Source organism: Gavia stellata, chromosome 1, assembly GCF_030936135.1.
Source record: "Gavia stellata isolate bGavSte3 chromosome 1, bGavSte3.hap2, whole genome shotgun sequence".
Classification (NCBI taxonomy): domain Eukaryota; kingdom Metazoa; phylum Chordata; class Aves; order Gaviiformes; family Gaviidae; genus Gavia; species Gavia stellata.
In genome coordinates, this window is record NC_082594.1 from 34803889 (window position 1) to 34875977 (window position 72089).

Genomic DNA, 72089 nt, shown 5'->3' on the forward strand with positions numbered 1-72089 from the left:
TGTAATTTATTTTTAATTAGGATTAGATCGAGCAGGGAAGGAGACCAGACCTTCCCCACCCCCCCGCAAAGGCACGACTATTCCGCGAGGAGCTCTTATTCTTTATAAAAAATCAATCGATAAACCAGGACCTGCATTCACCTCCCACACACTTTGCAGGAGAAAAGGGTGCAAAGGGCTGTATTTTCAATGTGTGCTCAGGCATCTGCATCAGAAGAGGCTTGGAAACCCTTCCCTTTTCTCGTCCACCCCGTCCCCATCTCACACACTTTCGATCCAAACCCATTCTTAAGAGGGTCCCAGTGGGGTCTTGCTCCGCTTGCCTTTTTTTTTTAGAGGGCAAAATGCACTTTCTCTCTGCCTGGGTTATTCTTTTTCCACAGCTGTGAATCTGAGTTAAAAAAAACCCACGTATCAGTCGCTCCACTGAAGCAAAGCCTTCTCCCCAACAGTCTGGATAGAGTCCATTACAGGAATGTTCTGAAAGGCTAGTGAAGAATCCCATTTTACAGCTCAAAAATAAACATACGGATCAGCTGCATTAAAAGCACTTCTTTGAAATATTGTGGTTAAACAGCCCAGATTGGTTGATTGCTCCACGCGGGGACATATGTTCTTGCAAACTGTGCGTATTGTTACTAATGGGGATTCTCACACCACAGCCTTTCCTTTGAATCTGAGGCACTGGTGGTTTCTCCGGAGCTGTTGCAAGGTTGTTTTAATAATTTACCAGCTCTCTTGCACTTAGAGTTGTTGCGGAGACTCAGAGCCTGCTAAGAAGGAGGCGTTTCGCAGTGTCCGGAGGTATGATCTCTGCTGCCAAGCTCCTTCCCGTACCTCTTAGACACAGAAATCAAAGCCGCTCCTAGAGGTGGGTGTCAGGCAAAGGAAAAAGCAAGACTCCCCCACCCATCCCTGTGAACCCGAATCCCTGTGTAGTGTGTTGCTCCCAAGGAGTGAAAGCACTCCCAGACCACCAGTCTGATGCCAACAGCAACCGAGTCAGCGATGGCCAGCAAATCACTCCAGGTTCCCTTTTTTAGCTTTAAATTTACTTTTTTCACTGATTCTGATCCAGCTCTTAGAAATACAGTTTGTGGGTGCTCTTCCCCTCTCCCCAGATTGCCTCACCTAGGGTGACAAAACCCCAGGATCTCCTCCTCCTCTCCCCTCCATCTGAGCAGAGGCACTTAGGGCTCTGGCCCTTTTCACCGTCACCTACAGCACACTGAGTTTGCGTATGTCCCAAGGTGTCGGTGTCCCCAATGTAGCGGGGTAAGACTTTCTTCCTCTCAGCAGGTGCCCGGGATTCTCTCCAGGGATCTCTGTCGATGGAGATGATAAGCTAGGAAGTGTTACATTTTGGGGCTGTGAGGGAAGGTAAGACTCCCATAGAGATCCAGCCCAGTACCTCGCGACCACATAGACCTTGAGGAAGGATGTGCAGCTTAACACACGCTCAGGGTGGCAGAAGCAAGCTCTTTAAGAAGAGGTGTGATATGTGCTTTCCCTTTCTCAGGAGATCTTAGGGGCGTCAAGCCCTGGCTATTGAAAGTTCCCCTCTCCCCTTGGCCCGGGTTCCCCTCAACATATGCTGCATGGTGACTGCATGCCCTCGGGGCGGTGGGGTGGGATCCCCTTGTAGCACAAGCACAAGTACGGCTTTGCCGGAGCTTTGCTGAGCCTGGCAGGGAGAAGCCAGGCTATCTGGGCATGGTCTCCAGGTGGTCCCGCTCACCCACATGCCCAAAGGGTCCGGCCAACTTCTCTCCAGCCATGAAGTTGGGATGCAACTTGTCCCCCCCACCCCTCATCTCTGAGCCTGCAGAGGGGTGGCACGACCTCTCTCCCTGGAAACCCGTATCCGTGCTCAGTCGCTGCCTCTTTCTTCTTGGGCATCCCGGCGGCCTCGGCTGCCTTGGAGTGATCTACAAAAACAAAGGAATTCCTTCTGCTTCACAGCCTAAACAATCCCCCCTGGTTAATCATTTCTGCCGCAACCAAGGAAGTGTGGGTTAACCTGTCAAGCTCCACAAGCCTGGGCTGACCAAAAACCCTGGAAAACAAAAGAGTGGAACGAAGCGGCAGAGGGTTTTGTTGCTCTATGACTGTTTGTGTTGGAGAGTAGCACGCGGCATTGTGCTTCTGTCTCCGGCCACGCAGGCTATAGAAGACAGAGGCTGTGATCCTTCCCGTGAGCTGCGGGTTGGTACCAGGGTTATAAATCATCCTGATCATTTGTTCGTTATATTTGCTCCAAATGCTTCCTGGCCTGTATCTCCCTTCTGTGAAATGTGGTTTAGAAGAAAGAGTTTGTTTTGCAGAAGAAAGAAATCGCGTGCCCATACCCCCCACCCGGCAAGCAGTTTTGATTCCACAGGGAATTTATTTTTTAATTGGATTAATTTCTAGCCTCTCCCGGAGTAGCAGCTGGGGTCTTTGATTCAAGAGGTTAAAACAAAGGGGCGTGAAACAAAAGACCAGTTCTTCGCATTCCCCACACAGCGTGGGCCTTGTGCGTGCTGTCCGGAGCTATCCCTGGAGCAGCGCATTCCTAAAGGTTCCCCCATGTGGCCCTCAGATGGGGTCTACTTCAGGCTTTTTGGGGTGCTCCTTAGTGTGGCTTGCCTGCAAGGTGGCTAGATGTGAGTTTTTCCTTCCTATCCCACAACCCTGCTTGTGGTTCCCAATAACCTTACCCCTTGGTGTCCCTCCCCTCTTCTGCCCCCCCTTTTCCAGCTTTCTTTACCTTCTACCTTTTCTGTCCCAGAAGAGATAGAGGCTTTTCAGCTGTTAAACCACTACGCAGGTGCCCAGGTTCAGTTCTTGTCTCCGTCATCTGCAGCAAGCTAATGAGGCTCAGCCCCACCAAAGTCTGGGATGTTCAGGTGCCTGACTGCTATTGAATGTGATGGGAGTTGGACATATTTTAGCCTGGATGAGGGCTTGAAGCTCTCTCAGACTCAGCCCCTCATGTCCACAGAGCACTTCAGTACCTCACAGTGGTGTTGTGAAGACAAACACTGCAGGTGTGTCGGACAGATGACAGCCCAAGTCCTTCTGTTTGCCCACCATCAGGACCGTTAGGAGATCAGAGATGCCCTTAGAAGGAACAACCTTTGTTATGCAGGTCATTTCTGGCTATTTTGCCTCGGTGCCTTTGGTTTTAGGGGGTGCGGGTAACAGAGTAGTTATTCACGCCAGGCTCTGGTGTAGACCTGAAGAAATGCCTCCCCTCTCCATAGCTCGGGATCTGGTCAGGTCGGTGGGATGTTAAAGAGGGGAGCTGCAGGGCTTCTCTCCCTGGCTGTTGCAAATTGGTGCTCCCTCTCTGTAGCTGCTGCTGTACACCTGGCTGGCATGTCTTTCATACCACTTTGAAGGTGTCCGTGCTGGTATATTTGGCTTTCCTCCAGCAGCTCCTTGTTTCCTCCTGGGCCTCGTTCACACTCTTCTCCTTGAAGGACTGTTTGGGATTTCAGAGTCTTATGAATGATGAATGGGCAGAAGAAATCCACCTTTCAGCTACCATGAAGATGTACAGTCCTCTGCGAATACTTACATGCGGTGGTTGTGATGGGCTCCACTGATTTCTCCGAGAGGCAGCTCCCTCGCTATTTGGCAGGCAAGGTCCCTTTCTGAATGTCCTTCTGCTGCCCCTGGCCACCCAGTGCCACCCACCCAGTGCCACTCACCCAGTGCTGCACTAAACGAACATGGCCACATCATTCCTTGGGCTCTACCTCCTTCCTACCGTTTCTGAAGTCCTTCCCAGTAAGATCATATCCTTAGATAAGCACAAGGATAGTTACATACATGCCAATACATTGTCACTATGCCAATAAAAATACCCTCCCCATTTCTCTGCTGTCTCTATATTTTCAGTCTTACCCTGCACATGTGATTTCTTGGCCCCCTCGCTGATACATCCACGGGGCAGAAGGGGACACTGGGAAACGATCCTCGTTGAGGTCCTGGAAACAGGGAAGTTGCATTAGTGTGATGCCATGCTCGAGCTAATTAGCCCAGTGTCACAGCAGGGTTAATGAGCTTGGGCACAGTGCCACAGCTTCTGATTCCAGGGCTGGGGGGGCTTTGCAGGTTCATGCCATGGTCTGCTCCTGGTTGTTTCCCAGAGGATTACGGTGAAGGGTGGCAAGGGGGAAAAATGCGATGGAGAGGCAGGGACTCAGCCTTGTGCTATGAGTCTCTTTCTCCATCTCGCCTCTCCTTCTCCCCCCTCTTCCCCCCTTCATCCTCCATCTTAATCACGCCTCAGCTTGCAAAGTCAGAGCCCCCCAGCTGTGAAGGACTAAGTCTCTTCTTCTCCCAACCTCCTGAGCGGCAGCAGTCTGCGAGCAAGAGCGTGCCTCGTGTCACTTCTGTTGAAGAGGCTGTGAGAGCAGGGGAAGAGCCCAGATGCAGGCGGCTGCCGCGCTTGGCCGCCTGCCAGGGCAGGAACGCTACTCACTCCCCGGAGCGGGCGAGCATCCTCCCTCAGCTGGCCGCATCCAGGGGCCGGGACTCTGCCCATCCCCAGGTTTTATTTCGGCATGGCAAGGAGCCCCCCCGGGACTGAAGGCAGCGGGGTGGGAGAGAGGGCTGGGAGCGGTGGTGAGTTCAATGAGGCCTCTCTCCTTCATCCTGAGTTTGGGATCATCTCCCTTTCCTATCTGCAGGTGGGGCTCAGAGTTAAACATCCCTCTCTGTCTCCACCTTTAACGTGCTGGGTTTCTTATAAGGACCGATTTTAGCTTTGGTAACTGCCAGCGTGTTGCTGCCTGACATGCAGCCGTCTCTGGGCAGAGCAAGGCAGGGAAATAGCACACAACAGTAAAGAGGAGGACGGAGAGCAAACACATCCCATTACAAGAAATTCGGAAAGGCTTTAGATATTCATACTGAGTCAACACGAAGTAAACTTTTCAGAAGCTTGGGACTCATGAAAATCTGGTTCCTAAATCATTTAGGTAGTCTTGAGTATTTCACCCAGGATTTTTGCTTTAAGGTTTTCTACTACCGCATTTTGCTGCATTTTGTGAGTTTGGGGTGTTGCTCCGGATTAGATCAGACTGCTTTACGAGGCCACGGGAAGACTTTTCCCTCCTTTTTTTTTTTTTGTCTGCGCCTGCCATTCTTTGATGTTCGCAGGACTTTGACCTCCAGAGCTACAAAACATTCCTGTACTCACCGCCTGCCTTTCACGCATGGCGTTTGCTCATTCTCCACATATGCTTTACTGAAGGGGTCTAGCTGAGGAGGCACAATGCTGGCTCTGGGTGACGTGACCTGGGACCGGAGCTGGTGGCGGAGTGGAGAGGAGCAGAGCTGTTTGCCATGGTTGAGGGACACATCTGCATTATAGTCCAGAGCGACGTGTTTGCCTGTCTTTAGGAGATAGCCAGTCAGTCCCCAAATGTCACCTGTCCCTCCTGCACCTGTAAATGTGCGCCACAGCAGGATGAGGAGGTGATTTGGAAACCACTGCAGTCTACATCTATAACACTGAATAAAATGCTCCACGCTCTGGCTCTGCTTAGTTTACTTCTGCAGACGTAGCCTATGATGATATGGCCCCCTTCCAATTTTGGGGGAATTACCTATTTGCCTTTTAAAGTTTAACCGTCTGGTGCATTCACTCATTTAATTCACTTTTTAAAGTGGTGCACAATTTTATATGCCACCCAGTGTCTGTGGTTTTTGCAACTGGAAATACAGACACCAGCACATACTTCACACGTGATCCCCAGGAAAAATATTCATCTGGCCCCAAAGTCTGCAGAATTCTGTTCTGAAAAGTTAAATAAATTGTTGTCGCTTTTTAAGTGCTATAATAAATGTGTGGAATGATCTCGCAAAAAAGCTTGAGGCTTAGAGAATAGGTGCTAAAGAAATGCATCAAATTAGACCAAAAAAGAGGCATAAAATCTATGTTATCCCAAAAAATAAGGGCTGACAGCTCAAGCGACTTTTCTGTTTACTGCTGTACTAAACATCAAATTCATGTTTCTGCCTAAAAGAATATGCATCTCTGCAGTGAGCAGATCTGAAAGCTTTGTTTTGCAGGAGAGGTATGTGGTGGTGGGTGAGAGGTAGAAACTGATGCAGTCAGGCACAGTTTGTAAGCGAAGGGTCACAGATGGGTGAAGCCTCACAGAAGTTAAAACTGACAAACAAGTGTTTGGAGATGCTCCTGGAGCATCCTGAACACTTAGAACTGGAGAGGTTTGAGTTTGCCGCAGCAGCATTATGTATGTATATGTATGTGTTATATATTATAATGAATATGATAATTATAGGAGATAATTTATAATATATGTGTATTATATATGAGTGCCTCCTCAGTAGGCTAAAACAATGCCATGAGAGTCTAAAGAAATGTGAAATCTAATTACTGTAGCTGTGTAAGTGAAGTAATGAGGAGCCTGAGAGTGTGACTGATAAGCAATTAGATACTAGACTAATGAGCAAGCTGTCTACAGTCCATCAAAAGAGTAAGGAAGGCTTGTGCAAGACACCCCTGGCATTGCAAAGAGGAAGATACACCGTATCCAAATGCAGCTTTCCAAAATACATAACACAACAGGAACACATGATGCTTGCTAATGACTGGAGACTGTATGCTCAGCTCAGGGATAAAGTCATTAACCAGTCAAAAAACGTGTGGCAGACTCACAGGAGATAAGGACGGCAAAAAGTACAAAATATAAGGAACTGGGCAAGTATGCATAGGAGAGCTGCAGCTTGGATTGAAGGTGCTGGATTAGTGACTCCCCAGTATTGGGTTTGCTGTGCTATCTTATTCCAGCCAGGGTGAGAAATTGGGTGTCCACTTGGGTCGTGCGGGTGTCCTGGCAGAGCTGGGCTGGGAAGGGGCAGCGGAGAGGTGGGCAAGGGGAGCAGGGGCAGAGGTAGCGGGCATACTGGGGAAAGGCACTCAGGGCTCTCTGTGTCCTATAGGGAGTCCTGTAATAACAATACTTAAGCTGGATAGAAGACTGTCTCCAGAAGCTTACTCTTCAGAAAGTATTAACTGTTTAAGCTGAAATTTTCCATGCTGGGTGTCTTCTTCAGGCTGCTGGTTCTTTCTAAGAGAAAGTTTCAGCTGAAGCAGTTCAGCTATCTTCAGAAAGGAAATTAGGGTGAATTTATCCTAGGTTTTTTTATGGTTGTTTTGCCTATGGGATAAATATCCAGGCTTTCCTCTTTTTCTTTTCTGGTTTATTTGGTTGGTTGGTTTTTTTTTTTTTTTTTAAAATCATGGAGTTTTTATGGTTTTATTTAAGGACTTGAACTTTTGCAAGAAGATGCCTTGCTAAAGCAGGCAAGTGACTTGTGCCATTTTTATGAGCATTCAACCAAACTGGGCCATACATTTGAAACACTGCAGCCTGTGGGCGTTGAGTAGAGATTAAGCAGGTAAATCCCCCCCAGGTTCTACCTGCAGTGAGTACGCCATGACCTTAGCTGGGACTGGCTTTTAAGTACAGGCTGGGCAGATCCAGAGGCCTGAAAGCAGTTTTCATCTCTCTGTGGTCTCAGGCAGGTGGAGAAGGAAACTGTTGGGTTTGAATGAAGCAGGGGTGAAGGTTGGGGAGAGAAAAGTTAGAGTCTGTTCCAATCATAGCACCTTTTTTCCTGGTCTGCCACAAACTTGGATTGTTATTCCAAATATTTGTGACAGAGCCAACTATTCCTCATTTCCTATTAGGAAACAGCCCTCAAAACCCACTAGCAAAGCATCCCTTACCCTCTTGATTTCAAGAAAGGTTGGCCATGACAGCCCAATGCTGGTCTTGGCTCTGTGGTTCCTCAAACGGGGCACGGTCTGTGCAATAGACCTAAGGCTTGCAACCCTGGGGACGACTGCCAGAGAGCTGGTGGTGAAGTTATGCTTTTCCACTATCTGTACCTTAAAGTCTAGGGAGATATGCATAGAACATCATGGAGTTTGCAATGTCAGGCCCTCCAGAGTGATGGGAAAGCAGGCCTTGAGTGTTTCAGCTTAGGTGTGCAAAATCAGTGGATATTAATCTACTAACCTGCATCTCGTTGTGTCCCAGCTCACCAGCTGTAATGCGGAGTTAATGATACACCCTCTTTCCACCGGTTCGTTATGGAAATAAGATAATTAACATCTGTGAATCACTCTAATTTAAGAGTGGGGAAGGCCAAAGAAAAGTCTATGCGAAAATTATTGCTTCCATCCCGAGCAGGACTTGAGTGATGTGAGGAAACTGCGGAGTGGAGCAAGGACCCAGAACATGCCACCGAAGGGAAGGAGGGCTGTTGGGTCTGTGGAGCAGAGCAGGAGAACGGTGGAGAAATAGCACTTCACTGTGCAAATAAGGATTGTATCACAGCGTGCCTGGGGCTGCAAAGACCACCTTAGGTCCCATATTTCCTAGTTTAAGTGCCTGACTTTGCAGTCTTACTAACGCACTTCCAGTGCAGTTCTCTTGGGTGTCATAGCCATTGAAATATATAGGTCTGTGGAGGGAAAACCCTGTCCTGTATGCCCTGTAATCACACAATTTGCCTGTGGCATGATGGGTGTTTAGATCAGTGATTGCTCATTAAGCAACAAACTTCGGCTGCCCAGGTGGTGACTGCTTTTTTCACTGTCCTCCAGGTACGCAGTGACCTTCTTGACTTCCTTTTACCTGCAGCCATAAACCTTCTCCGCTCTTCCCTCAGTGAGGAAGGAACCTCTGCGTGGGGCTCCCTCATTTTGCTGCCTCAGGAATGTGGTGTTTGAGAACAAATAGCACCAAAGCATTATAGGGGGACTGCAACTTTTTGAGGAGGAACACAGGCTGCTAAGGCCGTCAAAGGCTGAAGACCCAGGTGAAACTTGAGGCAAAGCTGTGAGGAACTCATTTTGGGCAGCCAAAAATGATGCTCAGGCACAGTTTGGTTAAGGTGTGCCTTGTGAGTTTGAAGGTCTAGGTTATACTGCCAAGCTGTGGCCTCTGTGTGTGTTCTTGGGCAAGACATCTCCTTGTCTTAGAGTTGAAATAGTACTCCACAGAGGGCAGTGGGTTCAGTCTGTGGTTAGGTCCCTTAGAAATGCTGCAATGAAAAGAATCAAAGCTACTGATTTTGTTTTTCTAAAACCTTTTCAGACACCTAAAATCTCAGTGAAGTCATTATTGATGGAAACTTCCTCCAGAATGACTCTTTTGGAGAAGATGGGGGCAGGAAGAGGGGGCTGTGGGGTTTTATCTGTTGGGAAGCTGAAGGTCTGCTCCCATTGGGACGTCAGGGCTGTCAGCGGTGTGGCAGCTATGAGTGGCAGGGATGGCGGCAGGTAGGACTCTCTGTGTAGGGAGAACGTAGCGGGGAGATGGTGAGGTGGGAAAACTTGGGGTGAGCAAGCAAAGGTGGGTGAGGGAGGAGCAGGTGGGGGGAGTGGGTGGTGAAGGGAGTTGGTGGGAGGATTTGAAAGGGGAGGAATGTGGGTAGACCCTGGAGGGAGGAAAGGGTGTGAGATGGCATGTCTGGGGTGCAGGGTTGGGGAGTGTTATGGGGTTTGAGGAAGCCTGGGGAGCTGAGGGCTTGGTGAGGAGGTGATGGGAGAGATGTGGTGGGAATGCTGGTGTCCCAGAGGCTTTGGGGCCAGCAGCTGGAGTAAAAGAGACTGGGAGCTGTGGTCTGGGAGTAGCTGGGGAATTTGAGCTCCGAGATGGTTTAAGAGGTCTGTGGCAGCAGAGGTTGGGTACGGGCACTCTGTGGGAAGCTGAGGGATCTGGAGCAGGAAGGGCTGAGGGAAAAGGGCTTTGGTTTTGGGGGACAGCAAGGGCATGTGTAGGGATAAGTTTCTGTAAGAGGAGGGATTTTGGGATGGCCACCAATAAGCATCATAGTGTCCTGGGGTGCAGGCAAGGGCATGAGCTGGGGACCACTCCCAGAAGGCTATTGCATGCCTTCTTGCTATCATAAATATGGTAATCCTAAGCATGCCGGGAGCTTCATCCATGCATGCATCATGCAGCTGGACTCTCACGTTTGCTATATCACCTGCACAAATCAATTACCATCAAGTGGGGAACAGACCCGTCTGGATGTGTCCATGCCTCGAGCGAGTCACTGGGCGATCCTATAAATATAACAAATTCTCACCTTCTCTCTCTGCTCCCCCTTCTGTGTCTTATCCCACTTTCTTTTCACCTCCGAGACAGTGTACTCCCGTCCTTCCAGTTGCTCCATGGTGTGTCTAGCTTGCTCTCAGAGAGTAACCCTGGAAAAAGCAATAGATGATGCTCTTACAAACAAATGTGTACCACAGTACAAAGCATTTAATGGAGAGCTCTCTTATGCTGCACGATGTGTTGTTTAGGGGCATGGTGTTAGGACATGGGGAACGGTTGTAGGACGGCTCTCAAAAGCATTTAGAGCTGCACGTAAGCAAGCTCAAACCGTGCATAGTATGTTGGCTGCCGTCCTGTGTTGAAGCAGAATGTCTGACCTAATGATGTTGGTAATGTAAGCTGTCTTCCTAGACTGTCCATTGCAATTTACAATATTTCACCTGAAATCCCTCTTTAATCATAAGCAGATAGGAAATTACTTATTACAGACTGCCATAGATGTACAGGGTGCTTTACAAACATATGAGAGGACAGATTGCTGCCCTGAAGAACTTACAACAGGATTTAGACAAATACAATAAGAAAGAAAAAAATACAGGCGTTGAAACTTTGAGCAGACAAATGCCTATATACAATTGCATCAGTCGCAGTACATGGAAATATTCTCTTTTTTTGATTCAAGTGTTCAGCTGTGTCACATCTACTGCTGAAGCTGACAGACTGTTAGTTCCTTAGGTAGCAAATCCTTATATTTTAATGCTTGTTATGTCAGGAATTATTAAACCAATTTAACTGTAAAAATCAACTGAAAGGACAAACATGTTTAAGGATGACCTGCAGCATCTAAAATGGAGACACTGACCAAACTAGTAGAAGCAAGGTCAGGTTTTGTTTAGTTCAGATAATTTATGCCCAAGTTGTAATTTATGTTCCATTTAGGGCTTTGTTTCCTATGAAATTTGACTGTGCAACAGTGTGATATAAGTAATATTTTAAGACAGGATTTTATAGATGATGCTTGTAGCTAATATACACACAGCTTTTTATGGTCTTGCTTGTGAAAGGAAGAAAAGGAGGGAGAAGGAAGGAAGGAAGGAAGGAAGGAGGGAAAGGAAAAGCATAGGGCAATAGCCATGTAGGATTGCATCCCTTATATCAGGGATAACATTTTGCTCACTTTATATTTTTTGGTGTGTTTTTCCAGAAAAAAATAAGCAAATATATTTTGGAAATTATAGACTGGCTAATGTAGCCTTAATATCCAGAGCAGTCCTGAGGTAGCCCTCCTGTCCTCTGCTCCCTGCCTTTTTTTCGGGCTTTTTGTTTATCCATCAGCAAAGAAGTCCAGCCCTTGTGCCACAAATCAGCTGGAAAAGATCCTGCTCGTGTGCTGTGAAAAAGTGCTGCAGAAGTATGCCCTGTACGGCAAAGGAAATGGTCCTTAAAGGCAGTACATAGATTTATAAAGTATGACAGCAGAAATAAGACGCGTTGGCTATCTTTTACGGGCAGTCATTAAAAAAAGCCCTTATTTATCAAATCTGAGACAACGGTCATATAATGGGTTTCTCAGATTCAAGGTGAATCAAAGGAAAATTGTGTCCAGGAGGACAGAGATGCTTAGCCAGTACCGCTACGGCGTGGCCACATGACATACCCAGCAGCAGGCACGGGGCTGTGAGTACAGCTGCCCGCAAACTCTGCCAAGGAGCCAGATGATGCTGGAAGAATATCTTTCACAGCTCTGGATCTGGCTATTCTTGGCTTGTTCCCTGGCTGCGGGAGCTGGAGCTCATTGCTGGGCAGATAAACAGAGAGACTAATAAAGATGAGGAGCTGTTGATCGTTTGAGCAAATTGGAGATGAACTGTTAAGCAGAAGAGCGTGGTGATCCCTATGAAAAATCACCTGGTGGTTGACACTTGATCCAGGATGAAAGTGCACGTATAAACTCTTGGAATAAAACTTTCCTCTCCCCCAAGCAGTTGCTCTCCTCAAATGATTAAATCCTGTGCATAATTACAAAAGTGTAAAAACCTCTACCTCTTTCAGACACTGATTTTTTTCTAATTCCCATAATTGGCAAGCGGGTGTACATGGGGGAAAAAAGGGGAGAAAGCTTTGATTTTTTTTTTCCAGGCTGAAAACGTGCAAGCCCTGTGTGGGTTAGGTCCTTTAGATATTTAAAAAGATTGAAACAACTTCAAAGGAGACGTTCTGTTCTATCAGGTTCAGTATATTTTAATATTAGCAAGTCTTTTTTTTTTTTTTAAGAAAAGAGACCTGTTCTCTTGAGGAAATAAAACATTCTGAAAGATTTTATCCAGAATGGTTTTTCATTGTTTTTAAAGAGACAACACAGTATTTCAAGCATGCTGAAGCTGTTAAATGTCCTAATTTCTGCTTATCAGTGTTGGCTGCTCCATGTTATCAGTTTGATAATTGCTGGTTATGTAAATCAAAATTTTCCATCAACAGACTGCTGGTTTTTGGAAAGGAGAAGGGAGAAGCATTTGGCAATAATGTTTTTATTTACCTGTTATGAATGCCAGCAGGTTGTGGATGAACAGGGTGCGGCGTGCCAGCCTTTCAGTTCAGAGACACGAGGGACTTCTCCTAAGGAGGATTTGCTGAATACCCTGCATGTGGCCCAGAACATGATGGATTACCAGAAGACAGAGCTATTCTCTCTCCAATGCAGGTGTCTATTTGAGCTGCCTTTCAATGTGTGCTGGGAAAAAGGGAAGGAGAATATTTAACAGAAGGAGGATGAAAAATCTTTGGAGGAGGGTCACCGCGACAGCTTGAAGGAGTGTCATGGGGAGGAAGAAGTTGTGAGATGTGAATGGGGATGGGAGTGGGCAAGCTGCTGCAGCGGTTCAAGGCAAAGGCAATGCAAGGTATGGGCACCACGGCCCCACAGCTTGTGGTCCTCATGGGACTGCCCCTCCAGGTCCACCGGCAAAAGCTGGTGCAGGTGGTGAAGGTCTTCTCCACACCCTGAGGGACATGGTGCCAACGGGGACAGGGGACTCTGCAGAGCGGTGTCCCGGGTGGCGTTTGCTGTGGGGAATTTGGGCTGTGCTAAAGATCATTCGGTCTGTTTTGGCAGGAAGGGGAAAGGTAGAGGCCATGTCTCCACCTCCTGTCATCAGCCCTGACTTTGGTATCAAAGCCTCTGTGTGGGGTTCGTAGCCAGCTGGTTTAACATCTGGGCAAGGAGTCTGCAGGGAAGCATCTGCCTCTACCCTCTTTCCTCTCTTTTCATTGTAATCCAGATAATGAAAATAACGAGAGGCTGATCTGCCCCTTGTGAGCCCTGAGGAGATCCAGCCGCCAGCTTCTGAATATTCTAGTTATTTTAGATTAACCTCCTGGCCTGTGTGCCTTTTGGGGGCTCCAGTCCAGAAATGGGGCAGCGAGACTGTGTGATGCTTGAACAGGGTTGTTTTTTCCCTTGCAGTGCACTCACCTACTCACCATCTTGACCTGGTTCGGACTCCACATATTCTAGCTGGGATGCTTTTGTCTGGGAGAAAGCTTGGAGAAAGACTCCTTGCTGGGTCCTCCCAGCTTGGGGAGCCAAGGACCAGGAACGTGGGGCAGAGGGCTGTTCCACAGGGTTTCTTCTGTCCCATCCATCACAGATGGAAGGTTGGGGAGGAGGCTCTGTGTTTGGTGAAGGTGCTCCCAAGTACAGCTGTCCAGAGGACATGGGATGGTGGAAGGGGTGACTGCTCTCCCATTGGGTGTCCTCCCTTGGACTGTGGGAGGGTGAGCTGGCTCACAGCGTTCGCCCGCCAGGATCAACACAGCAAGAGGACAGAGCATCCTGTCTTGTTAGATCCTGTCATTACTAATAGTGGTTAAACATGTGTTTTCACGTATAACATAGTACGTCTCTCTTCAGTTATCCAGACTCCTGTAGCTGAAATAAGGTCATGTCCCGGATGTTTATTAATCACTCTGAAAATTCCCTCTGTATTTCATGCCCCCTTGCCCTTCATATCATTGGCAGGGGAATTTTATTTTTTACCACTGGGGTGATTTCAGACTAGAGTGTTCCTGAATGAAGTCTTGATGACGCAAAATAAAGAAGGAAAAATACAGCAGTCTCCTCACTTCTGCAATACTCGTGTACGTCTTATGATCTCTGCATGAAAGGTGTTAATGGTGCACAGCAATGAGCAGAGTACATATGCTCGATAAAACAGATGCTAAAATAAATAGATCTTTTGCTAATTCAGCTCAGTGTTGGCTCTCTGCTTGCTCTGGGTGTCTGGTCTGTAATTCACCTGCTAAAGAACTTGCTGGGGATGCTACAACTTGGCCCAGAACTGTGACCAGGGACTTTAGCTTTCCTTACTAACGGCCAGAAAGAAAGCCCCCCCAAAAGTGCACTATCATCTGTAAGTGACTGCAGATAGCCTCAGCCATAGTTTTCATTTAAAGGGATTTGAACAGCTTCATTTACACACTGGATCAATGCGGCAACTGAAAGTTAACATTTCACACGGCAAAACTGTCTGGTTTTGATGCTTACTTCTTAGCAGAGACATCCAGTTAGTACCAAATTTACCCCATTCTTTGCTGGATACCAGGTTATCCCACAGGAAGGTGCATTGGAAATTCTGGCGATGCAGACACTGAGTTAGCTGCACAAAAATTTATGGCTCATTCTGTTCTGGAAGTGGTCTGATATATAAAATATGTAAAATGATTTAAAAAGTCAGATAAATAACAGAGTGTGTGCTCTCATTATTCATCCTCATGTTTAATTTAACAACATCCTTCATTTTTGTAATGAATGTGATGCTGCTACTGTTTCCAGCCCAGGGCACTGCAGTGCACCAAACCTAGAGGCAAGATCTGGAAGAAGTTCTCAAATCTATGTGCTTTGCTGCCCATCTTTCACTTGCCCAGCCAGAGCGCTCAAACACAGCTATGGGCTTGGCTGCTCAGAGGGATGTCCGTGTCATGGAGGGCTGACCAGACCTATGAGCTAGGAATGGGTGGCAGAGGACTGCGCGGTGTCCGAAATTCTCCCAACCTGCAGTCCCGAGGTGTCCACCTCCTGGCTGTAGTGAGGAGCATCTCTCACCTCACAGTAGGGCCTTTCCAAAAGTAAAGTTAATTTAATTTTTTCTTAAAGGATGGAACAAGGCTCATTCTTTTGCTGCAAGAGACATCTGGCATGTGATGAAGAGTCTGTCTCTTGCATGGTGGCCTCCTGGTTAGGGCAGTTATCCAAGCAGTTAAAGACTCAGGTTTGTTCTCTGCTCTGCTGGAGAGGGTTTGAATCAGCAGGTCACAAAAGACACAACTAGCAGGGGATGGGCTCATGAGGTGGGAAGGGACATTGTGCAGGAAAAAAATGCCTTATACATGACTCCAGGGAGAATGGATGGAAGAGGGAACAGGAATGTAAGAGGCAACATATTTGTGTGAACCTCTATAAAAGCCTCTTCAGGCTGTTATATAGAAGGTTACCCTCAGCATCTTGTTTTCCAGCTCCTTTTTAAAAGAGGCCTTAGGGTGCCTTTTGTGAGGAGTTGAACGGCATCAGTGATAGGTGTGCTCTGAGAATACATCTTGGAGAGGGCTGCACAGGCAATGTAATTTTTCATATATTTTGTTTCTGCATCCTGACAGTCTATAAGGCTGAGCTCCCTACCTGAAGCAGATCTAGGCTTGCCAGGAAGCAGAATTCTAATTTTTAGAATGTTTTCTAATGTTTTCAACTGGAAAGAGAATACCTACTTAATTTAGGTATTTCCAGGGCTAAATAGCTTTTGAATGAGAGAGGGGACGACTTCAGTTTCACTGAAGTCTCATTTTAGATACCCAAAACCCTAAGAAAATTACCACTGCATTGATGGACTTTTCTGATCCTTGTGTAAATACTGCCAGTACAAGCAGAGAGACTCATTAAACACAATTCTATTGCAATGCAACGTGAGCTATAACACCAGGCTTCAAAAGGTTTAAGCTATCTACAACAGATTCTGTCAATCCCCGCTCCTGGTATCTCTCTTTAAAAAGTGCAGCTGAGGGTAGGCAAGCTTGTTGTATAAATAGAAACAATCCAAGAGAATAAAACTGTGGACAGTTGAGGCCAGCACCTTGAAATCCTCCATTGTCTGTTGTCTCACCAAGCTGGTACATACCAAAGTATAAATGGATGAGGACACCAAGAGACTAAACCAGCAAAGGGCTCATAGTGGGAAGTCAGCTGCCCCAGCAACCAACTAACAGTGTGGTGACCAGTCCAGCTATACCAGCTTCTTACCAATATGGAACTGGGTTTTTCAGCTTGAGTAACAGGGCTGGAAATAGTTGTTTTCTGATGTGGCTGTATTCATTTAAGGTTTTCTGTTAACACAGCTATGGACCATATGCCTCTGTAAGCATCACTGGAGCATCACCGTGAGCATCTCCTGCGTTGTTGGGCAGCCTTTGTAGTACCACGTGAGAGACAGTTGGCTCAGAGTAGCCCTGGAGCATTAATTGGTTTATGATTGTTTTGTCTTGCTAAGATGTAAGACTGGTAAGCAAACACCTAAGATGTTATATTGGTATGTCATTCCCAATTCAGATCTTGAGAATTTTAGGGGCGACCCAAATAACTCAAGATTTTCTTTTTCAGTTACAATGAAAGACTTTATGGAGAGTGGTGTTTTGGGGTTGGGGGTTTTTTGGTCTTTTTTTAACCTCTTTTGGGCTGTAAAATGTATTTTTGGGGTTTTTTAGAGAGAAGTGAATCCCTGCTTTCAAATGATGCTAAGAAATTAGTGTGCCTGTTGGCCATTGCCAGTAAAATAGAAAGAAAGTTTTGCAGAGGAAGACAACAAGAACTTAATAGTGGGTAATGGAGCTGGAAGTCCTGATAGTAGACTGTTGAGATGCATTAACCCCATTTATTACAGGGAGATTCATCAGGAGAGAAGCCTAGATGGGCAAACCTGGGAAAATGTATTAAAATAAATTATTGAAAAGATAAATTTTGACTTACTGTGTCCACAGACTTAGTGTTTCATGGAATAGAACAAAAAAGAATGATTTTCCAAAAAAGTGTGCTCACAAAGCGGGGCTATGTGTGTATGTGTTATGATTCCAAATTTGGGTTGTTTTTTTTTTTTAGCCTTTGAATTAATTAGCTACCATGTTGAATTCTAAGTACAATAATTAAGCAAATTAATGCTGCAGTGAAGTTATTAATGAGGCAAAATATGCTAATATGCTTTCGATAAAGAACTTCCTTTTTCTCTCTTACCAAGAAACTGGAAAAGCTCTTTTATTTTAGGCCAGACACCTTATCTGGAGTTCTTAGAGAAATGGTTCACAGTCGTATGCTGGTGAACGAATATTTAAAGCAGGGGTTAATATCTGCACTTTAGACACATTCAAAACCTTGCAGAAATGTTGCGGTGACAATGAAGTTATTAGCCTGGTTTCTAGCAGCACCAGTAATGAGGAAAGGAAGGTGTTTTGTGACCTGTGCTTCCATTATGGGATAGGATAATACCTATTAAATGATTGCTATTTTTATGATGATATTTTAAATATTCAATTCATAAAAAGCAGTGAAGGCAATTATTACCATGACATAATAAAAAATACATTTCTCTATTCAGTGTGTCTGATGCCATTATGTTTTCAGATTGAAAAGAAATATTCTGCATTGAAACATGTCGGTAATTATTTAGTGGCTTGGAAATATGTGCAGGTAACAATAATAATAACTAATAACTGGTTTCTGTAAAACTTGCCCAAGCATTTGGAGTTGGGCATGTACTCCGTAAAGCCATTTAAAACATGCTGGAAAAATGACAATAAAAGACTGTTCCTTGAAATGCTAAGAGTCTCCATCTATGAAGGAAATCAGCCATGTGATAACTTAGAGATCCCTTGTACGGCTCCTGCTCTCTCTAGCTCTGCCTAACAACCACTTCTTTTAGTCCCTGACAATCCAATGGACGTTGTAATTTCCCAAACGGTCTTCTTGTTTATAAGCAGCTTCTATGACTTTTAGGTATTGCTTCTCTGTGAAATCCTTTCAGCCTCTTCTCATTCACTCCTTACCTATCGCTTGCTGTATTTTATGCTTCTTGCTATTTGCATCAGTTTGGTCAGATTTCCAGATGCTGAAGGATTTCTAACTGGTTCAAAGAGGGGCCCTTGAGCCAAGCCAGGCAGCTGTGTTCATTAGTTTCATGCTTTTGTGTTTCATACTTTTTTTTATAATTTTATTTTTGTGTTCAGCAGTATACATGCCTTGGAGATTTTCTTATCAATTCCATGAATAGATGTATTCTTGCTGCCACTCAGGATTTCATATCCTTCCTTTAAACCTTCAGGACATTTTCCTTCTCATTTGCTGACATGTCCTTGTTTTTTTAAATGTGGTGTTAGCAGGTCCATTTTTGGTACCCAACTAACCCCTTGGACATATTTTAGTTATTTTGCAGTCAGGAGAAGTGATTCAGGTAACATCATCAACTGTTTTTTAACCCTATGCCAAGAATAATCTGTTCTTTTTACATGCTTATTTCCTGGAAACACTAATTCTAGAGCATTAAAGTGGTGAGAAATAATGTCTCTAAATCTTATCCCCGCAGGTAGTTTGACCAGTTTACTGGACAGTAGTCGAGATTCTCTGTTTAAAAAAAAATTGTTAAGAGTTTGCTGCTGCTTTAATCTATAACTGCGGCATCTATTTCTTCCCTTTTTCTTGATTCAAGGCTGACAGTTCATCCATATATTTATATCCTTACGGGCTGGGATCTGTATCAGATGGTCTCTGCTGTTTGGATCTCACCACTCAACATTTTTGCATCACTGGGGGTGCTGTATTCCTTTAATTGCAGCACTACTCACCCATGTCTTTAGTCTCACCTGCCTTTCTGGTGCATGCTGACTCAGGCATTATGGATCGCCACTCTTCCTTCTTGCCATTTCGGCACTGCCCTCTTTTGCAGGTCCTCATCCAAGACAAAACTTCTTGCCTGTTTTTTTTGCTTTTGGATTGCTCTCATTTACGTTTTGGCATTTCCAGTGTTCACCCCTGATGAGGAGCTAGCTCCAGTGAAGGATCCGTGTGTGTACATGTTAGGAGGCACATGGGTGTTTGGCTCCCAACAGCACAGTCAAGAGATCCCCATGCTAAAGGAACAGACTCCTTTTGCAGGCCAGAGTCTTGGACTGAATAGCCCTGTGCATTGGGTCCTCAAGAACCAGTCAGCCTTGAGGGCTGAAATCCAGTCTCAGGGAATTAAGATAGACTAAGCTCCAGTTTATACGGCCCTATATTTGGGTGTCTAAACATCACTTGTGGGTCTAAATGTCCCATTATATTCAAGGAGAGTTGGTCAGTACAGTCAAGAGAACATGAATCCTGCCCTACGGACTCATTTCAGCTGCCAGTGTGCCCGTGTCCACCCTTATTGTGCTGCCCTAGGGCATCTCATCCAGCTGGTGTCGCAGGGTACGGGGCTGCGTCATGCCAAGCATCTATTTGTGGGTAATGAGGACATCTCAAATGGAGCTAGATGCCCATTTGTGGGCAGCTGAATGAGTCCTGATGTCTTTGTCTCAAGGCCACCCTCGAGCAGTGCTCTGTCAGGCTGTGAGATAGGTGTGGGGAGCACACTGAGTCTCGTAGCACCCTGCTAAGGTGGGCAGCAAAGAGCATGTAATTCCTGGAGGAAGAAGGAGGATGAGGCATGACTTAGAGATGTACAGTGGGAAGCAGGGAATGCTGGCTGCGGACTTCCTGAAAAACGGGTTTTACATTCAACAGCCATCTCATAAATACAGAAGTCCTGGAAAGCAGAGTAATTAGGAAGCTCTTTAGCAGTGGTCCCTGATACTGGCACTATACATACCACACACACGCAGGGCAGGGATGATGGATACATCTTCCGGATTGAAAAAGAGGACAGTATGGGTAATTTCAGTAAATTATCTTTCAGTGGGGTTTTTATAGTATGACAAGGTTGTTGTTGGAACCTGAGTTAGAGGATATGGGAGGGTGTAAAAAAGCAGGGGGAATCTCTGGTGACATCTGGCAGGTAAATTGAACAGGGCCAGGACACTTCTTCCTTATGGTCTGAGTCTGAAAATACTATTTGTGCCTTTTTCTGGCCTTGTGTATGTGGCTTGAGGGAGAAGACAGCCAGAATAGGGTCTGGTGGAGGTTATCAAAGCATACACCTTCTGAAATTGCAGGGGATGACGTAGTTCCTAAAACCATGTAGAAAAGAGGTCACTTTCCAAAGAGATTCACTTGCAGAAGAGCTCCCAGCTACCGCATTTTAGCGTTGGTTTCAGTATGGTCATACCCCAGTTAAATTTGGACTGGTGCTATTTGTTTGTGTTCCTGAGTGCCTAGGAGTCTTTGGCATGGATCTGGACCTTGCTGTGCTCACACTTGCAGAACGAAAAGGTCACCTCTGCATTGAAGAGTTCACACTGTATGGAGCTGAAATTTGCACATATAACCCTCTTTCCCCTGAAGACTCTCCTCTTGGTTAAACATGAGGCCTCTGAAATCAAAGACTGAAGGTCTTTCAATTCAAAGGCCAGAAGGTTTTGCTATAAAGTAAACAGTGCCAGTGACTAAAGAAGGTCTAAATGACTTAGGAGGAAATATGCCAAGAATGACTGCAGCCCTTTGTATATTAGTTTGCTTTTCTGTATGATTTCCTTTGATCCAAAATGTGTTGCTGCTTCATTTATTGTGGAGGTTCTCACATGATTTCCTTAGTCAACAGCAGAACTCCATCAGGAATTCATTAGACAGTGTTTGTACAGATGTAAAGCTCTGCCTAAGTGATCCTATTATTATTTATATTGGGCCTGATCCTGCACATAGTCACATAAACATTTCCCAAGAAGGTAGTCAACTAATGTGACAGAGAGGACTGCAGCAGTGAATTTAAATTTGCAGTGCCAAGGCAGCAGTCATAATTTTACAGGAAAAATTTTTCCTTGGTACATGTGAGTTTTGTTTGTCATCTTAAGTTTTGGTTTTCCCTGTTTTTTTCTTTATTATAATTCTTATTATAATGAACTACACATGTATATTATGCACTATGCACACTCCTTTAAAAATAAGTAAGGTACACCTTATTTTTGATGTTCCAGGAATTTACTATTCTAAACCTTCATCTTTACTTCATTGTATGTTGTCTGCCCTAATTCCCTTCTGTAGGCTTAAAAGATACAGTATCATGGTGAGTGATGGTCCAACACAGACGTCAACCTTATGTGATGCTGTTGAATTTTGGGTCATTACTGTAGAACATAGTATTTCTGAGGTCATGGTTCTCAACTGTTTGCCTGACAATGCAAAAAGAGCAAAGATATGGTCTACAAATAGGGTAAGAAAAGAAATAAAAAAAAGCTTATCTTTTATCTTCAGAGAGCATAACTGTAGACATTTGGAGGTGGTGGAGTCAGACTATATCCTCTCAGTTGAAATGGAGTTAGTGGCTCTTCATCTCAATGTCAGGTGAAACAGGCTAGTTGCAGTGAATGTTGAAGCTGGTGATCATTTGTAGTATTAAGCTTTGAGCCACTGGTTGGATGGGGTGACTCCAGAAGTCCCTTCCAGCCTAAGCCTCTCCATGATTCTATGGGGATTTATTGATAAATCAAGGTTGGAAATGACATTAGATTTTCTTTGGCCACTGTGTGTAAAAATGGGAATACTGTTCCTACTGCAACTAGTGAATGTTTTGGCACCATGTACGTGAGGTACCATGACACTTGCAATGGATAAAACTTGCCCCAGGATATGTACCAAATCTTTGCTGGATGCAAAGGCTTTCCAGTGAGGAGGGTATGGTATGACCAATGAAGACTATTTCTGTTCTTCAGAACACACAATTCATCTTCTTACAATATTCAGTTTGAGGCAGGTGGCATAGCAGACTCACAATGCTACTGTCTCACTGCAATGTTGAACTGAAAGCTTTGTCAAGCACTGGAGAATTACCACTTTGGAGGAGGAAAGCTAATGTACAATAGTTTTGATAGAAGAAGTCTCACTAGGGCTATAGAGGGACCTGGCTTCCATATGTCTTCATAAAATCACTTGAAAATGGTCCTCTCGATTCTGAGTTCCCGTAAAACCACATTTCTCACATGAACGTAATGAAAAAAAAAAGCATCTGTCAGTCTGCAGACACTGAGTAGCACAGAGAAGAAGTGAAGCATTAGATCTTAGAAATGCACATCTTGCTGAGGAGCCCCTGGGAAGCTTGGTCCGTCTATCAATGCTGAGTACAGTTGGCATATGAAGCCATACCAGTGATTTCCCATCCCAGATACCACACATCTTTTGCCCACCTGGAGCACAGTATTGTTAAACTTATGGTGACTGAAGGACCTGTGAATGAATCTAAGTACATGTGCTGAAGGTTCCTCCTTAGACAGCTATTTGCCTCCAACTGTCAGGATCCTTCAAGCTAGTGATTGATGTCATGCTGGCATTGACCAACCGTTGCATTGATGAAACTGCACAGTGTATGTGGACTGTGGCTGGCTGTACCCTCTTTAATCTGATTATTTTATACAGCATGAGTGCTTGCAGGCTGGTACTTCTATTTCAGCACAGGCTGGTCCGCATTGGGCCTACTACATTTGTCTTGTTGCCTGTCTCTAGCATAGTTCGGTGTATCTGAGGAGGAATATCTGTTTGTGTTCCAAATGGCTGAGACATAAACTTCAATTTTGTGTGCTCCTTTGCATCTAGGCAATAAATCTTGTAATAGCTTAACTTTTTATATGAATGCTGCCTCAGGCAAGGACTGTGTGGCCTAGAAAGCAGGAGGCTTAATATTTTATAAAATTTCCAAATGCTGTTTTGCTACTACCTCTCCTTGAGCAAATGGAAGCCACAGTGGTTTGATAGACCTCCAGACTATGGGCTGCATCAGGGAACGGAAATAATCATGGACCGTCTCAGTTAACTGACATTACACAGAAATCAAACAGTGGGGAAAGATGGTTTAAGTGGAGGCATTTAAGGAAATCACAATCCACTTGGGGAATAAGCAAAATTAAAGAAAAAAAAAAAAAAGAGTATGCCCTGTGGGTAAGTCATTTGAGGGAAACTGGTCGCTTGTCTCTAATAGTAGCAGGGCTGGAGTGTGTTTGAGCTGGGCAAACAGTTCATGTGAAGGTGGACATGAGACAAAACAGTGAAATCAACAGCCTGGCTCTGTCCTTCAGTGTTGTTAGAACTTTGATCTTTTCCTCCATTTTCTGGGAAGTGCCGGGGGGACATTCCTGCGGCCACTTTATTTAGGTCTATTAGGCACTACCTTGCAGCAAGCCATTGGGGGGCAGTTGGCTTTGTTATGCTGGAGTAGTACCTTCCATCCCCCAAAACAGAAATAATTCCCTTGCTGTGTGTGGGTTAGGACTGAGCTGTGTGATAGTGGCACTTGCAGGGTTCATCAGTGAGATTCATCGATAACTAACTTAGGGCTGCGTTTGGACTTCGATGCAGTTGGAGCCCTTTTGTCTTCCTCCACTGTCTCTCTGGTCTCAGGATAGAGCTTTAAGACAAGTGAAAAACAATCCATGCAGAATGAAAAGAAGCCAAGAGGCTCCATGAAGAAGCTCGAGACCTTAGCAGTTTGCATCTTTCCAGGCATAACACACACCTTTCTTGAGGTAAAAAAGTCTTGTGACTGCTGCTCTTGGTATCTGGCTCAGTCTATTCCCAGCAGTGTCCCATGATGTAGTCCAATTATTATATCTTGGCTATGGGCTAAAGTTATTGTTGGCAGGACTTGGGTCAGCAGAGCACTTATGTGTGCTCACGGCATGGAAGTCCATAGGGTTGAGTAAAAGGGAGGGAAGAAGTAGGGGGTTGTGCCTTCCCCTTTGTCCCTTTTTGGCGTGGTGGGCTGTGACATGTGACATGATGTGGTTGCATCCTTCCCCCAACTTTTGCCCTCAAAATGACCCAATCCAGCCAGGAAAGCCAATAGGGTTCACTTAAACGCTTTAAATGAATCACAGGATTAAATGGTTAATAGAACTGGGTTTGTACAGTCCCTATGGAGACTGGAAAGAATTGGTTTGAGTCAGGAACTTACATTGCCACTTGCAAACCCTGCTTGGGATCTCCCATTTTAGGCATAAACTGTGGTCAGGGAGGAATCCAGTGGTGCAGAACCTGAGTGCATTTCATCCCTACAGTTTTTTTTTTTTGGTTGAAACAATTGCTGTTCCCATCACATTTTCAACCAGAGCCACGTGATGGTGGACTAAAATGAACAGCATCACTTATTGGAATTTGGCATCTATGGGTGGTATTACTTACGAGTTGAGAAAGATAGGACATGTGACAATTTGTACAGATATTTCTCACAAATTTGCCAGCTAGGGAAGACATAAATGATAGCTCTTGAACTTGCTTCACTTATTCATCCGTAACAACTGAATGGGCTAAAACTTGGAAATGTGTGTGTGTGTGGGAAGTGGGACTAAGTTTTTTTACAAAGGTTTGGGTAGGGCACCTTTGGAAAAACACTTTGCCCTTCACATGGGTGCCACGTGAGGAGTCACCACAAGGCTGAGCAGGCAGTTCAAAGTGTTAGGGCTTCAGACTGCTTTTTTCCGTACTTCCTTCCAACCCGCTGTTCCCATTTTGAATTTTCATACCGGTGCAGCTGCTCAGCTTGGTTCAGCGTTGCCTCTGCTTTCTGCACGTCATTCCTGCCCTTCATTCCTGCACAGGTCGCTCACTCCCCTCTGTTTCTCCACTCTCCGATGTTCGCCTCTTGCAACAGAGACCCGGGAATACCAATCCTATAGGACATCCTCCACAGAGTTTGCTGCCTGTGCGCAGATAGTAGTGGTGGGGGGTTGCAAACGGCGCCGGAGAGAAATCCCAGACTATTAACAATGCAAGAAATAGTCAACCTGGACTCTGTCTAGTCGCTCTTTCTTCCCTGCCCCCTCCTTCTCCCTCCCCGCTTCTTTCCTGGGGACTTTGTCTTCTTTCTGGAGCTGTGCTTGGCATGTTGATGCAGGTCCGGTGTGTGAAAAAACAGGCTGGGTCTGGGTCTGCATTTAAGGGGGATTTCTTTAGAGCCATCTGCCATCTCGAAAATTAAAGCAGGGAAAGGTCATTGGGATAAACCGATTTGCTAAACAAAATGGTTAACAACTCATGAATAAAACTTAAAAAAAAAAAAAAAAGAATATCCTGAGGGGAGGGGCAAACTTTATAACCAGAAAGAAACCCACCCCAACAAACCCAAAGACTGCCTGTGCTGAGCTCCACCCACCCCTTTCCAGTTCATTTCCACCCTTTTGGGGAAGGGACTGCTCCCCCGCCTTCCTTCCCGAGCCCCCCTCCCTTCCTGAGCCCCCATGCCCTTGCGTATGCCTTGGGAGAGGAGGACTTGCAATCTGTGCTGGGGATGTGACTGTGAGCTTCCTAATGACTTTCCAATGGTAATGTCCAGGGGGCTTTATGCCTCCTCTTAGCAACTCCTGCAGCAGCAGCAGTAGCAACCAAGTCACTTTTGTCCCTTGCTTGCTTCAGCGACGACTCCTCCTCCCCCTCCTCCCTTTTGCTGGGTTTCTTGCAGGTCACACACAGGAGCAGTGAGCCTGCCCCTGTGCAGAGAAGAGAGAAAACACAGCCCTGCACAGGCACAAAAAGCAGCAAAATCCACCTCCTTCCCTTCCTCCATTTCAGCTCTAAAGAATAATCAGGATTATAGGGGAAGCTGGCTATTGAAATACGGCACGCTGGCCATGCTGGCCACAGCCACTGCGCAGCTTATCTGGGCTAACCCCGACAAGGGAGCAAGATACCTGAGATGGAGAAGAGGAGGCAAGGGAAGCTTGCCACCCACCCATCGCCTGCTTTTGCTCCTCTCCCCAACAGTAAGTTCTCTGTATTGCCCCGTGAGACCTTCGCATAAAAAACCAAACAGTAGATGGTTTTGGTGTTTGCTGGCAGCTCTCCAGGGCCTGCCCTAAGCACCAGCGCTCAGGGGTCCCCTAATGGAAGAAATACTTGAAAAGGTTGCAGTCTGCATGACCTGCTGGAGGCTATGGGGCTCCTCTTGGAGATGGCTGAAGAGAGCCCCTAAAGACCTAAATAAAGCTCTTGGGGAGAGCACCGTGAAGCTGTTCAAAGGGTAGTGCAGCAGTCTTTGAGGGTGAGTGCCACATTGCCCATCGACCAACATAGCCTTGCTCTGGCTCCTCATCCTTGTCCTGCCCTCTGACCCATCAGGGCTGTGATACAGCCCATGCCATCTTCCCCTTAGGAGTGCAGGAATGATAGGAACTGCCCCTAACCTTAAGAAAAGGGGCTTAAAACATCCCATGCCTCAGGGGTGCAAGACTGCATTTTTACCGGAGATGAGGGTGCAAAGGGGCTGTGTTTGGTTTTCTTGTATCGTGATGTTCTTCTCACCCACAAGTTTGTGATGTGGGAAGATCTCCCCCGTGGTCTGGGGGGAGATTAGCAGGGAAATTCCGACACCACTTTGTCCCATTAGTGGGCTTTTGTCCACGTGCGGACAAAAAAGCTGTAAAGGTTTTGGGGTGGGAGCTCTGGAGTCAACTCCTTGCTCAGACACAACAGGCGATGCTGAGAGCTCCTGGGAAGTAGCTAGAAGGGCTTATTGCTCGCTCAAACCTTGTGAGGACAAAGCTACGCACCTACCAAAGTTGTGGGAAGAGGGTCTGAGAACCCTAGGGTATGGAAACAAGAAGCTAAAGTGTCAGGAGATGAAGGTGATGGGGTTACAGTGTGTAATCAGGCCTGGATCCCATCTGAATCATGCGGTTACGTCATGGGTAAAATCTACTGGCCCTGCTCCCATGGTCCAGCTGTGTGCTCGTGGCTCCCCGAACAGCAGCTTCAGGTGGAGAGTGCTGCCTCGCCTGAGCTGGTGAAGGAAATCCACGTGGGCCTATTATGTAAGCTCTTTCAAAAGGTACTTTTTGTTGGTATGTTGGGAAAAGTAAGAGCACGTTAACGTAATTTCCCATTTATTTATCTGAAGTCCACTGACATCAATTGAAAGACATCCATTCAGCTGGTTCTTTTATAATGGCTTTTACTGTGTGCTCTTTTCTCTTTCTTTTCTCCATTTTATTTAGTTTTAGAATGGTTAAAAAGAACAATATTAGGGGAAAATGGAAGTCCTTGGCTGAAAGGAATTAACTAATATTGTTATAGCTATTGCTATAGCAGAGTTCAACTATTGTGTTGGTCTTGCAAGTGAAAGCAACAAACCGCCAGAGCAACCAAGGAAGGTCCCCCTGACCATGCAGCTGGCTTTATCACCAAATTCAAGTGGGCAGAAAGGCATTTTCTGTGCTTATGTTTAATTTTCCGGTGTGAATGAAGTTGGCCTACATTGCTGATACGCACCTATATCAAACTCATACTTGACTTTATGAATTGTTTATAGAATTCACACTATGAATTTTGCATAAAATAGTTGCAGAAGAATTGTGCCTGGACTACATTTGCTTTTCCATGAGTAAGGTGGTGAGTACTTAATGTTTAATTGATTAACAAGCAAAACTGCCCCGTATATTTCCTTTCTAAAATGCATGGTGTAAAACCAAGAATCTGTAACAATTATGGTCAAAACACTGTCGGGAGAAAAAATCTCAGGAAGCTTGAGCTGTAGGAACATTTATATGGAGAAAACTTTAAAATAAGTGATAGAATAAAAAAATGTCATCTCTGGATTAATTATTTCTCATGGAGAAAACTTTAAAATAAGTGATAGAATAAAAAAATGTCATCTCTGGATTAATTATTTCTCTTATTATATCTCATTTTCCTTTAACTCTTCCTACAAAAGAGCATATAGCTGCTGAGTGCTGTTTACATGTCCAGGTGATTTTTCATTGGGTTTTGGGAAGTGCAATATGGATTTAATATGTTGCTTACTTGCTTTGATCTTCGACAGTCATTAATACAATTTTAATTTTTGGACTTCCTTGTTTATATTTAGAGTATTAACCCTGAAACATCATTTTTCTCCAGGGAGATGATTGTTCCTGACTTGATCTATTTAGAGTTAGAAAGAATCAAAGAGCCCTACAGGGTTGTGGCAAAGCACTCGAGATAAGTGTTTTCCCCCCATTTATTACTTATTTATTAAAGCTGGTGGAGCATAACTAAAAGGAAGAAAAAAGACCAAAGAAATACAGAATACAATGGCCTTCAGATTTTAATGGGAGATATGGCTGGAAGCAATTTCTAAATTATTAAATAAATCGATTTTATTCTTGCAGTCACCCTCCAAGGTGTATTTGTCAGCCTTATTATTATTCATCTTCAGTGCCATTCAAAACCACTTACAGAGAAACATGTTTTTCCTGGCCACAATTCTTCAGTTCTCCTAATTAAACATGAGATTTACATTATAGGTTCTTTATTCTTTCCTTTTCTTTCTTTTTTCCAGCCTTCTTTTTTTTTTCTTCATCCAGTTCTCCCCATGTTTGGTTTGTAGGCCCAAAGACAAGTAGGCATCAGGCTGGCAAACCTGGAGGTAGCCCTGTTCCCATTTAAAATGCAAGACCTGTTGGCTACAAAAGAGTTTTAAGATAATGTGTGCAGCGCAGTCCTCCTTTTTCTGTTCACAGGTGATGACAGGGCACAAAGCGTTAAACAGCTTATTTGTGACAGCAGGGTTGTAGATAAAATGTTATTGCACAAAGAAAAATACTTTAAAAAAAAAAGGTTTGATTTATCATTTAAGTGATTCTGTGCTTTCTCACTCTCTCTCTGTGCAGACACACACTACACAAAATCCATTTGCAAAGCTTTTCCCATGAGTAATCCAACCGCAGTGGTTTGGAGCAAAAATCTGAAGAAGCAATTGAAAAAATTCCGGTATTGAAAGTTATTCTTAAATGCCCATCAATAACCCAAATGTGCTGGCATGCTGAGAGTGGGAGCGGAAAGCAGTAAAGTATTTACTTCCTAAAGAACAACTTTACAGTCTCCAGCAATTAAAAATGGATAAAGGCAGTGCATTCCTTCCCCCCTGCCCCCCAGTTGTCAATAGTGCCTGTGCTCAGTGCACTGATGTGTGGAAGGAAATTGGGAGCAATTTTTGCTGCTCCCTTTATAGAGGAGTGGGAAGATGCTCTGCTGAGGATGAACACTTCAGAGCCATGGCACAGGGGGCAGTTTTTGTGGCTGTTCCCTCCACTGGCATCTCTCTGCTTGATTGGGAGAGGTCTGTAGGAGATGAGTGAACAGGGCTCAGAGGTGAGGGACTTCACGGCATGTGCCTAGAGGTTGTGCTTTTAAACAGGGTCTCTTTGTATGTGCAAAAACATCGCTAGCATTCTGCTGCTTTCTGTGTGGATTTACCACAGTGAAACAGAGCACAATGGTACTTAAAATAGATGACTACCTCTCTAGAAAAATATACCTCCGCTGTGTAGTGTTCTTCCAGCTGACTTTTTGCTCATTGTTTTTGCCAAGTTATGTAATTTTTATTATTACACATTGTACCCATAAATAATATGCAACTTGAGAAAGAATGAAAACATTCCTCAGCTCAATTAAAAAGCAGGTTATCTCAAGGCTAGAGCCGTTGCCAAGTTCATAATGGCTGTTTCACTTTACTGCCGCAATCACTTTATTGCCAGAGCCAGGCTCATTACTTTGGGCTAGCGTGCATCTCAAGGCTTCGCTCTGAGTGATGCAGAAGCCAGGTAGCTGCCTCGTCTCCGGGACTGCTCTGGGAGACACCGTGCCCTTCACACACCTCCCTGCTTCATCTTTGCTACAGGGGACAGTAATTTACTGTTAACCTATGGGCAGCAAATTACAGCATGCATTGCTGCCCTGACCAAGGTGTTTGGGAGCCGAGCCCATTCCCCACTTCTCTTTGTTCCCTCCCTGCTGCTTCCCCCTCCCACAGCCCCCGCTCTGTGAGCCGACAGATGGGCTCGTGCCCACCAGTTTTCATCTTGACTGTCGCACGGTGTGATGAGCTTGGGCAGGGCATAGCCTGGGAGTTCCTCTTCTCTTCTACGGTCCGCAGCTTGAGTTGCAGTTGAATCCTCTGTTGTGGGGGCACTGGGTGGGGTGGCCACAGGAACAGACCCACACCACTCGGCGAAGTACCATCTAAAACTTGTTTACCTAGCAAGGTGGGTTTAGTGGATAGATAGTGATTTTTTATTCCAAGTTTTCCATTTTATGACACGCAGAGACATGACACACATGAATCCGAGCCCCAGCCCCACTCCAGTCTAGACCAGCACCCTGGACCCTGGGGGAAAGATGCTCATTCCGGCAGAGGGACATGTCAGGGCCTTGGTGGCAGCTCGGCCCCTACGCAGGGTGGTTCCACCTTGGGCAATAGCTGCTGCACTGTGTCAGCCTTCCTCTTACATACGTGCTCCTGCCCCCAGGAGACTGCTGTTTTAACTATTTATTACTTTCTAAATTAGACTGTTGGCATAAGCTGCCAATGACTTTGCTAATTACGTTGCCCCAGGCCAATCTCTTTGACTTACTCCTTACTAAGGCCAATTAGCAGTTGCCAGAGTGGTTTCTGTCACCCGCTGGCCTGCCACCCCAAATGTGAGTTCAGTGACAGTTGCATAACAAAGTTCACCTAATGCTTTGTTTTCTGGCTCATACTGAATTAATGCAGTCAGTTAGAGCCAGGCAGATGCAGTCAAGGTCTCATCTGCTGCTTTAGGGCAGGCTGTAGCCTACTCGATGGCTGTAGCCATCCCCATGGCCTTCTCAAGAGAGATCTCATCCAAGGTATTGAATGAAGATGTCCAGAACCCAGCCTGGTCCACTGCTATCTCAGCCTTCCCATGACTTCTTTTGAAGAATGCTTTGAAGCAGACTTGAAAGCAGACACAGGACAAGCTCCAACTGCCCTATGCATGGGTGCACGGGGGTGCAACCACTTGTCCATGACACATGCAGTCACGTCACGCACATTGCTAACAAAGCTGCTGATTCTCCTGCTTCCATGTAAGTCTGTGCAGGGGTAAGGAGATAAATGAAGATAAGGCACTGGCATGGAGCAGGAGAGGGAAAATGTGTGTTTTCACCCTCTTCTTGCAGTCCCCTAATAGTACCGTGTCCCTGTTCAGCGGTGAAATGGCTGGTGATGTTGACAGTGACGGCATTCATCAGTCTCACTTTTCAGTGGGGCGCTCCATCAGAAAGCTAGGGCAGGTTTGTGGGGCTGTTGCAGAGACAAGCAAGCCTTGCGTAACTCAAACTCAGTGAAGAGACTCTGCAGCCTGGTTGGTAGGCTGAATGGTGCTGTTTTTTTAACCTTGTTCTGTTTTTAAGCTTATTTAAATTATACCAATGCAAAGGCCTTTGTGGGCCAATTAGTCAAACATTGCTGTTGATTTTAATCATGGAAATTATACAAGGCTGAAGCTCTCCTCCTTTGGTTTTCTCATCTGCACTCCACTGCCGAGTGTGATTGCACTGCTTATGTTTATGTTATCAGTGGAAAGGGTGGATATAAGCTAGCCCATCTGGGTACTGCTAGCAGAGTAGCAATAGCAGCAAAAACTTTGCCTGGGGTTTGCATGACCCTCACTGTAACACTACAGACCTGGGATTTGCTTCCATTGTTATTTACCAGCCAGCTGGGGCAAGAAAGGGGGCATGGTCAAGACTAGGGAAGGAGGCAGCTGGTAAGCATGCCCCTTTTGCACAGAATATAGGAGAAAAGGATAAACATGGGACTAAGGAAGAGAGTTGATCTAGAGGAACATGGCTTTTGCCCGAGAAGGTGGCAAGGGACATTGTTTATTGAGGTTTTCAGATGGTTGGGAACTAGGCATGATTTCAACAACTGCTTTGACAGAACCAGCCCTAAGAGCCCCATTGCACTCATGCCTCTGGACTGCAGTCTTTGTGTATTAGCAGACAATTAGCTCTAAGGATATACAGCCTAGTCTCACCATACCTTTCCTAATCGGAGCAACAAAGTGGCTACTTGGGATATATAATACATTCCATTCCTTCAGGACTGCAGTGCTGGTAACTAGTCCCCAGAGGTTCACTTCACCTTATTGCTTCATGCAGTTGTTTGTGTAGGCACCATTAAAGTCTTTGCACATGTCTTTGAAAGTAATTTGCAGTGAACACTATAGCGTTCGCTAAATATTCCTGGTGCTAAATTCTTTACAGGGAATCATTTGAACATGATGATATCCTTATCCACTTTCAAAGGCAAAATTGGAGAGTTTTTAATGATAGCCACTGTCTACGCATTTTATGCATCTTGGCTGAGATTTTCAAAGCATGTAGGTAATGAGGACATCCAATTCCCATTAATTTTAGAGGCATCTTAAAAGGCTTTATAAATCTCATCCTTTATGCTCTAGCCAAGAAGAAGGAAAGATTGATTTCCATACTGAGAAAAATTTTAGCAAAGTACTGATAACGTACTGTAATAATTTCCATGATAGCTCACAGAAAAATTAACCTCATTATCTGCACCATGTATGAATTTCTTTTCTTAGTGGCTTACCTTGCATATTAAGGTAGTTGAAGGCTATGATTGATGGTGTGGTCAATGTTACTTTAAGACTGAGACTGCTAAGTACTTATCTTTCCTTCTGCTATTCTCCTGGTCTCATGAAGTTGCTTAGATTGCTTTACATAACAATGTCACTTGGGTTGGACTAAAATTTGTCTAGGAAACAGCTTCCTATTCCTAGGGCTTCCAGACATCTTTTGTAGGAACTGGGGATTTTTTTTGGCAAGATTTTTTCAGTTCAGATCAGTTCAGCTTTGATTACTTTTGACCATTCTTTTTATGGTATTTTCTCCTTCCCCTCGATTTTTCTTTGCTCTCCTTTTGATTGAGGGGAATTTGTGCTTCCTTTTGTATATCTATGATCCTTAAGCACACTGGAGACTTCAAATAAATTTCTGTGAACTACAAGCTTATATATAAGCTAATATATTTCACCCCTTGGATTGCTCACAAGCTGTTTTCCAACAGGTTTTACTTAATGTTCATAATTTTGAATTTGAGCCGCTTTCGTTGTACGTAAGGGGTAAAATGATGTCTTTGCTAAAGCCAGTGATGTGGGAGAGGGAGGCAGTGCTCTTAGTTCACATGCGTTTGTATATAATGTGTGAATTTGTTCTTAATTCAGAAACTGCATGCTGTAAATTGCAATTGATATACATATCTATATCTGTGGAAACATGCAGATATGTGGATATCTATCAATGCAGCTCTCACCATTGCTGTCTCTCAGTGCCTGGGGCTTCACCCCACAGAACTCCCAGAGCTTCTTACCTTACATCCCCAGTCTCATGTGGGCAAACTGAGGCCCATGTGGTGCCACCTGGAGTGAGTGACACTTTTTACATGCACTATAATTTGGTAGGTGGAGGGCTTAAACACACATCTCTTGACATACAATGGTTATGTCTAAGCCGGTGGGACCTGATAGTTCCTCCCAGCTTCTGGGTCTGGTTACACAGCATGGCCATGTCCTGCTTGCAGATGTGGGCTGGAGACTGGATGTGGGGCAGCCCCTTCAGTGTCCTGATTTCTGTGTAATTGTAGCCCCTCCCTGCCTCCTGCACCTATCTCTTCACTGACCAGAAGCCTTCTGAATGAGCCTTGATATATAGAAAGAGCTACCACAGATAATATCTATGATGTACTAACACCTCTACCACTCAGTTGGGTGGGATTCAGCTGACCCACCTTTAGTGCCACATGTGTGCTCCCGTTATTGCCGGATGAAGGCAGAATAGCTCTCCAGGCTCCACTGACCAGGTTGAGACAGTGGGTAATATCAGATGATAATGGGAACCACAATACGTAGCCATGGCACATGCACTTAGTTCATACCTATGTCATAGATGCCTCATGGCAGGGAAAACTAAACCCACCACTAGAGACTGTATTGTGCTCATTGCTGTGTAAATGTATTGAACAACTATCTTTACAGTTTGGGAGACAAGCTATATAAACTCAGTAGCTTTATATGGAGAGGGTTTACTGGGATATGTGGTACTGTACTGTGAGCAAACATGCACCCAAAGCAGAGCCATGCATCCAGCTCCTTCTGTGGAAGTTTGCATGGGAATGAAAATGTGAATTATGTGGCTCGGGTCAGTCCCTTATTATGTGGCTTACTGAAAAATGTATTGGTTTCTTACAGGCAAAGCTATTGCCATGAATGCACAACACTAAATTCATCCTTGTTATATGCCCGATGAGTCAGTGAGTTACGCCTGGGCTGAGTTTGGTCCAGAATTTTTATAGGTATCAGAATTATATAAAGCCATAATTATTAAATGCTTCCTTTTTTTAGAACTGCAATATGTAATTGTCATGTAGGTTGCTGTGGTTTATGCCTTTAGTTACATTGCCAAGGTACTTAATGTTTAATAAAATCCTTTCATAACCCTTTGTCATTAATACGTAACTTGAAAAGAGCTGGGACAACAGTCGTGGAATCTAAATGAAGCAGTAAGCTAGGCACTTGTAGTCTCCCTCATTACCTATCTTTCAAAGTAGGCTGGAGCTAAAACAAACAGACTTCCTGGAAAGTATTAGTAAGACAGATAAGACTAGTGATATTGGAAGGAGCCCTGTGAAACAATTGTATTTGGGATAATTTTGTTAATATTGTTTATTTCTCTGAAAAAAAATCAAAACAGTTTCTTGAGAGAACAAAACATTCATTGAAGTGGTTTTTTTTCTTTTTTATAAAGTTACTCCGTACGCTTAATAAAGTTCCTTTACTGAGCAGTTATGGCATTTTGTTCTTTATGTATTGCACCTTGTCACATCCGATGAAGGAAACAGCAAACTCTTTCTCTGTCCTTGAAAACCAAAAATGTAAATAGTGGCATTGCTCCCGAGGGAAGAGCTGTGTTAATTGTGGAGCACTGCGTTAGAAATCCTGGATATTGTATGTCCCATTGTTTAGTTAGTGCGGGGTGGTTACTGTGGGATTTAAACCATATGTCGCTTGAATTCCAAAATTGGTCCTTTCAGTCAGCTGTGCTCTATCATTCGGTATTGATCACAGATAATATGCTTTGCAAATTAGGGGTGGTTACAGTGCCTTTGTCCATAATAGATGTTGTCATTCGTGTAGAATAGCCTGAAAGTGAAGAACATTTTAAATGGGGTTAAAGCTTCTATAGTCATCATTAATGAATTTTCTAATGCTGTCTGGATTCCATAATCGTGTGAAGATCAATAGCTATTACAGTATAATGTAAACAAACAGAGAATCCATTAGGAATGGAAGGTATGCACTGAAGCATTTTACTTCTTGCCTGCAACAGCACATTAGTTATTATCAGGGCAAAACTGAATAATCAAGTGTATAAAATACAGTCTGAATGAGATGGTGATTAGCGAAAGTGAGGCTATTGCCAAAAGAAGACAGTTTTAGTACCTTTTGTAAGTGAAATGAATTTGAACAAATTTAGCTGCAATAACAGGATCCCATTTAGGTATTGCTGTGGTACACAGGAATACTTATGAGCTGGATGTTTGAAAACAGTGAAATAACAAGATGGTTTTGTTGTCTCACACAAACACTTACACTGTGGGAGTGTGTAGATGCTCCGCTGGGGTGGGACCTGCATTGCCACAGGCACAGGAGAAATACAGAGGAAATGACAGTTCTTGTTCCTGAAGGGCACGGTCTGAAATATAGGGCATAAGAATAAGAAACAAAGAAAGAGGTGAAGAGATGACAGTAGGAGGGTCTGGTGTTGAGCTTCTCTCAGCATATTTTAGCATAGTCTGGCTAGCTGTGAATCTCTCATCCAGCTGGTGATAGCAGCCTCCCCTTAAGTCCATCACTCAGTTGTGGCATTGTAAGCATTCGCTGTCGCAGAATGACTGAACGTTGAACCCAGATGCCAATGCAACAAAATCTGCTACGCTGGACTCTAATAAAGTGCATTTCTTCTGTACAGTCTGTGATGCTGGGTCGTATGTGCAATTTCTTTAATGCTTCATTAGCTTGATTACAATGACAAACTCGGGCGTATCCGTTGTCCTTATTTGCAAGGAGCTGTGTATTTCTTACTACTGTTGCATGCCATTTAGTGCAGCTCTCTTTAGCAGACAAGAGGAGAGCTCAGGGCTGGGAACTTCTCAGTGCTTTGCAGGACTGAGCCTGTGGGGGCCTGTTGGTGCTCCTGTACAGCACATGTACAAGGCTGTGACAGTGTATTTGTACGGACGGAGTGTAACTGCTTAAGACTGAAATGTGTTTCACACTCTACCTGTCAGCTTTCAGTGAGGAATGCCATCTAGAATACCTGCCATGCTGCAGAAACTACTCCAGCAGTTACCAGCAGTCACCATTCACTGTTTAAAGAACCCACTTCACTGGAAAAAAAAAAAAAAGAAATCTCATCTGGTGAAAGATCATCTGTTTTTCTGTCTCCCTGGTGCAATGGGCAAACTGTATATTTCCCTGTCTGCTTTACCTACGTTACAAGAGAAACGACAGTTGCTTGAGCACAGGATGTAACATAGCCCTGTTATTGTTTCATGGTTGGTTGACTTTTTAATAGGGACTGTGGTGTGACACCAGAGGATCCACATGAGCGAGAAGACCTGTCTGTGATACAGTTTCTCAAGCATCCATCGCAGTGCAAACCCCAATGTGAATTTGTGTTTTAGACATTCATAAACCCACATGCCCCTTTTAGATTCTCTGGAGTCTAATTGAGACCTGACCTCACTCAGCAGTCTTTCCTTCCGTGGTGTCATTAATGTCTCTACCAGGCCACCTATTTTCGTGAAATTTCCAGGAACTTGGAGACTGCCGTTCCTCTGTGACGTATGAAAGAGCTTGGAGAGCGGCCGTACAGGATTAACGAACAGAGTAATTGCACCTCCATAAGAACCTGGGGAAGAGAAAAGGGACATGAGACTTCCTTCTCAAAGAAGTTTCCACTCTGTAACACGCCACAACTGAAATACAACACAGCATGTCACTCACATGAATATGAGGGTGCATTACCCAGAAAAGCAAGGGCTACTTACCTCTGGCTTCATTTTCTCTTAAGTTTCTCTCCAGTGGTGTTTCTCATGGTGCTCCAGCAAAGAGGAGGAGTGCTCAGCCCAGATGGGCAGCTGACACTGCAGCCACCAGGACTACCTCTGTGTGGATTTGGACAGGGCAGTGCGGCACAAGGCACGCAAGTTCAGAGCTCCCACTCTTGCTCCTGGCAGTGGAACTGTGACTGGCAGCAAAAGCAAGGGGAACGAATTCAGGCAATGCCTTGGCATGGAAAAGGTCATGGGGATTGCTGGAGAACTTTCAAAGGCACACAAAGCACCTGGGAACTGAGGGTGAGATTAAAAGAAAAGTAGTTAGACACCTTAGTACAGCTCAGGTGGATTTGAAGCAGGGAAGCCCTTAAAAACAACATCAAAACCACCATGCGTATCTGAATGACTTAAGTGTCTAAGAAGCCACAGGACATGTAGATTTTACCCAGGAAGTTTTCGTGGTTACTTGGACTTGTGCTGTCGCGCACAATCAAGGCATGTTGTCACCTTGGCTGTATTGAACCTTCATCCAGCCAGGTGCTTCTCATTTACCAGCTCCCATATGCTCAGAGGAGCCCAGCTGGTTAGGAACATTTACTGGGGAGCCTTCTCTGTCCTGCCTGTGAAGCTGAGATCCCCTACGCTGTACCAGTCGTTTCGCTGCTTCCATTTCTGCGGCAAGGCACAGAAGAGCATTTGGCTTAATCTTTCCTGTGCTGACAGTTTGCTATTTGTGGCATTTTCTCAGATTACATACTCTGTGTAGCTGACAGTAGCTTGTAATTTTCAGCAAGTGGAATGCAAGGGAATGACACGCATCCCTGGCAGTCTGGCAACACATCCACAGTGGGCTATTTCCAGAGCCCCAAAATGTTGAGCCTGTGTGAACAAATGGCCTCGAGAGGCTGCATCCACTGGTGCCTCCAGCCAGGCACAATTGTCCTTGGGTTCACCGTCCGGTTTCTCAAAATATGACATCATTTTTGTCTGAGTGGAGATTTGCAGGACTAAACCCAAAGAGCTGATTTTATTTCAAGCCTGAATTATCTTTTTCTGTGCATTTGAAATAGCCCTGCTGAAACTACCCTGGTTTAAAACTCAGCAGAGAGGAAAAAAGGGCCAATGCATTGTGTTATTTTCTGCTGTTTTTGATTCCTGAGATCTTTCTGGAGCCTTCAAATTTTGTGCAACTATTCTGTCTCTTGGAAAATTTTCCTGTCAGTCTAAATTGTCTTGCATTTGCTGTAAGCTCTCGAGGTTAATTGCTGCATAGTGGTACCCTTAGTCCTCCGCTGTTCACGTCTCCGGGCTGTGGACTGATCACATGTTGATGCAGATCCACCATGGCTGACTCTGAGTGTAACCAGTTTGTCCTGGCCGGGCTTATTCTTTCAGACACAGCTCTGGGAGAGCAAGACTCTATCGTTTTCTGGCCCAGCCGGGCTGGGGAAGCATTCTAGCCGTGTTTGCACAACCGAGGCTATGCCTGTACCCTGCAGGCAGCTCAGGCCCATGGGCACTGTGTGTCCATGCCCCGGGAATGCCAGGAGCGTGTGTTTAGCTCTGCGTGGAGCTAAGCCCCATACAAAATGGGTCAGCCCAGCTCTGCTGTTAAATAAGACAGACCCCAGGGACTGAGCGCTGGCTCTGATGCGAAGTGGCACAGCCTGGCTTGTGTCCATGGACCTCTTCTCTCCAAAACAAAGCAGCCTCATGCAAACTGCCTATTCAGGAAAATCCAAGGTCTGGGCTAATCTTGTAAGGGTGCCTAGGCATTGTGTGGGAGACAGTAAGTTGTTATGGGCCAAAACCTTACCAGGGAGTGTGCTAAGAATTAACCAGTATGGACAATTGCAGATCAGGGCTCAAGCCCTCACCCTGGCCCTGGTTTATTTTCCCGTACAGTCTGCTGGAACCAGGATGGCTCCTGTAAAGCCTCTGGATTTGTTTGCACTCTGCAGATGTGAGCTTACGCTTGGCAGGGCTTTGCAATGAGGTGAGCTTGCTCTGCCTGCATTTTGAGTGGACACGGTCTCATTCTGGCTCTGCTGAGAGCTGAAAGCAAGGCTTGTGACCATGTTAGCATGCTGCTTTGACTGAATAAACTCTGCTGAGTTCCAGAGTTTATTACTTTTGGCTCAGGGCTGGGCAAAGGTGTTACCAAAGCTTCATTTTGGCCATAAGTAAACTTGCTGCTACATCCAATACCTGGGGTTGAAGTGCCATAGGAGGTACATGCCGTGTCGCCCAGTGCACCAGTTTACTGGGATGCTGAAGCCCACCTGAGTTAACAAACTGTCCAGAAATCCTGCACCTTGGGGAAAGATGTAGGGAGATACCGCAGGAACTTTGCGTGAGTCAGGATGGAAGTGACGAGGCTCAGTAGCTCTGGGTCTGTGCCAGGTCCTGGTTTCCCAGGGTATCACACAGTGTGTCTCCATGCTTTCTTTCCCAGTACCTATATTTTCCAGGCTTTCTCCATGGCCTCTGGTGTTTTCAATTCCCATTTTTGTGAAAACAGAGAATGAACTAGGTATGTTTGTCTGATAATATGTAACAGTCAAATGGTTCTCATTCAGGGTCTGAAATTCCTCAGTATCCTGCACAGATATGAACACGACTGTACCCTTTAAGAGAGAAGTTTCTGAGGAAGTGCAGTTGGATACACTTACTGTCAGTAGCTTTTATATTGAATGTGCTTCAGGCTGATGTCAGATGACCTTGGGACTCCAAAATACCGTCTGTTACTGTACCACATGACTTTGCATTTCCTGCCTATTTTCTAGGATTTTTTAAAACTGTATTTTACATTGCTTTTAGTTGCGGTCTTTAAAAACTAAAGAACAGTAAGGTCTGAGAAGGGAAAGCTACAGGTATCAAATCATGTCTGCAGTGTGGGTTCGTGTTTGCCTGGAATGGCAGCACATGGAACAAGGACTACACGAATATCTACTGAAGTGTAAACATGCACGCTGCTCACATGCCACTCTGAACTCAGACCTGCTTGGGAATGCAAATGTCTTTTGTTTAAAACAGAACATTCTGCTTTTAGGAAAACATCTAATTGAAACAAGTTTTTGCATTACAGCTGATCTACAATAAAAAAAGGACAAAATTCTTCAAAAGAGATTTTGGAAAAAAAAAAAAGGAAAGAAAAGGGTATCCCTTAATTTCTGGTATGTGAAGATACAACTTCTTTCAGAAGTGAGAGAGTGAACGAGGGAAGTTGTAGCTACTGTGCTGCTGGGTGTAATTAGTTTTCAGATTATATCACTTTTGATAATTAGATCTACATGAAACCTGCAGTCAAAGACTTCACAAGCATTTCTTATGTGTCAGGCTGGATATGTAATAGTTGGAGTGATAGATCTACTGGATAGATCTAGGCTAGTACATGCTTTGGGAAACACCTTCATCTTTCTTTTAAGCTGGCAGATGGTTTAAGTCCAGGCTGGACCGCCTGCTGTTGTTTTCAATGAAGGAGTGTTACCTTTTTGGATTCATGAAAGGCTCTCAATCAAAGCTAAAATGGCAGGCCAGTGCGGTGAATCAATAAAATCTCTACTTTCAGCTGGAGTGTCGGATAGTAATTCTTCTCGTGTCACTGCCTGGTTAAACAGTCATACTCCCACTAAAAGCCCTATAAGACATAATAGATTCATGTGGCGTTAGTCTATTGTACTGCATTTACCCAGAAAAAGGGAGAGAGGTTACTGTTTCACTAAAATAAACCAGACACTGATGCATTGTGTATCAAAATGTATTCACCCATTTCGCTCTGCCTCATTAGACCAGGGGGAGCTTGTTTTCTATACTGCTTGTGGAGCAGTGTTAAGACATCTGACATATTCATTGCAAATCCTAGTTTAATGATGACTTAGACATCAGATCCCAAATGATTTTACATGCTGGCTTTCTGGTTTCCCATTACAGCACATATCCATGTGCTTTCTGTTTATTAAACGACAATAAAGATGTACAAACTGGATGTATTAGAACATTTTCCAAGAGGCTTTAGAATAAATCAGTTGGCCCTGCGGAGCAATTATCCAACTGTATCATTTCTAATTGCAGGAAATTAACTTGGTGAATCTGATTTGATGTAGTAAATTTCCTTGTATGTCATGTTTTAGTAGAAAATGTTTATGGGACAGAGAGGTTTAATTCAAAATGAATCTGAAAGTCCTTAAATGTTAAATATCAAGGCTCAGAGCATGCAAGAAGGAATGGCTGCTTTGTGCCCTGCAGCTGGAAGCTGGTGGCCCTAAACCAGTCTTATTCAGATGCAGACAAGTTCCCCAGCCCTTGGAGATTCCCTAGTTGCATGTATCTGCCATGGATACCCTTCCCCTATTCACTCCTTGAGACTGACCTTGTATCAGAGAACTCGATTAGCAAAATGCAGGCAAGAGGTCTGAGTTAAAACTCTGTTTGGAGCCCTCTCATAAATTGTATCACACTATTCTGTGACAGTCAGAAGTTAGATCCAAAGTTAGACCCAAAGAGCCAAAGGCAAAACAGCCAGTGCCTTAGAGGGGGAAGGTTCATGTTCCAAACCATATTTACCTTCCTTGTGGAAGACACATCTTCAAGGAGTGGAAGTTTTTCTTCCTAGTACTCACATGGTGCTCACACATCTGTCATATCTACCTACCTACCTACCTACCTACCTTCATGCGTATTACTCTTTGAAATCTTTGATTATTTTGAAGAAAATACTTACATGAGTCTTTTCATTCCTTATTTTGGAGAGAGTCAGATTACCCTTGCTGGTATACTTAGCAGTGCAGCTTGCTAACATTGTAATTCAGGGGTGATGTGCAGGATTTTTACATTTAATGTGACCCACATATCACATTATCTTACTATCTGCATAGATCCAGGAATGGTTGTAGAAAGTTCCCATTAATATGATATTAACATCCATCATGCCTTCAGCTCACTGTCAGGATACAACCATGGAAATCTTTCTTTCATGATGGAGGTTATTTTCCTTTGAAAATCCACTGAACTTTGCATCTTGGACAAGCTTAAATAGCCCTCTCTGCTACTAGGCCAGATATGACCCTGGCTACTAAACAAGGGCAGACTGTGAAATATCAAGGGCCCTTCCTCCACCTCTCTGAAGCAAACCTCAGCAGATGTAGACAAGATTTTAATAGCTACAGAAAGAGAAATGCATGACAACCTCATTAAGGGAACTATAATAGGCTGTCAGAATATCTCCAAGAGGACAATATATCAATGTCTAGTTTGCTGCAGCATTGCTAACTATGGTCGTTTGCCCCTCTCATAATCTTTCATTCATCTTCTATTGGTCTGATTTCCAATAATACTTCACCACCACATGCATCCACTCTCCCCTTTCAGCTGCCTCACAATTGCTGACATAACTCTTTAAGTGCAGAAGAATCGGGGCTGGTAAGTGACAGTAATAAAAAAGCAGTTAGTGGTCCACCCCACTGCTAGCCTTGATACGGTACATTAGAAAGGTTTTCATTTTCTTACCCTCTCTACCACCCTGAGGACCATTTTGTCCCATCCCAACATCTGCAGGAGGTCAAGGTCCAAAGAGCCCAGGGATTTTACACCATCTGCCACCAAAAAAAAAAAAAAAAAAAGGAGGGAAAGGAAGGCTCTAAACTTTGCTCTAAAGAGGTATTGAAAGTTATTTATCACTGTAATAGCAAACCAATCATTACTAATTGTACCTGCCTGTTGTCTTTCATGTACACCTCAAGGCCATGAGACATTATTAAAATATATTTAAACCACTGCAGCTGGAGTTCTCCCCCCTTTCCCCTTTCAGAAATGCCTCAGAAAATTCCCCAACTGTTTGGGAAGATGAAATGGAGCCAAGTGATTTTGTTCCTTTACTTTCATGGTTAAGCCAGCTCTCTTGCTCTGCTGGGGATCCATCATTCCGCTGAACTAAGAGCTGTCTGTAAGGGTTGCGAGCTGTCTCACACAAGGCTGTGACAGCTGCTGAAACTGCTTCTGAAGCTGGGCTGGAAACACAAGCAGAAACTCTCACCAGAGACGCCATAAGATTGCTTCCACCTGTATATTTAAAGATTTTCTTTCCCCACCTGCCTAGGAAACATCAGTCCCAGTCAAAAGGCAAGAAAGCAACAGTGGACTTCCAGGCTTTTCTGTTCATGCGTCAGTAAACAGCACTTTTGCTGAACCTGATTTTGTACATCTTAGGCAGCTGTGGTTACAATAATGTGTCTTGAATGAAATGTGCCAATTGGAGGAAATTGTCAACTCATTATTGTGTCTAACAACTGAGATACGAATGTTTCAGTCAGAGCAGGACGTGATTTTGTAAACAAGGAGTGTTCTTAGGGGGATTTTTATCATTAAAATCAGCATGAAGTAGACCTGAAATAATTGTAGAGACAAAGGGTACAGCTCTGCTCCAGCTGGAGTTGATGACAACCCTCCATCTGACTTCCATAGGGTCAGCATCATGCCCTTTGGGGAAACACACCTAGCAGTGGTCTGTGCTCTGCACTGTTACTCACATGTGCCCAGGTATAACCTGGAGTTCACGTCAGCCAATTTAAACTAGCTGATTAGATGGCCCGATGCCCGCATGGATGCTGCTTTCCCTCTACTGGTCCAAACACACTTCCAGCAACAACCACCACTGCTTGCTGGCTGTGATGGCTCTGGGCACAGATCTGAACTCTGCTGCCCAGTAATCCCAATGACCAGACGCTGCCTGACCTACTTTTAAACTCTCCAGTGCTGTTTTAGAGATGCCTCTTCTCTTGGCTTTGCTGATATTTGTGAGCACATGTGCACGGCTCCCCAGAAAGCTACTCTAACACTCATGTCCTTGTGGAGGCAGAGGAGACTGGGCTGTGTTTGGCCGGGAGGGTGAGGAGGAGGATAGGAGGAAGGGGACCATGAAAGCTTTGAGTTGCTGTGAGACTGAAGATGCCTCTGGCGACACGGCAGATAGGAGAAGCTGAGAAAGGCCAGGCAGGAGGAAGGAGTGGCGGCAGCCGTGAGAACAGGCAAGGCCAACAGGGAGTTTAGCACTGTCTGCATGCTGTTTGACACAATTAAAGGGACATTCATCTTTATGTTCTGAAGGTTTATATTCTCCTTGGTGCGGCACAGAGCTGAAGAACCTTCGTCCAGAATGGGGACAAATGGCAGCATGGGATTAGTCAGGGGCACAGTGCCTTATGCAGGGACTCCACAGTCATCCTGGAAAGTGGTGGATGTTTGGAAGAAGGACTTTTCGAAGCACAAACCAGCAAGGAACTTGCTGAGGCTAGAGAGAGACACAACAGAAACCAAACTGAGGCCTGGCAGCTTTTTGCAGTTCAGTTGGAATAAAAAAATCCTAAGAAAAAAAAATAATCTTGTCTGTTCCCTTGGAGCACTTCTCCCTCTGGCCTTTCTTAAGAGAGTGACTGTATGTGTAATGATGAGGTAAGGAAGTTGAAAGATACCTGTTTTATGATGAAATTCTGTACTTTCTGTCATTAAATAAAAACCAAAAGAGTGGAATGAGTAACCTTAAGTCACTACAAAGAACAAGCTTTCAAGTAGGGCAGGCAAAAAATGAATTTCTAGTTGCAAATCTCCATGAATAACAGTCATGAAGTGCCTTACACTAAGACGATGCTTCAGCATTCATCCATAGCCTATGAAACGTTTAAAATAATCTTGGCCAGCAACCAAGTCATTTGTATTCCATAAGCTGTGGAACAACGCAAAAAGAAAACAGGTAAATGCTGGATGCTTTGTTTTCTCTCGTCCAAGTCCAAAATAGATTATTTGCACATTGAAAAGTCTGCAGCGGTGCTTATCACAAAATGAGTCATGTTTCGGTGTTTGAGCACACAGGTTCCTCTGCCCAGATGTGCAGCTCCAGCCTGTGCTACTGCTTGGGGAATGCACTTGGCACCGACGGCTTTCAGACACCCCTGCTCTGTGGTCTGTTTTTCACTGCATCGCAACCGGCTGCAGCAGGAGATGCTGAAGCTCCCCAAAGACAGAAGAACTGTCCCTGTCACCAGCAACAGTCCGCTGACACATGTGGCATCCAAGCCTCTGCTAAGAGAGAGCTGGCAGAGGCATTGAATCCTGACAAGCAAATTCTGGGATGTACCTGGGTGGTGGGATAGTGATTGTAAGATGGAAGAGAAGGAACTGTGAAAACTTGTCCCTGTGGTCTCACAGTTCTCAGAGAGCGAGGCTGGTCTCCCACAAAGTAGATGTTACTGTCCCACAAAGCAGCAAAGATGCCAGGGAGTGACTTGACACAGATCAATGCATCCTTTTCTGGCAGAACTCAAACTGAGGTCACAAGCTCCGATAAAGACCACATGTGCCTTTTCTAGCGAAATGGCAATTTCAACCTGTCTGCATCAGCAGAAATACTTCTGCCCTCTGAGGTAGAAGTGAAAGCACAATATTTCCAGTGCTACGCCTAAGGGAAGACAGGTTTGGGATTACAGCCATCGTATTAACAAAAAATTGGCGTCCTTCCCTGCACCGCCTTCTCCTTCCCTCTACAGATGACTTTGTCCTTCCCCTCACCTTTCTGCACCCACCCTTCCCTTTTTGTGATCCACTTGCCTCAGAAAATCCTGCCTGTGCTATGGGTTATCTCCAGGTTGTTTACAAAGAAACTGAGGCTGTTGTGTCACATAACGCACAGTATGTTCATGCAACAACTCACTGTTGCCAAATGATGAGGCTTCTTTTGCTGCTCTGCTCTCTTGCCTGGTTCCCTTGTGCCTACTTCTGTTTGTCACACCCTTCCCGTGGCCAGTCTAAATCACTGAAATTACCAAAATCTCTGCATTTCTTTTGGATTTGTTTTCTGCCATTTTCATGAGTTAGCTCAGCTTCTGCAGGGACCCTTTAAGTGACAAGCTGGGTGAGCGAACAGGGACCTTTTATACAGGGCTGAGCAGTCACATTGACTGGCCCAGCCTTCTAAAAAAGTATTTTGAAACAAAATGACTGCAAAAACTCATTTGCCAAGATGCTGAGCAACTGCCATTCTTTGCTGAAGCCCCTTCTGTTCTGGTGCTGGTGCTACGGGAGATGCTTAATGCAGTGAGTTCCCAGGTCCTGGCACTGAGGGCAGGCAGTTGTAGTCACACCATTTACAGGGATCAGAAAATGAAAAGCATCATCAGAAATGACTGTTCCTTTTATAGAACTATACACACACCTGGACGCATGATGGCTTGGTGAGTGGCTGATAAAAAATGTTACTAAATAAAATGGAGATGAGTGTTTTCAGCTGAGGCACCTGGCAGAAATAATGTGTGTGATGTGGGAAATAAACAGCAGCTCCTCAAATCATGTGCAGTAGAGGTGGCTGTGAGCTCATCATTTGTTTTCATCCACAAAAGGACCAACCATTACATCTGAAAAAAGTAAAAGAAATTGGGATGAAAAGCTTGACATCTAGTCAGTCAAAAAATCTGGTCAAACTATTCAGGAAAGGATCCATCTCTATAGTGTGCACGTATGCAAGCAAATACAGCGGTCCTCCTTCTTGTAGTATGGATACGAAAAGATCTTAGATGTTTAAAGGGCTGTTTGTTTCGTACCATTTTTTCCCAACCTAAATTACAGTTCACCTTCTTACCTTTTGGGTAGTGCAGTATCCCTGATTTCCTCACGTGCACTTCTAGTTCAAACAAAGGTAGACAATAATGTCTTTGAGATCACAAGCGGGGATGTATATCTGGGATGAGATTGCACCTTGTTGCTTCCCAGAGGGTCCAAGCAGGTGGTACCTTATGGGGCAGCCTGAGGAGGCTGCTGTGACTGAGGCAGAGCTCTCTGCATCATGCTGTGGGTCTCTCTGAGGAACAAGAGCTTCAAAAAGCCACAAATATGGTTTGTAGCCCTATCCTGCCCCATGTTGTTTGCCTTGTTTAACTGAGACACAACACAAACCCTTATTTTTAGATATGTTAAAATGCTGTATTTTAAAAAATGATTTAATTCTATTTGATCTGTCATTTTAAAGATGAAACCGAGTTTTTCCAGTTCAGGAACATTTTGTTCTGTTTTTAAGCTCAGTGTTTTACTAAAACTGTTTGAGAAGACACACCAAAGAGAGATTCGCAGACCTTGAGAGGCAATTCTTTGCATGAAAATATTGATTTTACCTGACACACCTGCAGTAAGTGAACAAAATTATTCCAGTTGTATACAAGTAATGTCTATTGAAATCAGTCTTCTGGTCTCAACTGAACAATTACTAATCTAAAATGGAATAACTTCCATTTCTTTTGATGTTTTGCTGGTCAGCTGCATTACTTTATTTTGTTTTTTGCAACTATGATGTTTCTATAGATAGAATCAGGCCTCCCTCATTTCACATGGCATGAAGGATGTTAAATATTTTCAACTTAAAGAATGTCAGCATTAGGAAAGTTTGTGGTTAATATGAGTATTGCTCTTCACTAAAGACATAGTGTAATAAAGAAACCTATTTTCTTTAGATACTAATTAGACAGGTACATAATTAAACATCTTAAATAATGAAATAGATGCTCTGTAAAAGTCTAAAAATATCTGGCCATAAATTAGTCATTCAGCCTATATTAATAAATAAGTTCTGGATGTCAGCTCACAAGGATTTCCTTTCTGTAATTTGACCACCAGTATGTGCATTGCAAACACATCAGACTCCCCATCTAGAGACTGCTCAGTTGCATTTCTTTGTGTTCCTGGATCACTGCACCTTGCAGAGCTGGAGGGTTTTGTCTATGTATTGAGTCTGATCTGATTCTCGTATGGACATCTTGGCACGTGGACTTAAACAGAAACGGCAGACTGCTATATATGTAGTGGAGACAGGGAGTGAAATGCTACCTAGTGAGGCAGAGCATACTCTTTGGTAGGAAGGTTCGGGGAGAGGTAGGTTTGCGATACTGTCGCACGCCTCTGGGAATACACACGCAACATTTGTAAAATTTCATTTCCACCTACCTGAAAGAATGACTGAACTAGCTTCATGACAAGGGGTCTGTGCAGAGGGGTAGGGTAGCTGTGTCTGTAGAGGATACATATGGGGTTATACGGCAAACCTTTCTGAGTGCTGACCTGCTTTGGTGTCAGTGGGGCCAGGATTTCATCCCCAAAGCCATCTGAGAAATCTTGGTGCTTGCCTGTCATAGATGCATTGTGTTCTTGGGAAGCTAGTCCCCTTTGCTGCTTCCTTCACCTTTGCAGAGTGAAGACTATGTGCATGTAATCTACCCAAATGAACTGCTGTGAGGACTCACTAGCTATTATTCATACAGGACCAGAAAGAGCTTATGCTCCAAAGGAATGTTAGTGGTTATTCTTAGTCAGGTTTCCCAAGGAAATTAGACTCCTGTGATCCCACTGCCTGTGTTTGCTTTACTGTTGTACTCGCTTTAACAACTATTGAAATGTCCATTTTAAGCAAATTTGGCGCAGCAGTAGGCTCTAGGACATTGTGGTCCTGTAACTTCTGTGAAAACAGGCAGGTAAGTAGCGGAAAGGCAAGCAGAGCAGTGCAGACCAAAGGAAAACCTGCAATGAGAGCACAGCCAAGTAGCAGGCACTAGAGAATCCACTTAGGAAACAGACCACGGCCACTGGAAAAGCTGTGAACAAAGCTCACAGTTTATAAAACAAAGAAGTCACGCAAACTGTGTAAGCACCCTTGCACAAGAAGGTACTTGTTTAATTTGGTTAACTTAAATGATAGGGAAAGGGCAAACCGTTTTTGGAAGAAAACAACCACGCCACTTCTCCACTGGCCTTTTGCCCTTTTCTAAAGCCTTGCTCAAACTAAATCTTTGTGAAGGTTCTGAAATATTTAGTTACTGCCTTTCCTTTTCTTCGCATTTTTTCTTGCGTATTTCTGGACTGTGGCCAGAATGGGAAACAGATTGCTGAATACAGCAAAAAAAGCTGTTCTCAATGTACTTCCATGCCATCTGAAAGCTAGAAATGCTGTAAATCTTGAGCTAATCTGCTCTTGAAACCTTGAAACTTGCTGACAGTGCACTTCCCTAGTCTGTGCTACCAGGTATAACCGCTGACTGTTCTTGTATTAGCAGGTCTCACCTTACCAGGGCTGGCCTGCAGGTACCAAGGTAATACTGCTGTTCTGTGTGGTACCAGACAGCTGGGACAGCATTCAGTGACGCTACTTTGCAGTGTCCAATCCTAACATCAGCCAGGCTCTCTGCTACGTAGTCTGTGCTCTGCCGTTGCCTCCATCCTTTTTATCCCTTGGTGTCTTTCTTAGAGCTCAAGTGGCACTTGCCTGCACGGTCTCACAAATTCAGCTTTGGGGAGAGGAGATGGACTTTGCCTCCTCTTCTCTACATCCCATCTCAGAGCAAAGAGGTGCAGCAGAGAAGAGCTGCTGCGCATGTGAAACCAGTCCAGGACCATGCCTGTATTAGGGGCATGCTTGGAAGAGGGTTTTATCACCCCACAGAGAGGCATGGAAGCTCCTGCAATGCTACTTTGTGTTGCAAACTCTATCACCACACCCTAGGAACGGTCTTTCCTTTTGTTGGACAGCAGGATCAGGTGAGCTGAGGTAGAAAGAATTGTTCAGCTTGTAATGCAGGTCCCCTCAAACTCTCCTAATCTTGGCAGTTCTAGCAATGTGTCGTGGTTTTATTACATTACAGTACTTGGTGTTATCATTTTGCTTTTTTATCAGTGTTATGAAACTTCCAAATAGTACTGCCTAAAGAGTCCTGTTCACTTATTCCTTCTGGTTGTTTGGTACATACTTGTCTTACTTTGATTTAAATGTTCAGGATACAGGCTGTACCTTTGCTAGCTGTTGCGATCCTCAGAATAACATATCCCTGATGACTAGCAGGATCTCAAAGAACTGCTGTAACACAGATAATGAATAATGTTTTTATTAAAACTCCTGAAGAATTTCTAGCCAGCTTTCAAGACAATGTCAATAAAGGTAGTTTAGATAAGCCTCAGAAAGTCACAGTTTCCTCATACCCCTAATGGACATATTTTCCATGATTAACATAAATTGGATTTATGGTTTCTGTTTTTCAGAGAGTACAACCAAACCTAGCAAAGGGAAAGAATGAATGTTTTTGCATCCATTTAATGAAAAATAGTGAATTATTACAGAGTGCAAATTGATTCCAACCATGTTTACTGTGAAAAATTCGAGTCCTTTTGTTCTGGGTTTTATTCTTCTGGACAGTCAGCCTCAGAAGAGATAGGCTGTGTAGTCTTTACCTGCACAGATAAGCTTGTATTCACATGAGAGCTCTGCTGATTTCCTGGACAACAGGCTAGGGAAGCAAGTCCTGCCACTTCTGCTGAGCACTTAGTAGATGTGTAAATGACAATAAACATAAATAGGATATGTATCACTCAGGTCTGTGCTGTGTATTCATTTGAGTGCCACTTGTTGATGTGTGTCAGCTGATCTCAGAGCAGCATGAGCCCAGCAACAGGAGAATGGCTCTGGAAGGAAGGGTAAAAAAAGCCACAGAAAACTGTAAAGAGACATTTCCCCTCTTTGATTGTGGAGGAGGCACAAACCATTTATTACATGCGGTGGTTGGCAGAGAAAGAGAAAAAAAGGCTGTTCAGACGCCTTGAGAAAGCCATTCATGAAAAGCTGAGGTTTAGTTATTCCATCTTAGGTTGATTGATACGTGTACCTTCACTGAGCCCAGTGTACCTTCTTCATGCCCACAGCCCCTTCATAAGCTGACTAAACTTTAGATATTCTAGTATTTGATTAATTCTGTAACCATGATTCTGAAGACTGATGCCCTATTGATGAGGTACCCTGCACATGGACACTTCCTGCCCCAAGTAACTATCTTTCTAGAGAAGCAGACAAAGGACAGGATGGGGGGACTTTATTTTCCCCCCTTTAGAGATGAGGAATTGGACATAAAAGAGATTAATTGGCTTTCCAAAGGTTACCAAGGAAGCCTGTGTCAGAGCCAGGAACTGGTTTCGTGTTTCCTGATTCCCAAACTACAGCTTTAACTATCCCTTCCTCTCAAGTAAATGGAAACATTTATGAATTAGTGGTGCCAATGAGGTCATACAGTGATGGGACATCAGCCAGTGAATGAAGGGGGATTTGTAGGTAGGGCGTAAACCTAAAGTATACATAGAACTGTATAATCTCTGAACATAAATCAAAATTGCTTTCTTTCTCCCAAGGAAAGACCTATGCCTACTTTTGTCTTTACAGTATTTTAGTAAATTTGGCTTGAAAGGTTACTTCTCACCTCTAAAGGATATGTGTTAATATCTACAATCCAATCCTGTATCCCTTTGGGTTGAAATAATGCTGGGTCAATTATATGAATTCAGCTGAACACTCAAGCTCAGGGCAGTAAAATTTGCTACTCACTGTTGCCTGTCCCTGAAGTTTCAGAGGAGAAATGTTCCAGGGGAGGGAGAAGATAATGGAGATGTTCTCATCATATAATTTTCAGACCCTGGACAAAAAAAAAAAAAAGAAAAAGAGAGCATTCGTGCCAAACATACTGCAAATTTTCACATGATTTCTGTAAATGAGTTGCATTAGAAGACTCAGCTGTTCCAGTTACGCAAAATCAATATGCTGTCATCGATGGATACGAACACGTCTCAAGGACAGTTTAATTTCCACAGAGGGGGGTGATGGTAGTTGGGAAATGCATGTTGAGGGTTGGAATTAACCCAGAAGAGCCTGTTGTACATATGAATAGAACATAAACCCAGTAGGCGAATGATTTACATAGGGTTAATCAAATCTAGGAGAACTAAAGATTTACCTTGACAGCCATGAATCTTCATATAGCCTTTTTTTTTTTTTAACAGAATGGCATCACACTAATCAGAGGACCCTCACAAACAGAATTGCTTTTACCAAGTTTTGGTGAGAAACTTGGGGTTTTGATCTATTTCTTCCTACAATCCCACTGCACTTGATTTCATTGTCAGTATGTTTCATGGCAAAAATGATTTCCAAGTGTTATACTGTATTCCGTGTGGTAGGGCCATCCTGATATGGTGGTTTTGTTTAAAAACCACAATGTGTTCAGAGGAACCGAGTTCTCATAGGCATGGCATGACTAGCAATTGGGGCTGGCTCATCCTCTGTTGTAAATGTGTGTCACTGTTCCTTGTTGCTCACAGGGCAATACAAATTCTTATCAACAACAGAGTTTGAATACATGGCACTTGCTCACCATTTGCATTTCCAGCCAGTGGAACAACACATTTTTGAATCTCAAAAACAAACAAATCTGCATTTTAACATACCAGTCTCCTTGTATTTGTACGAAGCTTTTTTTTCTTTCTCCTGAAAAAAAACCCACCCCAACAATGCTTGCTTGAAAATATCTTAAGTAACATTGGATTTACTTACTAGAGTGTTATGTGGGAGCATTGAGATATATTTCAATTTAATTCCTGTCATTTCTTAAAAGAAAAGTAAGGAAACAGAAAACATGACATTGGAGAGTATGAGGTTCTGGCAGCATGGCATCTTTTTGATACTGTCATGGAAAGCAACTATGATGCCAAATATTTTCTGCTTTGTCTGAGCCACATTCTTATAAAGCAGAGGCAAAAAGAGATATTGGATGGAGATGGTAAGGGTGGTGTATGATGGAAAGGAATTTGGTACATTCTTAAGTTCGAGTATGTTTGGATAAAGGAACCTGGAGTTTGTATGTCAGGAATTTGGTAGGAAGCAGCAAAGAAAATGGCAATGTTCTTGATCATTTTGCCTCATCTAGTCCACTAACAGTGTTTTTCAAGGAAAATGAAGACCCAACATATGCTAGTAAATCTTTGATCTCAGTGAATAATTGCCAGCTTTGTGAAAATGGGAGTGACAGCATTTTGTACAGTGACGATGCTGTTGCTCTGCACCCCTTTACTGTTGTATGCTTTTTTATGTATTCTTCGTAAAAGTGAAGTCAACGGGGGACGTCTGCTTTGTCCCACAAAAATTACTATGTTAAACTATGACTCTGGTAGTCAGTGGATGAATTTTTCCTTCCATTTAAAGTAAATTCTAATTGGTTGCCCTTTAATGTGCACTAGATTTTTTTGTTTATATAAGTTTGCAGCTTTTTTGAACACCAGCTTTGCATGCCGTGGTTGCAGGTTGAAGTCACCTTCTTGCTGCCTTTCCCCTCCTTCAGACCATAAAATATTTCCACCTAAGGCAGGGTGCAGCACCACCAGTCCACTTTTACACACCCACTGCCTGACTCCATGAGTTAAAGCTCAGAGAACTTGCATTTGCATCCACTTCACATTTCTGACTGTTGCATGATGCTTTGCTGTCTCTCCTAGGGCTCTGCCCATTACCCTGATGCAGGCTGGGGTTATGCATATCTTCTGATGCTGTGGGCAGCAGAGTAGCCCTACTGTTCAGCAAGAGTTTGGTATCTTTTCTTCCCATCCCTTTTCCTTTTTGGCACGGTATAAAGTTGAGGGGGATTCAAGCCTGCTACAGGTTGATGATTGCTGATTCAGAATGGACAAGGTTGATCCTGAAGTTCAGACTCTAAATTCTAGGTGACACAATAATCAATACCCAAGCCCTGGAGCATTTGAAGGAGGTTCAAATTCTGACATACAGAGAAATGAGTGAAAGCAGTCATTCCTCATGTCCATGTGGGTGGCTCACAGAAGCACCACACAATTTTTCTAAGATGAGCAGAATCACAGGTAGGAACTTCCAGCCCAAGTCAGCAGTGCAGCTACACCCACACCCTTTTTTGGTTAGTGGCTAGAACCACCATCGTTGGTGCTAGCTAGTGCCGGGAAGGTCTTCTATACAAACAAAACTTGCTCATAGGAGAAATTCCTTCCTATTTCTATCCCTATCAGTAAAATTTCTAGCCTGTGTCCTGAACCAAGAGTGATTTTCTCCCTCTTTCCTAATTCTACTTATTGTAATTGGAGAAGCGGTACTATTCTGACAAGTCTTGAATCTTTTAAAAATCAGTAAACTACTGTCCTCTGAGATGTCTTTGACAGTTGTCTTTTGATACACAGTGCCTGTTTTGTTATGGTGAAGGATTAATGCACAATTTATATTTCCCTATATCCTTTGCTGTTGTATATTTTAATATGGTGTCATTTCTTATTAATTTCCTCCCTGAATTAAACTTCCCTCATATTTTCTACTTGTTCATACAGCTTTTGCTCTACTTTAAACAGTCTTACTGATATAGCAAAGCACTGACAATGTTGTACAAGATTGCCGTGAGACCTCATCTGGAGTACCTCGTGTAATTTCTGATTGGGAACTGACAGACTCTTGCACAGGTGATTGGGGAAAGGGAAGGTTATCATATGAGAGAAAAATAGAAGTTCCTGGCTTGTTTAGCTCCACAAACTGAAGGCTGACAGGGGATATAACTACTCTCTGTGCATAAAGGGGTTAAACACCAGCAAGGAAAAAAGAACTTTTTATGCAGAGGCTGATGTTGACATAAGAACCACATGGGTACAGGCTCGCTATGGATGTATTAAGCCTTAGAGTTATGAGAATGTCCCTAATGGTTACAGCAGTGAGGTTCTGCAACGGTCTTCCCATGAAAGTGGGGAAGGACTTACTGCTTCCAGGATGGAACTTGACAGTTTTATGGAGGAAGAAAACATGATGTGGTGCCTGAGGTAGTAAAGGACCAAAGTCAGTGAATTCAGAGGTTGATTCTAGTTTCTCTGCGGGTCCCAGGTCCAGACTGTGAGTTTAGATTTCTACAAGAGACTTAAGTGGTTTTTGTCTCCCATTATATACCACAGAGAATGGAGAACAATCCAGCTCAGCAAAAAGTGGATACCAGCGTGTGATCAGTTTCCACTAACTGTAATGAATAGACACCTACATTTAGACACCTCAATTTAGACTTTAGCACTGGAATTTCATGATACTCTAGTTAATTAATTGCATGGGCCACAGGGGCTTGACTCAGCTGGCTAAGGAAAAGTGTCTTGTGCCATCTGAGAGGCTGTAGGGCCAGTAAGAAATCTGCAGGGGCAGGCAGATATGGCATAGGACCTGCGGAAGACCTGCTCTCTTCTGAAGGAGCAGCCGGGGGCTCAGCAGACATGAGGGCATCTTAGAAAGCACAAGGTGCCTGCATTTAGGCAACTGAATTGGACCCCAGACAGGGGGGAGCAATGAATCGGTAGTCACAACCTTGATAGCATTTGCTCATCTCCTCTCCTTGTCTCTTCTCTTCTTTTTCTGATTTTCTGTTGTATTTGTATTACTTGGCTACAGCAGTTACATACTTCAGAACAGACTCCAGAATCTTGAAAAGCAAACAGAATTATGCATATTTAAACTGAAAAGAAATCAACTAAGAATGTAACTTTCCTTCCCAAGTAAAGGCTTCCATGTGCACTGGGCACGTGAATTCCCTCTGCACAGCCCTGATTTTTCACTGATGTTCTCAGCACAGTAAACTGAGCATTTTAAGATTTACTACCAGGCTTCTCAATGACACCAGTTAGTTTCTTCTTAGCTAGTAGAAGTCTTTTCACAATGTAGGGCAAGAAAGAACTTTAAGGAAGGGCAAACAACACCAAAAGGTAAAGTGCTGGTTTGCTGCAGGATCCCGGTTGCCAACCATTATTAATATGCTCATTTCTGGATTTGTCTTTGGGGCTTTCCTTGCACAGTGACGTTAAAAGTCTTGGCAGATGTTAAAAGTAAACACATTCTGCAGTGTTCGTCGCCTCTCTGTAGGGAAGGAAGGTGTGACTGATCACCGCCTTGCAACCCCTTGATAAAAACAATCAGTGTTACTGAGGCACGTGGAAGGAAAGAAACCCAAGCCAGACTGTAGCGAGGGCTTCTTGAGGGCTTCTTGAGGGAGTAAGAAGGGAAGGAGAATAAGACAGAAGATTTAAGAAGAGACAAGAGATTATGCAAATATGAGCTGTGAATAACATCCTGGCAGTACAACCCCTCCAGAGATAACTTGCCACCTGCATTTCTCTAACAGGCACCTCCAAGTCAGTGAGAAAAATGGAGCAGCTTTTGAACAAAAAGGGAAGGGGAAGAAAGAAAAATCAGACTAAGCGCTCTTTAATTCTAGCCACGTTAAACTCTAAATGCTGCCAAAAAGCCAGTAATAAAATTTAATTCTTTCTGAGGACATGACGATCAGTCATCCGACCAAGAATCAAAGTCTCCTGGGAGCGTTTCTTCCATCGTGAGGCTTGAGTAGACTTGACCCTCTCAGCATTTCATATTTCATAATTGAACTCAGTGTTCCTCACACTTTTAACACCTTCCTAGATTAAAAAAGAGCATTAATCACTGTCTCCTCAGAGCAGCGCTGAAGAGGGAAGCAGGACACCAGGCGCAGTTTCAGAGAGGCCTGGGGGATTAAGGTGATCGGTGTCTCGGTGCGTGCGTTAGTGTCTGTTTGTGGCTGTGTCACAAACAAACAAAAAACTCCCAGCAGCTGCGTTACAGACCCCAATATATTGCTCCAATATATATGATCTACCACCACCTTAATAGTTTCATTCCAGAGATGGTGGCATACAACTGAGCGCCAAGCTTCTGTGGAGAAGTCCTTTTTAAGCGGGTGCTTTGTTGTGATTTATACATTTCTTTTTTGAATAGCTGGGGTTTATCTTCTTCAGCTGCAGGAACTTAGAGCAAATGATAAACGAAAACATCAACCCAGAGCCTGCACTAATGCCTGACACAAACATGTCACTCGATATTTAAGTATTTATTTATTCATTTATGTTTTTGTAGTCTCTTCTTAGGCACAGAACCTTTGTATTTATTATAATAATGGTGACAAAATGCAGGAACGGGGCGGGGGGAGAAGAACGAACATAAATGCAAGCAGAAAAAAAAGCAGCGACACCAGAGACAGAGGAACAGTCCTTGCAGAGGTGGGGCGGTCGCTCCTTCTCTTTGTTTTTGCTTTAACTGAGGAAAACCCCACCGGGAACTGGGCTGCCCCCCGGATCTGAGGCTAGCAAGGCCTACAGGGCGTTTTGGGGCCTGTCCAGGAGGAGAGGCTGAGGGAGAGGAGGGCCAGAGCAGCCGGAGGGGCCCTGGGGCAGTCAGAGTCATCTGAGAGGAGCGAGGTTGTGCCCCACGGACTGTGGTGAGGCCAAGGCCCAGGCGGGACCCGGCCGGCTGGGGGGTTGCCCCAGGCCCGGCGGTGGGGTGGTCCTGCCACCAGCACGGCTACAAATTGCCGTGGCTGCGGGCCCAGCGGAGAGTGGGGAGGTGTTGGGAGGGGGGTCCCCTTCCGCTTGGTCGATCGCGGGGAGAGCGCGGGGCCGGGGAAAGCGGTGGAGCGAGAAGGGGACAAAAGCGGTGGCCAGGGCTGGCCGCCGGAGAGGGGTGCCCGTCTGAAATCCTTCACAGCGCCAGGACACAAAACCTCCTAAATCTTCATCAGAAAGTCATTAGAAATCTGTCGGAGGGGCCGGGCGCAGATTGCCAGGGGAGGGGACTCAAAAGCCCCTCCGGGCTCCACAATACCTGAAATGAACTGGAAGGGATGGGGTGGGGCTGGGAAGCAGATTTCCTGCCATAACTAAGCCCCCCTTTCAGCCTGCTTTGCAACAGTTTTACGATGTGTTAGAATTTACATTCACGTGTTGTTAACCATTCTTTGGCGCAATGAAACGTTTTATCTGTCTGACCTCAACCTTTGCCATATGCTGGTGCAAACTGTTCAACTTAAGCCCGGGCGAGTTTAAGAAAAGGAGGAAAAAAAAAGAAGAGGGGGAGAAAAAGGAGAGTCCGAAAAGCACATTGCTGGGTAGGCTCTGTTGTTGCTCTTGATAGCTGCCTTCCTCTCTGTTTGCCATGGAAACGTTCTGAAAGCCAATTCCAAAAAAAGAAAATAAAAAGGAAAAAGGAAAAGATCCATGCCGATAAATGAATAGTGGCTCAGAACATTGCAGCTCTTCACTAATTGTACACTTTACATATGCTCCTTCATGTCTGGCGATTCCTTTTATATTGTGGAGAAACGGCAATGAAACTTCATTATACTGCATTAAGGAGAGGCGTATGGAATGCATTTGAAATTGATTAGAATTAGTTTTATAAGGTTTTTATTTATTTTTTCCTAATTTCCTGATTGCTTGCTTAGCCCAGTTCGTTTGAAAGAACAAGAGATAGGGATTATGGAAGGAGAGTGATAATTTTGTAAGACAGACTGGCAATTCATAATGAAAGACCCCATTTTGTGCTTTTGAAGATGTGCCTGGTTAACTTGCAAATCCCACCCTATTTCTCTTAAGGACCTGCACTGTGGCGTGGTCCCAGTCTTGCTATTCAATTCCTCTGAAACTATGGTTATGGACCTGTCTCTGCATTTTGCCTCCGGTGTCTAGATGTGGTTAGGTGTTTCTCGCCTTACGTTTTGGGTGGACTAAGCAATCCAGAGTGTACTTCCTAATACCTCGTGTAATGGATTTTCATGGAATTGTGGTTATTTCTGTACTGAAAAACATCAGTTTTCCTTCGTCCCACAGATGCTTCTCAAGTCTACTAAGAATGGGGGCACTGAGGAAACCTGGCTTCAACTCAGCCTCCTGAATGGTCTTGGACTAGTCCCTAAGGATGATGCCCACAAAGGTGCTGTAATGTCATGTTCAGCAGCAGGGGAGCTTTGGGATCAAAAAAGCTTGGGCAGCCCCTGTTCAGCTGTGAAACCATGACTGAAGAAGGTGCCTTAGCACATGCATGGAGTTGCTTATGAGAAGGCTTTGAATGCTTAAGGATATTAGATTATTTAGGGGTTAGGCAAGTCCTTTGTGAATCAGCTGGTAGCACTTAGGTTCCTGGAAGGCTCCCAACTCCTTTTGTAAATCTCAGCGTTGCTTTGTGAGCCTCCCTCTGTAAAGCCACAGTGGCCTTGGGGGGCATTGAGGTAAGAAAACTCCCATGGCTAGATAAGGGTCCTATAGTCACTGTAATAATGCATCCCCAAATGAAGAACCTAATTATGTATGTTAGAGTTGTGAGCTGATACAGCCCATCAGTAAACCCTATGCTGGACCAATCATTGCTGCAGCCTTTTGCAGTATATACTGCTGCATTTCATGGTATGTGGCATGTCTCTCCTGGAAATAAAAATCGTTGTTGCTTTCTGTGAAACCCTGCCAACCCAGCTCACATTTTTATAAGTAATTTCCATTCTGCAATGGTCTATTCCACATGATGTTTTGAAAGAGTGGGAAAGAGTTAAGCAAAATGAAGACCATTATCAGTATTTTATTTGTCACAGCTGAAAAACTACATTTATAGGTCAGTTCATCGCAATCCATTCATTGATTTCAGTACTCAAAGCCCTTCAGGGACTGTCTAACATCCACTGATGTTTCAGAGTGCTAAGTTTTGTGTTTGGATTTCTGATAAAACTGAAAGATGTGTCAAAACCATGTAAGAGACTCTGGATCTGATTTACCACTGTGTGCTTCCAGTCTCTGCTGGTGTTAACTCCAGTGATTTTATCGGAGTGGAGCTGCACTGTATTGATTTAATTCTTATGTCGATGTGACCCTCCAGAGACATACTTCCTTGCTCTTATTCCCACTGACTTCAGTTCAGGAACATAATCAGGATCATAATTAGGAATGATGACCTGATTCAGTCAGGCATAGAAATACAAGCCAGTCTTGAAGTTTCTCAGTAATGCACTGGCTGTAGTGGGGCTACCTTCTTCCTTAAAGTCAAGTATGGGCTTACATCCCTTGTAGATGGTAACCTGTGTATTTAGGTTCACTCTTGAATTCTGTGGAAGTGGAAGCCTTTTGACTGGCTATAACAAGTTTTGGATCAGGTCCATAAAGAGAAGAAACTTGGTAAGAGATTTAAGGAGGCTCAGGAGCTAGACTGTGGTTGCTCCTCAATCCCCATCTATGCAATTCCGTTTGCTTCAATTAACTTTTATGTTTGTAACTGGAATGGATGGAATTTGATCAAAGTCCCTTCCAGAGAACATTCATGGTATTGTCTACAAACCTATTACTTTCAGAAAGCAAAGGAGCATAATGCACTTCTTTCTGCAGATTGTGTTGTCTATTCTAGCTGCCATTTAAATATCTGGTGCCTCAAAAAGCATACCCAGCAGGGTTCAAATGTTTTTGTTTATGTGTATTTTTCAGGCAAAAACTTACCAAACTCCAGTATTGGTTGCAGGCTTCTGGGGAGAGAACTTGGCTTGGAATTAAATACCCTGGAAATGGACTGGATCCAAGAATGAGTAAAATCTGTAGCTGAGGTGCAAACATCTAATTATAATCATTATCCAAAAAGTCAATGAAAAAATAATAAGGGAAAAATTAGTCATCACATTAAAAGGTGAATTTTTCTAATGGCATGAAGATATTTTAAAACCAGACAAAATACCAAAAGTTGAGTCACCAATGTATCCATGATTAATATTTATATTCAGGTCAAAGAAATGAGAATGAAATTTAGAAATGCACGCATTGTAATTTGATTTGAACAGTCAACATTGGTAAAAAGCCTAACTGTTTACTATAAGATTACTTTCTGATTCAGCATTACCACACAGAGATACATCTGTTACTCTTCATTTGAATACAAAGATTACCTCTAATCTAATTAAAAATAGAATAAAAGCAGGAGCTTGATGTCCTTTGGAAGTCCTCAAACTTATTAAAGCTAAAAGTAATTCAACAAATTTAAAGAATTCATTAAACTAATTAATCGGGGGCTAGATTCTGGCTAGTGAGCTCCAGCTGCAAAGGTAACTGTGAGGAATAAGAGTTCTAATGCAACACCAACAGTGTTCTTATTACTTGGTGGCATTTAATAAATGCCTGTGATATACCTAAGTTACTTTTGAAACAGCTAATTTGAGTTGGGCTAGCTGATAGCTGCAGCAGCACTGGGCTCAGTGTGGGTTGATTCATTGTTCTTATCCTGCTTATAACTTCTGCAGTTAGACTGCTAGCGCTTCAGACTAGCTTAGATCTACATATAGTCTCTCTAAGGACCAAGGGGGTAGGCAACAGGAAGAGAATGCAAATTCAGGTGGGCTGATTTGTGTCTTGTCTGGTCTCAATTTCCTTCCCTTGCAGATTTTTAAACTGTGACCTGAAAAGGGCTTGCATCAGATTTCCCCTCCAACATAGTAAAAGCATTATTTCTCTTAAGTACAGTAGATTGCCTCTGAAAAATGAATCCCACATCCTAGAAACAACATGTTCTTTTTTTTTTTTGGTGTAGTAATCCTTTGCTTGGAAAAGCCTCAACTCCACAAAAGTGGTCTTGAAGTATTTTTGTTCCTGAAAGCCTATGAAAACAAACACAGGCATATGCCAGGGAACAGAGTGAGAATTTTTGAGTGTTACATCTTATGATAAGTGACTAATTAAAATAGGTAGAAAATTAGTAGTCTTAAATATTTATGTAACATTTTATGTTCTTCTTAAAGGTCTCCACTTTCTATAACTAAGAAAGGACATTGGTTTGTCTTTTTAATGTGGAAATGAGTGAACACAGAATAATAAATATCATATTTGTTTCTGGTCTCATAGTAACACTTGCTGAATTGCTGTGCAAATTTCAGGTGGGATTCATCTCACCTAGTTTTAGCTGTTAAAAAAAAAACCCAAAAAGGCAGCTAGCGTAAGGTAGCCATGTACACTTTGCTTTTAGTCAATGAAGAAAAATAGACTTCTCCAATTTGTGGTGTATTCGGTCCTGATGGAGGTATTTAAGAGAAATGGGGTCAGTAGCCTTTGATGAACACTAAGAAATGTGTCTTTTCAGTGACTATGGAGGGACGAAGCCAGGGAGCAACTGGCTTACCCCAGATGCTTCATTCTTTGACAGCTGGAGTCAGTTGAGGTGAAGGTCTCCCACTATGCTGCTGTTGCATGTCTGTGAAAGGGAAAGGCACTCTGATTGGTGGCTGTAGTAGATCAGACGTAGATGGTAAGATGTAGATTTGGGAAGGTGAATGCTGATTGCAATATCTCTGGCATTCCTGAAGGAAGACCTTCTTACAGTCCTTGTAGGGAATGTTTGTGGTGCACTACAGCATTTTTTCGGTCAGCAGTCACGTGTTATGTCCAGATGCTGTATCGTAAGTGGGGTCAGTGAGTGGTTGGCTGCTAAGCAGAGCTTTGAGCCTGTAAGTACAGTCTTGGATGTGCCTAAGGCACCCTACTGTCACAAGCAAGGAAGTCTGGTATGCCATCCTGATTGCCAAAGGTAGATGCTTGCAGGATTTCTGAGAGGAGCCGTTTGGGTAGGAGTGAGGTGGGACATACCGTAGATGTGGCTGCTCTGCAAACCTCTTCCAGTTCAAAAATGTTGAGCACCTTGACCTAATTCCCCAGATAAATTATTTATTATTAATATTAGATTGTCATTTTGGAAAGAGTCAAAGCAGACAGGTTTAATATTACAGGGGCAGCTTTCAAAGAATTCACATCCAGTTGTTTAAATATATGGCATAGATTCATCTTACCTGCCTGTAGAAGCCTGCAGTTTAAATGATGTCTATTTATGAGCTAGTCACCTTTGATTCCTGTTATAGTCAGCAGAAAGAAACCAGCACTGCCAAAGGGCATGTCTTAGATACCTGCTGTATGAGAGACGACTCACCCAACCGAAAGTGCTTAACTCTTCCCATTGACTAGGCTAGCCTGGAGCAATGAGCTCAGCCTAGACACCTCGGTTTTAGACATTCAGCATTAAGCAGGATGAATCCTGTTCTTTGCATGTAGGTACTGCTATTTAAAAATTACAGATAATATTAATGGAAAAGTTGCTGCTGATTCGCATGAGAAATGTGATCTTCCAACCTCATGGGACTACTCACATGAGTAAAAACCATGTGAATGTTTCACTGCTCACAGGATCTAAGCCACACTTACTGCTGCTTAACTGAAAAGTCTCTGTTGATTTTAACTGGTATCATGTTAGGATGGCACTATAGATCCATCTTCAGTATAATCCCTTGTGTACAAGGATGAGTTTTCTAGTTTGACATTGTTACTTTCCATGTCAGAGCATGTACAGGAAGATCTAGAAGTCTACATTGCGGCCATGGAGTGCAGTTTTAGACAGAAGGTAGCTTTACAGTAGCTGTATGGCATACTGTGGCAGGTACTCTGTGTGCAGCTGAGGGCTACGCTGATACAGGCTTCTGTGGCTGAAACGTAAGATCTGCTTCAGTCCATGGGATGTGGTTCCTCACCTGCGTTTCTTGCAGCCTAGAGCTGCCACTGTCCTATTGCTGCCTGCTGCTGTCTCCTCTCCAGCAGCCCCTCTGGCTCCTGCTGATGTGCAGACAGCAGGCCGGGGTATCAGACATGTCTTCAGGTGCTGAGAGCTGTGATGTCTGTATGAAGAAGAAATAGTGTGAACTGTCTATCCCAAAGAGCCTGACCCTTGTCCCTGACACTCCTCCTTGGACTCCTGTTGCTTCTGCTGCTGCCTGAGGTTGAACTGCCACCAATGGTTACTCTGAGTGGCCAGAGGACCATACAAAAAGCTGGGGACCAGAGCATACAGAAAGATGGCAGAAGCAGAAGACTAGAAGGCTTGTTACCCACCCACACCACACCTCCCACTTACACATCCAGTGTAAGTATCTACCTCTTTCTGTCCTTCCTATGCTGCTGAGTGCAGAAGTATGTTTGCACCAGTGGTCATCCTGTTCTTGTCATCTCTTTCATGAGGAGTGGCAGAACACAATGCAGAAAGGAAATTGTTTTGCCATTTTGGGATTTCAAGGCATACATCTCCTTTCTTTCACCTCCTGATGTCCTTCAGGGAGTGTAGGGAAATGAACCCCATTCACAATGTGACTGCTTGTAATTAGAATTCTCATTCACTCTTAATAGCCACTGGTATCCATCAAAGGCTTGATTTCCAGGTCTGTTGCATAGTGCAGTGAAGAGGAAAAAAGCCGAAGGTGCTAAGCATGTTGGCAGAACGTAAATGGAATGGGGGAGTTGCTGTGTTGACTCTGAGAGCAGGCTTGAGAAGTCCCAGCTATGCTTGGCATGCCCCAGGCTGCTGTGTGGTCTTGAAAAGCTGGTCAGAGGAGTGAATGGGGCTTTAAGAGCATTTTATTGGGCACTAGGGGCAGGCCAGGAATGGGTTTATAATCTGTTGTCATGGTTCAGGCTGGCAGATGGCAACTGGTGAATCCTGAGATAGCTATTACAACCTGACGGTAAGCGGATGAAAGTGTCCCTGTGAAAAGAAGCTGTGCTAGCTAAAGGCTGAATCAATCTGAAAACTGATTTTAATTATACTAGTGCAAATTTTGTGAGCAAGCACACAATCTTCTTGGCGGTAAGGAGAGACATGACATGAGTGGTGTGTAAGACTGGTCCATGCTCTCTAGACCAGGCTAGCACATACTGAAAAGTGTATCAGAGACAAGGTAATTGCCATAATATAAAGGTAAAAAGTCCCTTTATATTATGACGGTACATGTTAATCTGTCCCTTGTTAACAGGATCTGACTGATGATCAAGCTGTAATTCAGACCTCAAAACCAGGAAAACCCCACACAATAGTGCTCTAGAAGGCACAGGAACAGTGGATTAGCAGGGTACAAGGAAGCCTGCCAGGTTTGCGTGATATCCTAAGCTCCACCACCCCGTTTGGCAACCTTCTCTTTACAGTGCAACAAGTGTCACTGTCGCGAGCTGGTCGCATGCTGACACATTGGATCTGTGACCTTGCGTTTCAGCCCTGCGCTCGTGTAGTGGCTGAACTGACCCCTGCAGCCAGGGATCAGATGGAAAGCCATTAGGGGTGATTCCTCACCAGCACAATGTCCAAACTCATGTCACTGCTGCTTCGAGTCATCCTGGGAGCAATCATCCATGAATTGATTTTATGGCAATGCTGACACTTGCCTTCATTCTTTCGGAGCTGGAGAGAATTGCTCTTAACCATGCCCCCTGCCGCCTCGGGATATAATCTCAGGAGCATAGTTTAGGGGCACAGCCAGCTTCAAGGAGCATTACTTTGCTTCAGTGCATTTTTATGTGTTTTCTTTTCCCTGCAGGCCTTTTTCTGCTAAGGGGGATATTTGGACCAGTGAATACACTTTTTCTTTTTTTCTCTTCTTCTTAGAAAAGCAACAGCCAAAAAGTCTATGTCTGTGTGCTGTTGTCAAACATACAAACGTTTGCCCAGTTTGCTACTGGGTAGCATCCTGGGCTTATGTTTTAGCTTCCAGCTTGGTGAGAATATCCTCCCTTAACAAAGGATTTTACAAACAAATGCACATATCAAAATCAGTTCATCAATAGAACTGCAGTTTGAAGCCTGCATTTGCCAAATCCACAATCCTGGGAATATGTTTTAAGGATAAAGCTTCAGTGAGATTATTTATGCAAAAAAAAAAAAAAAAAAGCTTTTTTTTTAGCATCGGGACCAAAAGAATTTTTTTGTTGTAGGTGAGAAATCTTTTGAAGTGCTTTCATATTTTTCCTGTAATTCTCATTAGCTTAATTAATTGTTGCTCTCTTTTGAAATTAAGGAGAACAAATTGTTCTCCTGGTACTGAAGGGCATAAGAAAATAATTGCAAACAGTCTGTTTGTACCTGAGATTTTTTTATTATATTTCTCTTGAATGGAGTCTCAGGAAAAAGGGAGGCAAATTGTTCACAGAAAAAACCCCCACTATATTAAAGCCAGAAATATATTTGTGTGGTGATTTCTTGCAGATGCATATAGCATTGCAATGTTCTGATAATGGAAACAATTTGTTTTAGAAACAGTACAAAGGTTGCTAATTTCCAAATAATGGAAAATGGTCTGCTTGACAGGTTTTTCTTTTTGGTATTTATACTGCATATATAGTAGTGAAATAGCAGGAGCAGAGGCAAAGCCGGGCAGGCAGGGCAGGCTCTCCAACAGCTGCTGCGGACCCCTGCTGTACTGCTGCCAAAGCCGGTGCAACGGGACAGTGACAAGGACACGGACTTTTGGGGATTAGCCCTCTTCCTCTGGGGTGGAAAAGGAGAGGAATTTTTTTTTTTTTTAAGAGGAAAATGAAGGCAACACCAACACGGGCAGAAGTGGGTGCGTTTTCCATATTTTTCTATTCCATGAACAAATATCTCTGAAAAACAAGCACGATTTGGAAAGGTAACCTGGCTGGGGAGCTTGCAGAGCTACATTTCTGCCAAACAGTTTTTCATTTTCCTATTACATTTCATGCATCTGAAACATGGGGAGGGAGCTTGTGTTTACTTTTTGCTCTTGTACAAGACAAAAAGGGTTGGAGCTTTGTGGATTAATAGGATGGGAGGTGGCTTCCTGCCTTCTGTCGGTGGGAGATAAAGGTGCCTTCTCACCTCACAGGTCTTTTTGAAACAGTCCATCAAGTTAGGTATTAGAAAAAAAGAGTTGGTGAAGTGGGTGGAGAGGAGAGAGCTTCTGGAGCAGAGTGCATACGTTATACTTACTGACTATTGATCTTATGAGCATATTGGTCATATTGCTCTGGCAATATTTGGGATGAAGAGCAATGATGGACTATTTAGGCAGCAGGAGCTGATTTTTGGGAAGAGTGGTTAGCCTGGATCCTATTTAGCTGAAGAATGAGCTGGAATTGGGATGGGAAAACATGAAGACAACCACCGATGCGTAGCTGCTTTACAAGATATGAAGGTTGAAGAAAGGCTGTTATATCTGCTGCCTTTGCCAGCTCATTTCTTCCCCTGTCTACATGGGAAGGCAGTTAGGAAGCAAAGGACTATTTCGATACATAGTAAGAACATGTAATGCTCGAAACATAGTAAGAATATGTGGTGCTCGAAACATAGTAAGAATACGTGATGGCAGTGTAAGTCACAGAAAAACTTCACAGATTTTTAATAGAAGATGAACCACCTTATGATACTCTGTACAGATAAGGCCATGTTTTCAGTCTTTTGAGTTTTCTACTGAATTCCTAGCAGTGACATATTTTTCAAAAAACTTTTAGAAAAGTTAGCACAGTCCCTTAAAAGTCCTATAAAATTCTAAGCTGATGACAACAGAAGATCTTCAAACTTACTGTTTTTTGGGATTTTATACCCACTAAATCCTAGAAGCCTTTATGTATGGCCAAAACTGCAGATATATAGAAAGTAAAGGGTGGGAGTTGCAAGCCCAAAGAATGTGGATAGCAGAAACACGCAAAGCTTCTCTCAGTGGGCTAGTTGAATACCATCTGCTCAAGGAAGGCTAGAAAACTACATGGTCAAGGAAGGCTTAAAAGGATTGAAGAACAATCAAAAAAAAGTTAAAAGAGAGTTACAAAATGCCCATGAGAAAAGGAGGAGAACTGAGACTCCTATGAAGTGCTGCACAGCTTCCTTTCTCATTTGGCTTCTGCATCATGTCACAGTTGGCATTTTAGGCTCTGTGTAGCAAAGGCCAGTCATCTTACATGCTGTTCACAAGGAATAATATACTGCCTTGTACATGCAAATACAGGTAACGAATGTTATTATCATTCCCAATATGATTATTTTGATTATTCAGTGTATCGTGGATGAGAATGAGTAATTAGAATAATATTTAAATGCAGATTTTATTTGCAGAGATACTGAAAAATATATCTCTTTAGCAAAGCCTTTTGCTATTGCTCTTGGCACCCTGGGGAGACTTCTGATGCCTGATCATTTCCCTTGGCCCCCCCAGCTCTGGGGAAATAATATCTTTTTGTTGGCTCCCTTGGCTTCCCGGGCAACGCAAAGAGATGACTCAACGTGGGACCTAAATGACAACTCATCGCCAGAAGGGAAGTAATTTTCAGGCCTCCTCCCCTTCTTCTTGCCATGAATATAATAATACAATTTGGAAACATTACTGGGGTAATCTGAAAACAGCAACACTGTCAGAAGTCGGAAAATGCCTGATAGAACCGGTCGTTCACATAGCTTAGCTGTGATGTTTAGAATCACTGTCATCATATTTCACTCTTTGCTTGACATCCTGCTGGATTTTTCCCCAGTGAGAAGTGCGTTAAAACACCGTAAGAGTACTATAGGTTGGACATTGTTGTTATTCTTCTTCTCTTTCCTTCCTGTTCCCCTCTTTTTTTTTTTTTGTTTCCAGAAAGCTAGTTCATGTTGCAAAGATCATCAGATGAAATGAATGCAGCCCAGCTGGGATTTGCTGGAAATGTGTTCAGCTTGGCAACACCTCTCACAGAGTGGCTGGGTCCCTAAAAGCTTGGTTTAAATCGATGAAATGAAAACAAAGGAGACATAATTAGCTGGTGTGTAATAATAGACAAGGCTTGTATCCAGCTACTGTAAAAGTAATTTAATGAAGGGTAATCTGGACATAAGCCCGCACACTATAGCTGTAAAATATTTAAGCTCTTTAATGAGAGGGAAAATGGAGAGAAGGGTTTGCTAACATGATTAGGAAAAATGCCTTTCATAACCATTTTTACAGGGGCTTGCAATTCCTAAACTGAGGTTTTGTAGCTTTCTTGAAGCCAAAGCAGCAATAAAACTTTTATACTGCACCAACACTTAAAAGCTACATACATCACATTGGTTTTATATGTCTGAGTGGGAACATCAGTGTACTGCTTTTTATGTCTGCAAAGGGCTACACTGGCTGTTGAGTAGCATCTCTAGTTTTTTCCACTTACCCCAGATTGTAGAGTGCTTGTGGATGAGCAATCATTAATCTTAAGCTGCAGTAAAAGTTGCTTTCAGTGATGTTCTTTCTCATCTCCCCTTCCTTGTTCTGTTTTTCCTCTCTGTGTTCCCTCTCTTCCCTTTCTTTTTCCTCCCTGGAAAATTCCCTTTTCTCATACTTCCTGTACTCACCACTATTGGAACCAGAACAGATGCTACTTGGTCTGAGGTGGACCGGCTGCTCTGATGTGATGAATACATACCATCATTTTTAGTCCATTCACAGGTTACTAGGCAAAATGCAGCAATCAGCTGGAGATTTTCCATGATGAGATGATCATAAATGATGTAATAAAACATTATTGTACCCCTGTGAAACATTTAGAGGTGGGATCCAGTATGATTATGGTATTTACCTAACCTGAGTGCAGATGTGTCTAAGTTTTTGTTACCTATGCCTGGGAGGGAGGGATAAACCTGTCCTCCTGCAGAGAACACCTCTCTTCATTCAAGAAAATGAATGGAGTCTCTCAGTGGTACACCAGACTTCCCAGTCTTTACTAAGATATAGGAATGGCTGAGAACAGCCACATAATGCTGAGACAGTGTGTATGGTTTTGCATGGCTGTCTGAGACCTAGGGGGAGGAATAATGGAGACAAACTGGTTTCCACCCTAAACCTCTCTCTGGGAAAGCCCAATGCCTGTGGATAGCAGGATACCCATCGGTAGAGCATTCCCTGCAGTCCCCCAGGCCAGTGACTGGGGGGAAGGAGGGCTGGGTGATGGGGAGGAGCTGCCGGGCAGACGATGGGAGTTTTGCCACTCTGAAAGTTTCCAGGGTGAAAAGAAGAAGAAAGTCCTGGGAGTTCATGTGTCCCCATAGCGCCAAAACATCACCCAAGGAATGCTTGCCTGGCTGGCTCATGTGCGCTGCTATTGTTCAGCCGGCTTCAGCTGTGCTCTTCCCCTTGTTTCCTAGCTGCCTGTTTTCAAGGGCTTCATGGATTGCACTCATTGTCAGTACAGCCAATTAGGGCAATTGTTGCCATTATTTCAGTGATATCTCACAGAAATAACACACTCATAGACATGGCTTTCTCACTCCTTCAAAGTCATCACTGCGCCATCAGCATTTTAGCTTAAAGGTTTTGCTTAAGCATATAAATAATATTTGTAGGTCTGTCCCTCAGGTTCTTGCAAATTCTTCGTTTAAGCTTCCATGTAGGAATGGAGATAATAAATATTCATGTATTTCTTTCTACCTTGATATGCTAATTCTGGTGTGAATGGTGATCAAGAAGCAGCTGAAAAAGATTACTCAGTTCTGGTATTATTTATGAATCCTGCACTGAAGTACTGGACTGTGGATGTGTGACAATGCCAGTTAAGGGTGATTTAACATGAGTTGCTCCCTGGAGATATCTTCTTTGCTTTATTTGTTGTATAAAATAATTTAAGATTACTAAATTCCCTGTTTATTCCCTCAGTGAGCTGTCTCAAATTAGGTGAAATTGGTTCTTTCTTTTCTACCTTTTTCCCAGCCTTCTAAATAAGGTGCTGAACTCAAGTGCTTTGAGTTGTGCACCTAATAGTCCGATTGACTTCAGTGAGTTAGTTCAACAAAGCCTAAGTGCTTGTAAGAATAGTGGATCTTTTATAGTTGCCAGCTTTACAGTATAAACTGAAGAGTTCATTTCTGAGCAAACTGGATGGATGTTCAAGTTGACTCATTTAGTGTTCCAAGCAGAGTCACAAAAACACTTTCAGAATATTTGAGAATTAAAGATATGCCTAAAATGAATCTCAGACCCTAGAACCCTGTGCTGGTTTTGGCTGGGATAGGGTTAACCTTATCCCAGCCAAAACCAGCACAAACCCCCAGACTTTGTTTTGGAAAGCTTCATATTTGAAGGAACTGGGACAGAAATCTAGAACTTTGTCACTCATGTTGAGCAGAAATCCAAGCCGATGCAATATACCCAATATTGCTGAAATGGGTGGAAGTTTGGATTTAAATTTCACATTGGGGCTCTGAGAGGTGGATTAATGTCTGCACAGAATATTAGTGTAAAAATACAGTGAGTCACAACTGTTTCTCAGCCAATTATTTGTACAGGCTGAAGATCTCAGGACTCTGCTATTGACTTCTGTGGCAGCAGGGACCTGCTTTCATCAGCACCAGAACCTAACTGAGTTACAAAAGTAGCAGTGGCTCAAACCAAACCAGTCACACCAAACTAAACTCCATGATAAATGCTTGAAGGAAAGACAAAAGACAGCTTGAGCTACTTGTAAATCAGTAACTCTCATCAGCGTGTGTAAACTTTGTCACGCACCATACCGCATGTTTGCTAGAAGAGTCATACAAATGGTCAGAATTAATTTCATTTTTTATTTTTAGCATTTCAATGAAATTGTAACTAACAGGAAGGATCGGAAAAACATATAACCCTGCTATAGCCAATTTCCCATGTCATGAGCTGGCCTCCATTTTTAGTAAGTATGAAATGATATCTGTCATATCGACAAATCTTGACTGCTGAAAGATCACATGACCTTTGAATGTAAGGGGTTAAAAAGACCAGATGCTCAGAACTGAGTTAATTGTAGATTCAAAGTGCTTAAAGCTAAAAGCTGAAAGACTGAGCGTTGTCTTTTCTCATTTGATGTTGCAGGTCACCAAGGTTATACGCTCTAGCTATGTGAAGGCCCTATGAATATGAAGACTTCTTCCTTTTCATCTAGCTGCTTGGTAGCAGAATAACCCATTATGGTTATAAATTGCAGTTTTCTTTTGAAACGGCTGGAAAGACAAGAAGGGCTAAATTTAAAACCCTGAGTCAAATATGCTCAGTTTCAAGCTCTTTAAAAAGGGAACTGTGGGGATTGTATTTAACTGGTCGTAGATGGCACTCCATTACAGAATCACAGAATCACAGAATCAGTACGGTTGGAAAAGACCTGTAAGATCATCGAGTTAAATAATATCAATTTGGCTCATGAGCTGCGACATCACCAGATGTACCCATAAACTGCAACATCCTCTTCATTCTGTTTCCCCATCAACACTGAATAGATTAAGGAGGAATATTTGCCTTTGTAAGTGGTCAGAAATTGTCCAGTCCATAAAATGAGAAAAGTTAGTAAAAATGGTGTAAAACATATAATATAATTAAATACAACTTCTCTATGGTCTCCCAAAATAGGCTTACTGTAAACATATTGTTACAGTTTTTAAACAGTGTTTTCTGTTTTTGAGATCCATTGTTTATCAGATTGATTTTATCAT